At 41.1% G+C, this 72,089-nt stretch overlaps 1 protein-coding gene and 1 non-coding gene across 2 annotated transcripts; one reads left to right on the forward strand and one right to left on the reverse strand.

The window, feature by feature from the left end:
• Nucleotides 1-32,601: 32,601 nt before the first annotated feature.
• On the reverse strand, nt 32,602-32,708 carry LOC145168280 (small nucleolar RNA R71). Its single transcript, XR_013741847.1, has one exon. It is a non-coding gene; the product is annotated as a small nucleolar RNA R71 (small nucleolar RNA).
• A 1,066-nt stretch (nt 32,709-33,774) lies between these two features.
• On the forward strand, nt 33,775-34,410 carry LOC145164396 (uncharacterized). The gene has a single exon (XM_079083118.1). It carries the CDS (start codon nt 33,775-33,777, stop codon nt 34,408-34,410), a length of 636 nt encoding a protein of 211 aa, XP_078939244.1.
• The last annotated feature ends 37,679 nt before the right edge of the window (nt 34,411-72,089 follow it).

Genomic DNA, 72,089 nt, shown 5'->3' on the forward strand with positions numbered 1-72,089 from the left:
TGAAGATGATATTCCACAATATCATGCTTCACTTCCTCTACCTCCTCTAATTATTCTCCCTGACCCACAAGTTCGAAGACTTAAAAATTTCAAGATCACTCAAGCCCTATTGGATAGCAAACACCAAGATCGAAGGTTCGTGTGTGCACATGTCTTGGATATGAAGTCACATATTGATAGGCTGAGAATGTTGGGTGTCGTGTTCCCAAGGAAGTTGGCTATTGACTGGGTTCTTCAGTCACTTCCCGAGTCATATAGTGAGTTTGTTAAAGACTACTATGTGACAGATCACGACATGACCCTTATTGATCTTACCTATTTGCTAATTGCTGCTGAATCATCAATGATTTGGCGCAATGGTCAAACAAATTTGACTGGAAGATCTACCTCTCAAGCTGACATGGGCAATGACATGGATATCCCAGAAATGATTCCTTCTCCTAAAGGAAAGGAATTGGCCATGGTCAAAAGTTTTGATCATAAGGGAAAGGCCAAATCTGAGATTGTTCCATATTCCATTCCTAATGAACCTGTTTGTTTCTATTGCCAAGGAAAGGGACATTGGAATCGAAGTTGCCCTGACTACCTGAGAACTTTAGTCAGATTGTATGGTTCTGCTTCAAATAAGTCCACTATCTAACTCTATTAAGTTCCTAATTGTTGATTCTTAATACATGATGTGACAAGGTTGAATTTTTATGTTTTGTAAGATCATGCAAAAGGAAGGAAGCTTAAAGGAAGAGTATGTTGAATCTGGTCGCGAAGATGGATTTTAATCGCATGGATCGATGATCAGATTTTTGAGCTGCTGCTTAAGAGTTATGATAGATTGCTTAGAAATATGTAGAAACATAGTTTTCATTTGTAATTGCATTGTAAGGAAAAGTTTTTCCGCATTTTATAAATAAATAATTTTTTTTATTTTATTATATCTCCTTGCAATGGCATTTGTGAAAATTGATGTTTGTATGTTTCTATGTTAGCAATATGAATTTGATTCTTTCGTTTGTGGTAGTGACAAGATTTACCAAATAAGGAAAGATTCTCATCACCCAAGTTTCAGTTGGATAGAAACTTGGAATCATGCAATTTGTATTGTGTGATGAATGAGAACTTCATCTTTGGGAAATTAAGACTAATTCTTTGTTCACATGTATATGTGAGTCAAGTGAAGGACTAGGAGATCGGGTACACCTAGGTGTGCGCTGGTCCGGTCCACCATAAAGAATGATAAGACTATTCGTCATGATTTACTAAAGTTTAGTAAATATGGTTATTCTTACAAGTTTAAGTATAATTATGAGCATTGGAAAAGTTTCAATGTATGGCAAAACGAATGAGAAGAATCAAATTAGGCATAAAGATAGAAGTTTCTCCAATCTGAAAAGATGGGAGAGTACTTGAGTATCGTTTTTTATGATCATCTTAATGATTATGAAAACCATGTCACAATTGATCCTCTAAGGACATCTTAGTGCATTTTATGGCTAAGAAGAGGAATCGTGAATTGTTGAAGTGGTTAAATCAAGAAGATGAGTCGTCCTTCGTTCCAAATCGAGTTTTAGAGTAACACTCCATGATCGATCCTTGAGTGAAATAATCTTAAGAAAGGTTTATAACCCTTATCAAATGTAGAATAAAATGTTTTGTACTCTTGTACATTTGAAATTGGTAAGTTGTGATGTTTTGGATAAAACAAAGACCAACTAAGGCCAATTGTGTGAAGTGTTAGTCTTGATTAGAATCCGCACTGACTCTTGAATATTTTTTTTTGTCAAGAAATGGTTCTTGAAAAGAGAGTCTTATATGTCAAGAGGTCAGTGGGAGTCTTTAAGATCTTGAATGTTTCAAGAAGTAATCAAGGGTAAACCTATTGTTAAACACTAGCACATGAATTGAGGTTTGTAACCTATCGTGTTGACATATTCTTGTTTCTGTGCCCATTCCAGTTAAGTTGACTATGCATGTGAGTTCTATGAGTTCTCAGTTGTTTGCATAACAACTTGGAAGCAATGGCAGGCCTTTGTGCTGCCAGGTGGCAAGAAACTAAGATTGAACAAGTTCATTCCATATGAGTTTGGATTTGTCACTAACCTTGTCTTGTGATTATGGTTTTGACAAATTCACATGGATAGGAACACATATACCATAAAATCTAAGTGTCATAAGGTTTCTCTCCAATTCATGAAAATGATTGTGAGGAAAGGCTTTCACTAAGTAGATTTTAAGGAGATAGCAATTATGATATTTTCATTCTCAAATTCGATTATGATTACGACATCCCTCTTCATAGTTCGAATTGTGAGAAATGGCAAAGGTCTAAACATTTGAGACATATTGCTATAAGTTCTAAAATTGTTAAGACACACATGTGAGCTATCTAAGGAAAGGTGTATGATTTTGAGAAGCCTAGATAAAGTCTTATCGAAACATCTCGTATCATAAATCTGAACTTTGGTAATGAAAGTCAATAAGTATTGATTTCTAGAAGTCCAGTTGATTTCTGAGTACATGTCAAGGCTAGTGGGAGCATAAGTGTTATGCTAGTAAGATAATAATTATTATGCTAGTGGGAGAATAATTATTATGGTAAGTGTTGCAAGTTAGCAATGTTAATTATAGAAAACAAAAGTTTCAAATCGCAAAGTTGCAGGGTTTGAAAAGTTGTTTTGCTATAATTAAGGGAGAGAAATTTATACTTCTTTTCAAATCTAAAAGCTTAGATTGAGTTTTTAATCAAATTTAGTCAAATATATATATGAATGTTATGTTGGAATGGTTCAACATAAGGAAATTCTATGTATGGAAATGTTAATTGCGTTCTCAAATTTTGATTATGATTACGGCATCCCTCTTCATAATCAAAATTATGAGAACATGGCAAAGAGAAATATTGTAGCAAAAGATTGGTCAAGTATCATGTCTTTATGTTAGACATTATGAATCGCATCCCATATGCTTCGGGTATAGGATCGATTGCATATGCTATAATATTCTCGTGTTCTAATTTTCCAAATGCCTAGGGCATTAAGAGGGAAAAATGAATAGAACTGGATATGACTAAAGTAGTTAAACAACTATTAAGGACAATCTAAGGTTTGCCAAGGATTGATCGCTTAAGGACAGTTGGAAGTATAGTAATGGATGGACCATATTGACATTATTATGAATAGACAGGAGTCTATTAATAATGAGTTGTCGTATGGAAAATATGGAATGTTTCCATATTGGGAGTTGAAGAATAGATGAGGAAGCTAGAAACTTTTATGCAAGAAGGATGCTCAAAGGAATGTACTTTGAATCTAAAACTTCATTTCCTTGGAATTGTCTTGTAACAATCTCCAAAGGAATATTTTGTAATATCGTTGGTCAAGTCTCTGTGACTTTTGGTAGCTAGACATTATAATAGAATAATTGCATGATAGTTTAGAATCTAATAGAAGTGACAAGAATTTGAAATTCTTACACTTGCAATAAAGATTTGGAATTGTTAAATGAGCATCATTGAAATGTTTTTCAATTGATCTATTTCACAAAGTCAGGACCAGACAAACATAGTGTGCATGCTTGGAGCATGGCATAACTATTGTTTAATTCAAGTATTAAGTTGATAAATCGAAACATTATATAATGAATAATGTGTAATCAATATGGTGATTAAATAAAAGGTGTTTTATTTATATTCATAAGTTCTGAGACCATATTGGATTTGATTATTCTTGTGTTTCACTTTGCATGTTTTGACTTCCCGAATAACTAGGTTATTCAAACTATCCACAGTCGATCATACTTTGGAAGAAGGTATTGAGGCAAGACTGTCATGAATGGGTTTGTAGAGGTGTTTTAGTCATAGCACAAGTGGCTGCAGTGTTCATGAGTACTCCTGGAATAAGATTCAAGTATTGGATTCAACCCACGCTCATCTGAATCAGTTCATGGATTTTATCACGAGTGATTGTGAGACGATAATATCTTATATTCTTGAAACGGAGAGATGTGAGTTGTAGTTGCGAGTCAGTTGCACATTGACGTATGTAAACACACCAGTAACTTCGTGTTATAAAACATATTGTTGTTTGTAATTTGATGAGTAAGTACAAGCAAGCATTTGGGTCGAAGTTTATGCGTTCCTTTTACTCCATGTGGTTAAAAGCGATATTTGTGGGCCCCTCGATGATTTAGTGATGACACCCCGAAGTGCTTGGCCAAGCCTGGACTGATTTGATTTGTTCAATTAGTCGATCGTCATAAATCGGAAATTGGGAAACAACAGATGAACAGAGAGAATGATTATAATCCATGTCTCAGTCCATATGATATCTAGAATGGAGGAATATATGATCCCTTGTCTAATGGACGCATCATTGACTAGGTCAGAGTTCGACAGCGACTTTTAAGAGCTACGATTGCTAGTCGGGTTGTGGAGTCGTACTTGCAATAATAGTTATTAGACTTATCTAAGTGGGAGACTATTAGATTAGGTGTCTAATCCCATAACTATAATTGGTATGTAATTGACCCGAGAGTAACATGGTCCATTTGGGTTGCATGGCACCGGAACAATTTGTAAGGATGGACTTTTGAGAAGAGGATATTTATGATTTATTAATATATTATAAGTTCTAATATATTAATATGAAATCATATTATTTAATTAGTATTGATCAAGAATTAATTTGGAATTAATTTTGTGATCAAAAGAGACTAATTAAATATATGGGGATTGATTGTGTAAATCATTCATTCTTATAAAGTGGGCTTCTGATCCATAGTTCTTTATGTTGGGCTAAGCCTATGAGGTGACCCATGGATACTCCATGGAGGTTAAAACCCATGGAGCCTAAGTAATGTGGAAAGTCATGCACATTAGGGTTTACATGGTGTAACCCTAGTTGCGTCACACTAAATAAGAAACCTCATGGCTACCAAAATCGCCACTTAAGTGAGATACAAGAGGGCTAGCTGATTTTGTGTGTGCAAGACAATCTCTTCTCAAGTCCTCCATTGTTGGTGGTGTTGTGTGATTCCATTTGAGGTGCAACACTTGGGGCAGTAAGTTCTTAAAGGCCAAACTCAAGAAGTTATATAAGCTACAACAAAGAGGTAATTCTATAACTCAAATTTATGTTGATTATGTCATTTCCATGCTAGTTGTAGGCTTAATTATTTGGAAACAATATTGCATGTATATTTAGAGAAAATATAGATCCAAAGCATTTAGGGTTGTATGTGCACGATAGGATGTTGCAGTATACTAAAACCCAACAGGAAGATCCCCTATATAAGTATTCTGATCATTATGATTTATGACATTTCAGTTCAGCATGGTGGTGACACGATTTGGGACAGGGGGATTAGGATCAGGATCAGGATCGGGCAGCGGTGCAGAGCCCATTGATGAGAGGCTGCACGAGATCATTGCAGCTGAGGTTATGAAGGGCATCCTTGACGCAACCCCAATGATCTTTGGGACGGTGAAGGAGGTTATGATGGAGATCATGGAGGAGAGGCTCAGGTCATTCAGAGTCGAGATTTCTACGGGCCAGATCGGGGCCCGAACTCCCTCGTTTCGAGAGTTCAAGGCGTGTGGAGCGACGAAGTTTTTCGGGGTCAGGGAGCCCATTGTGAGCCAACGCTTGGTGTCGGATATTGAGAACACCCAGCGCACGAGTTCTTGCCCGGATGCGGCAAAGGTGGGCTTTGCTTCATGTATGCTGAGAGATAGAGCCCGAGACTGGTAGGGCGAGGTGACTAGTTAGGTGGGAGTAGCCGGTATGGCTGAGATGACATGGGCCGAGTTTGTTCGGCGATTTGACTTGGAGTTTGCACCAGCTATTGAGGTGCAACGGATGGTGAGGGAGTTCCAGGAGCTCCAGCAGACCACTGAGACTGTGGTCGAAATCACCGCCAAGTTTCGGGAGCAAGCATTGTTGATCCCACAATATGCTATCGATGAGGAAATGCGGAGGACGAGATATCATTCCATGTTGAGGGATGATATCCGGGAGTTTGTGAGCTTCACAGGGTGCAAGACCCTGAATAAGATGGTGTAGAAGGCACGTGAGCAGGAGATAGAGTTGGATTTCTGCACCAAGCAGAAGCCTGAGCAGGCACAGACAGCAGTAGGTCAGGCTAAAAATCCTAAGACCTCGGATTCATCCAGTAGGAGCCAGCAGGGCCGTGGCCGGTGTGCCAAGTGTGGGGGATCTCATGGGGGAGCTTAACGAGCACGGTATGTTATACGTGTGGTTAGCCGGGCCACGTGAGCAGGGACTGCCCCAAGAAGGGCTAGATATGTTTCCACTGCAACCAGAATGGCCATAAAAAGGTCGATTGTCCGAGGTTGCTGGGATGGGGAGGAGCAGTGGCAGTGCCTACGCTTGTCACGATGAGGATTACTGATGGCCGCCCTGCTAAGGCGAATGCTCCAGCGGTGAAGAACCGCACATTTCAGTTGACTACCGAGGAGGCTCGGGCAGCGCCAGACGTTGTGGCTGGTACGTGTTTATTCTTCTCTGCTCTATGTTTACTTGTATTGCTTATGTGTTCATTGTGCTTATTTATAGGGACCTTTTTGGTCAATGGTATGTCGGCTCATGTTTTATTTGATTCGGGTGCTACCCGATCGTTCGTATCTCTTGCGCTTAGCAAGAAGTTTCAGGATGCACCGGGAACTTTTGGATTCCCTGCTTGAGGTGGAGATTGCAGATGACCGCACTGTGAGTGCTGCGAGGGTGTATCAGGGTTGTGTCCTGAATGTGCTTGGGGAGAGGTTTCGTGTTGATCTAGTCCCGATACCGTTGCGACGGCTGAAGGTGATTGTCGGGATGGACTGGTTGGGGGCCAATGGGGCCATGATCGATTGCGAGCGCCAGTTGGTGAGCGTTCGAACCCCAAGTGGGGGAGAACTGGTTATACATGGTGAGAGGGCCACGCAGGGGCCAATCCTCATTCGGCTGCGAGGCCTAGGAGATTTCTGCAGCAGGGATGTACGAGATTTCTGGCTTATATCTTGGATACGAGGGTTGAGACCACGACAGATGTGGGTAGTGTGCCGGTTGTACAGGAATTTCAGGACGTCTTTCCCGAAGAGTTACCAGGGGTGCCTCCGGAGAGGCAGGTGGAGTTTCGCATTGATTTGGTGCCGGGTGCCGCTCCGATTGCGAAGGCACCGTACCGGCTAGCACCGTCTGAGATGCAGGAGCTATCTATGCAGATTCAGGAGCTGTTGGACCGAGGGTTTATCCATCCGAGCAGTTCCCTATGGGGAGCTCCAATCCTGTTCGTGAAAAAGAAGGATGGATCACACAGGATGTGCATTGATTATCGAGAGCTGAACAAACTAACGATGAAGAACTGTTATCTGTTACCGAGGATTAATGATTTGTTCGATCAGCTGCAGGGTGCGTCTTGGTTTTCCAAGATTGATCTTCGGTCGGGATACTATCAAATGAGGATTCGGGAAGAGGACATACCAAAATCAACTTTCAGGACTCGGTATGGGCATTATGAGTTTGTGGTGATGCCATTTGGGCTCACCAATTCCCCAGAAGCGTTCATGGATCTCATGAACAGGGTGTGTAGACCGATGTTGGATCGGTCAGTGATCGTTTTTATTGATGATATCTTGGTCTATTCTAATACCAAGGAGCAGCATGAGCAGCATCTGAGAGAGGTATTGGATACATTGAGGGCAGAGAGGTTGTATGCCAAGTTCTCCAAGTGTGATTTCTGGCTGCGGGAGGTACAATTTTTGGGGCACATCATCAACCAGGAGGGTATTTCGGTTGATCCAGCCAAGGTTTAGGCGGTGATGCGGTGTGAAGTACCGAAGAATGCTTCCGAAATCCCTAGCTTCTTGGGTCTAGCGGGCTATTATCGGAGATTCACCAAGGATTTCTACAAGATTGTTGTGCTCTTGACCCGCTTGACCAAGAAGAATGCGACATTTTTATGGGGTACGGATCAGCAGTTGGCTTTTGAGACCCTGAGACAGAGGTTATGCGAGGATCCGATTCTAGTACTACCTGAGGGGCTGGATGATTTAGTGGTGTATTGCAATGCATCGATCTCGGGGTTAGGTGCGGTACTGATGCTGAGGGGTCATGTGATAGCTTACGCCTCGAGGCAGTTGAAGCCTCATGAGGCGAATTACCCCACTCACGACCTGGAAGCAGTGGTGTTTCCCCTCAATATTTGGAGGGACTACTTATATGGAGTGCGGTGCACCATTTATACTGATCACAAGAGTTTGAAGTATTTGATGGATCATCAAAACCTCAACACGCGGCAAAGTAGGTGGTTAGATGTGTTGAAGGATTACGACTGTGAGATCTTGTACCATCCAGGGAAGGCCAACGTGGTGGCCTATGCTTTGAGCCGCAAGGCAGCATGTTCCCCGATCAGAAATGTTTGGTTGAGGATAACAGTGATGTCTCCATTGTTGGATATGATCAAGGAGGCTCAGGTCGAGGGGTTGAAGAAGGAGAATTGGAAGATAGACCGGATTCGGGGACATTATCCTTTGTTTGTTAAGGATAGTCGAGGTCTTCTGACACAGTGTGGCCGACTATGGGTACCGGTAACTGGAGGAGTGAGACAGAATATATTGGAGGAGGCACATAAGTCCAAGTTCTCTATACATCCGGGGGCTAAGAAAATGTATAGAGATTTGAGACTGAGTTACCGGTGGCCCTACATGAAGCGGGAGATCTCCTGGTTTGTGGAGCCGTGCTTGACCTGCAGGAAGGTCAAGACCGAGCATCAGCAGCCTAATGGCAAGGTTCAATCGCTACCTATTTCCATGTGGAAATGGGAAGAGATCACTATAGACTTCATCACGAATTTACCGAGGAAGGTGAGGGGTGTGGACGCCATATGGGTGATCGTAGACAGACTGACGAAGAGTGCCCACTTTATTCCGATCTCTGAGAGTATATCCACTGAGAAGTTGGCGGATATTCATGTGTGAGAGGTGGTGGCTAGACACGGAATGCCAATGTTGGTAGTCTCTAACAGGGATGTTCGGTTTACATCTACGTTCTGGAAGAAGTTCCACGCGGAACTGGGCACTCAGCTGCATTTTAGTACGGCGTACCACCCCCAGACAGATGGCCAGAGTGAGAGAACGATCCAGACACTTGAGGATATGCTGCGAGCATGTGTGTTGGATTTTGGAGGGAGTTGAGATATGTGCCTTCCACTGGCAGATTCTTCGTACAATAACAGTTACCATGCCAGTTTTGACCGACCTCCATTTGAGATGTTGTATGGTAGGAGATGCAGGACCCTGTTTTGTTGGGGCGAGGTTGGACACCGAGTCATGGGGAGCATTGAAGTAGTGCTCAAGACTACCGGATGAGCTTAGCCAGATTCACAACACCTTCCATGTGTCACAGCTTCGGAAGTGTGTGACTGACGAGGCCGCAGTTGTTTCGCTGGATGATATTCAAGTGGATGAGAGCCTTAACTACATTGAGAGACTGGTTGAAATCTTAGATAGGAAGACCAAGGTTCTTCGGAACAAGGAAGTGAAGCTGGTAAAGGTGTAATGGCAGCACCGCAGGGGCTCCGAGTGGACTTGGGAGCCAGAGGACGCGATGGGAGACCACTACCCGGATTTGTTTGAGCCAGCAGACTTCAAGGACGAAGTCTAGTTCAATTGGGGGAGACTGGTAACACCTGTTCCACGTATTGACTATTTTATATAATGTTTATGGTTTTGTGCATGGACTCGGCGAGTTGGGGTGCTCCAACTCGTCGACTAGAGACTGTTAGGGGACGCGGGGTTTGGGTCCTACTCGACGAGTCGGAAGGCCCCGGCTCGACGGGTAGGAGCTATAAAGAGAAACACTGATTTTTAGGGTTTGCAACCTATTTAAGGAACATAACCCGCCTCTTGTGGCCTCCCTTATCACCCTATTAGCTAGAGAGAACCCTATTTCGACCTTACATCTTCTTGAGTGAGAGTAAGAGCTTTGGTAAGTGATTTTGGGGTATTTGTGAAGGATTCTAGAGCTTGAAGAGGAAGGAGCAAGGAGAGGAGCAGTAGATCCGACATCTACTTTGTAGTGGCCATCATCTTGAGGTATAAAGTCGTCACCTTGATCTCTAGTTGATTAGATCCCTTTTCTTGGAAGTAAATGGACATTTTTGGTGCAAAATAGAGTCAAACTCGGATCTGGACTTGTCACAAGGATATGGTTCCAGATATGGACCTCTCTAGGTCCCCAATGACATAAAGTTGCTCACTTTATAGAGCCTAGCCCCTTTCCATGCACAAAAACCTTGTAAGAAGCCTAGTTTTGATGTTATGGCCTTAAAGGGCCTTGAATGCACGTAGAGTTTGCAACTTTACGTGGTATCTGCACTAAGGGAGTTTGGATATGGAGTTTGGGAACTTAGATCCCACTGAAAAGGGCTGAACTTAGAAAGGACTGAAGGAACTCATCGAGTCCCTTAGCTAACTCGACGAGTTAGGGTAGGGTTTGTCCGTTTTTGGGTATCTGGATGAGTGCAGTGAAGGATTAGGGTTTTGGTCTGATTAGACATTAGTTTTCTGGACATATGATGAACTCGAGGAGTCACTAGGGTGACTCGGCGAGTTGATGCATGATTCAGTGGATTGGACTCGGGAGGAACTCGACGAGTCACAAAGGTGACTCGGCGAGTTAACGAGTCATACAGGAACTCGACGAGTTCAGGTCAACATTGACTGTTGACCTTGACTGTTGACCTTGACATTGACCAATGTTGACTTTAAGGGTAATTAAGGGATTATGCCAAGTTAATCACATAATGATTATAGGCAGTTGAATTGGAGCAGCACGTGGGATATATCTAATTCTAGCTTGTCAGTTCAGCATCCGAGAGGTGAGTCTTCTCACCATACCAATGGGTCTAAGGCACCAAGGCCGGCCCATTTTATGTTATGTGTATTGTTGATTGATGATGTGTTATGTTAGTATGACATTTGCATGGAAGACCTCGAGGGGTTCCCATGGCAGTAGTCTGAGACCACGTGGGGGTTCGCGTAGCGTTTGGTATAAGACCTTGGAGGATTTCCATGGCATACTAGTATATTTATACGTGTGGTTTGCATTATGTTTATTGCTTGGTATTGAAGACCATGTGGGGGTTCCCATGGCAGGAAGACCATGTGGGGGTTCCCATGACAGGCAGTTAAGACCACGTGGTGGTTCCAGTGGCACTAGGTCTAAGACCCTGGAGGGTTTCCATGGCTTCATATATGTTGTATGCATGGCTTATGTGATATATGTAGCTTTTATAGCTAACTTGATATGTGTTATGTGGATTGTGTGTGGGGTATGCTTTGGGGGACTCACTAAGCATTAGCTTACAATTTGTGGATTTGTTTCAGGTACATCTGAGCCCAAGGGCAATGGCAATGCTTGATGGCGCGGTGTGCACTCTCTCTCGAGCATTTTATGAATTTGAAAACAATTGTATTGGGATTTCATATTTGTAGAAAGGTGTTTTGACTAATTAAAAATGAAAATTTTCTTTTGAAAAATTGGGTTGTTACAACCGAACTGGATCCAAGAAAAGGGGGCATTCATTAATCGATAAGTGATTTGATGTGGTCATTAGTAAGGAGTCGGGTTTAGATTTCGAAAGACCATCCCATTGTAGAAGTTCCAGAATGGATTTTCTTTGCGATAAAATGATATATATGATCTGTTAGGAACAATTTCAATTCCCAAGAAGTAGGAAAATGCACTGAGGTCTTTGATGGCGAAGGTTGCACCGAGTTGTTGAATGACTTTATCAATAACATCATTGTCGTTTCCGGTAATGATGATGTCATCGACATAGATCAACATGTAAACGGTGGTACCAGCACGTGAGTAAATGAACAAAAAGGGATCTGTTTTAGAGCCCAAAAGCCAAGAGTGTGTAAGACATGATTGAGACACTGGAACTAGGACTTGTGGGATTACTTTAGACTGCAGATGGATTTGTGAAGCAGATAAACATAATTAGAATGTTGTGGATCAATAAAACCTGATGGTTGTTTCATGTAGACAGTTTCTTTGAGTGTGCCATTTAAAAGGCATTTTGGACGTCAAGTCGTCACAAAGCCATTTTTGTGTAATTAAAAGGGAAAGTACAACTTGAATTGTTGTTGACTTGACTACAGGGTTGAAAGATTCATGAAAGTCAATGCCCGGTTGCTGATGAAATCATTTGGCTACAAGTATTTCTTTGTAATGAGTGATAGCTCCGTCTTTGTCATGCCTTAACATGTAAACTCACTTACAATCAATAATGTCAGTATTACGTATCGGAGGTACTAAGGACCATGTGCCATTTTTGAGTAACGTAGAGTACTCGTTATTCATTGCTTTGTGTCATTAAGTAGATTTGTTGGCAATGGTGAAGGATGTAGGTTCAACTATAGAGATGGTGGTGTGGTGAGCAATCCATAATGTTAGAATTACGTATCAGCACAGACATAGTAGGTAAAGTCGGAAGTTGTAAGTCGATCGATCATCATTATGATGAGGAATGGGTTCAATGTTATGTCTTTTACTCCACCAATTTATTTCATACATATCACATCTGTTGGGTTGAATAAGTGTTGCGTCATGGGCTCGGTCCTTAGCCCAGTTTTGCCATCCGGTTGGGCCTGTCTGTAACGCCCGTGTTTCTAGGCTAGGCATTAATATTGACATAATGGTCTAGGTTAACCTTTGTGACTCATTTTGGAGAAATGAAAAGGAATTATGTGAATATTATGTGTTTTATGTGTTTTATGCTTAATTATTAGGGTTTAAATAATTAAGAATAAAAATGAGCGTCAAAAATTAAATTTTAGATAAAGCCGATATCTATTAAGAAACTTGTGGTGGGCGTGACAAGGATTACAGATATATAAAGAATGCCGAAATCCGAGTTATAACGAAGAAGTTATGACCTGTCGAAGTTTCGCAACAAAACCGGCTCGGTGCTGAATGTCGTAAAAATTGAGTTTTCGATAAACTACTTTTTAGCCTTAGTGATCTAAACGAAACTCGTAGTGTTCGTTAAACCGAGAGTAGGTATAAAAAGAACACCCAAATCTGACTTCGTATGAGGAAGTTATGATTTTTCGAAGTTTCAGCTTAGCAGTAGACAACTAAAAACTCGAATTTTAGATCGAGTGATTTTTAGCCGACACGACCTAAACAAGAATCGAAGGTCTCGTCATTAGTAGCACAACGGTAAAAAGTCTGACGAAAACGGACGTCGGATGAAGAAGTTATGAATTTTTAACGGATTTCCTGTCCCGGTCTGTTAAAAATAATAATATAAAAATTAAATTCAAAATTAGCCGACGAAGTCTAAACGGAAATTGTAGAACGTAATTTTACCTATGTGTGCATATAAAGAACGTCAAAAACGGAGTTCGTATGCGAAAGTTATGGATTTTAGAAGTTTTTGCACAAAAAACGAGAAAATTCGCATAGTCACGTTTTTGCCACGTCACCTTCGCTGAAAGAGTGCCACATGTCCGAAATTGGTGAGTCATGCGAAGCCACGTGTCGCCTTCCCTCGCATGAACAGTAGCTGCGTGTCGGATTCTGATTCGACGGAAGGGAGGCCCAATCCGAAGCTCGCAGCTGGACCGAGCCTCGCACCGCCTTAGCCTCCGAGCCTCGCAGATGGACCACTAGACCTCGGTCCAATCAGGAGAGGACAGCGAGGCCTTCGCACGTGCAACCACCTGCGCACCCTTGCCTTCGGACCCCACCTCCTTAGCCGACCTTCGGACCCGAACTTCGGTCCAATCAGGGACTGTCACCTGATCCCTCGCATGCGCAGCCCACGTGACTACTCTTCGGATCTACTGCCGCGTGGACTCTTCTCATCCGTCCGATCAGCAGCTTCGGACCCTATAAATAGAAGGGTATGCGAACCCTCCCGGTTACTTTTGACATTTTGCCATATTTAGCCCCTTTTTCCATATTTTCTTCATCTTAACATTCCCCGAAGCCCCGGTATCAATTATAAGCCCCGGAATACGCCACGAAGTGCCCGTAAAGCCCGGAAAATTTATCTTTTCGGTTTCGAAGCCCGACTTTTGCAGAGCCCGGTTTCTGAATAAAACTCCCGGTTTTATTAGAAACGAATGTTTTGGTAATCGAATTGCTGCCCGATTTTCATCAAAACAAGTGAGTGTATAGTTACTTTCACCTTACACATAGATATGAAGTATTTACCTTGAAATACGTGCTATGTGTAAATATATTAATTGTTTATTTGAGGTGACTGTTGAATTGATGTTTTATACAAGTTTTAAACTGTATATGTATTATTATCTACAAATATGTTGGGTAAAACATGGGTAGATGAATTAGATGATGTGTGATGAAATAAAAGTGATGAGAGGTACCGATTTTAAGATGATCTAGTCATCTAGCAGAGTATAGACAACGGCCACAGACTATTTTAGATAGTCCAGTGGAATGTTAGCAGACTTGTAATCGTTAAGTATGTTTGAACTATATGTTCATAAGGTGTTCTCGAACTATATGTTCATTAGGTGTTTTTGAACTATGTGTTAATCCGATAGTTCTTCTTTTTGACACTATTATGTGTCGAGGTACGGGAACGTACGGGAGTACTTTATTAGTATTTTCCCTATACTCTTATTTTGAAGAGCTTTGGAGTCTTTGTTTCTTCTATGAAGTGATCGGACGAGCTTCATGAGTCAGCGTTTCTGATGCCGGATAGGACGCGTCTGGAGGTTATATACCTCACGATATTCAGACCACAGCCTAGGCATTAGTCAGTGTTTTCATTTCCAATGCTGGATAGGGGTGAGTCTGGGGGTTCAGACCACAGCCTAGGCATTAGTCAGTTTTTCATTTCCAATGCTTGATAGGGGTTGAGTCTGGGGGTTCAGACCACAGCCTAGGCATTAGTCAGTGTTTTCATTTCCAATGCTGGATAGGGGTGAGTCTGGGGGTTCAGACCACAGCCTAGGCATTAGTCAGTGTTTCCATTTCCAATGCTGGATAGGGGTGAGTCTGGGGGTTCAACCCATAGCCTAGGCATTAGTCAGCTTTTCCATTGCCGGATAGGGTGCGTCTGGGGGTTATATACCTCACGATATTCAGACCACAACCTAGGCAAAGTTCGATGCTGGATAGGGTGCGTCTGGGGGCTACATACCCCACGATATTCAGACCACAGCCTATGCATTGATATCTACCCCTAACTTAATTGTCTTGTGGTTCTTTCTTTTACGAACAAAGGTTTGTGGTTAAACGTATTTCATTCATTCGATATCTTTATCGATCCTTGTTTGCTGCTAGGGGATTTCCAAAGCAGTTTCGTTAGTTGGTTGTTCATATCGATCCTTTAGGCTAGATCTAGTAAGATCATTGTATTGGATCAGTATGTGGGGATCGACGTTGTTAGTGCTTGTAGTATAAGCCTTGGGCAACGATGGACTTCGTTCCTATTCCTTAGGATGAATCCTTAGGAAGGAGTGATAGTTGAATCTTAGGGTAAACCCTTAAGAAATTAATAAGATAATGGGGTTGGGGTAATTTGGTTGATTGATTGATGTTTAAGTACAATAAATTTATTTATTGTGGGTTGAAAACCCTATATGCTCACCAGGCTTCCAAGCCTGACCCACTCAGCTTTTTATGATTACAGGTAGTGGACCCCGAGCATAGTCGGATGATGATGATGAGTGATTTATGGATTATAGGCCAGTAGTTATAAATAACTGTTGTAAGGCTTATAATGTCTTGTTTATGCTTTTGAGCTGTATCGGAACATGACATCCCGAGGTTTTAATATAAAAGGAAATTATATATTTCTTAAAGAAAGGTTTTGATAAACATTATCATGTTTTATATTGGGGACCTATTCCGCAATATCTTTTGAAAAGATTTCTCTGATTTTATTTTAAAAAGCAAAAATTAAATCGGTCTTTTCTGGCCGAGAAATTAGGGGATGTCACACTGTCCAACTGTGATTGTTTTTGTTTAGGGTTTAGTATTTAAGGTGCATGCATGCAACCTTAGTAATTAGCGCTTTGATAATTATTGTTTTGATTTGTACTACAAAACCCTAGCTCGCCTCTACAGTGGAAGTTCTTTGTCGAGCACTGCTGAGGCGTGACTACGTTTGAATCATTCAGCATTATTTGATTCCATATTGTGTTTTCTGTGTTCGTTTGATTTTATTGTTTAATCTGTTGAAGATCTAATCGATCTAAGAGTTTTTCAACTCTCAGTTGGTATCAGAGCAGGAGACTGTGTAATTCATACACATATCTTCTGTTGAAGAAGATCTTAGGGTTTTCCGCTTATATTGATATTACTAGAGCCGTCATCTGCTATTGACGTGGGTCTTTAAATATTCGATCTTACCCTAACATTATTTACAAGTCTGATCTTAAGCAGGTATTTAAGCAAACATCGACACATCCATGGACGATTCTCAGTCAAACCCAATCAACATCTCAAACAGCATAGGATCGACGACAAGGATTCCGATTTTATACACTCAAGATTATGAGGTCTGGGCGCATCACTTTGAAGATTACGTGATTGGCTCAGAAGATAATGGATACTTGATCTGGGAGGTGATCACAGTCGGTCCATTTGTTCATGCAAGTACCTCAAGAGTTGTCAAAACTCAAAAGGAATATAATCAACTCATAAGTGACGTGAAAGATATACCTCAAGATGAGAAGGAAAAGTTTCAATGCAATATCAAAGCTTTAAGGATGATAAGGTTTGCATTACAGTCAGACACGTTTCGGTTGGTAAGCTCTTGCACGACAGCAAAGGAAATATGGGTCAGGTTGAAGGAATTATACTCTACAGATGAAGATCTTGAGCATTCAATCCAAACACTGTTGCTCTCAGAATTTGGTGATTTCAAGCAGAAGCCTGAAGAGAAGCTTGTTCAAACCTTCGATCGCTTCAATCATCTCCTAAGTAAGATGATCAAGCATGGGATCGAAAGGAAGGTCATTGAACAAAAGGTAACATTCATGAATGGTCTTAGATCGGAATGGATGGCTGTAGTGTCAACAGTAAAGGCTCATGAACAGTTCAAAAGTTATTCTCTTGCAAAACTAGTGGGGATACTGAAGTCGCATGAGAATGCCTTGAATAAAGAAACGAATGTGGTTTCTAGCATGGGATCCTTAGCCCTAATCTCAAAAGGTAAGAACACTGTTGAGGAAGAAGAAGATTTAGATCTATCCGAATATGATCTAACAAGCGAAGACTATGCTCTGATGGTGTCAAATCCCAAGAAATTCATCAAGAGAAGGTTCTCAACAAACAAGAACCGAAACTGGCAAGGCAGTTACAGCACGGAGAAAGCAAAGGAGGAACCGAAAAGTGTTTCTCAGACGGAGGAACCAAAGAAGGAAGCGAAACTTGGAGGTGACTCTGGCTTCACCTGTCACTACTGTGGAGGTAAAAATCACTTCGCTAAAGATTGCATGCTGAGAAAGATGACTGAGAAGAACGAGGATGAGGACGAGGAAGTGAACCTCACAAGGCGTTTGGAGGAAATCAGGAAGAAGAAAGCAGGATCTAACAACACTATGAATGCTCTCATTGTGTAGGGAAATGTTGCTGATGATGAATTTGGAGGTGTTGACTGATTCAGAGGACGAAGAAGTGAGGAAGCCGACTCATGGCAGGGCTCTGTTGGTGAAGGAAGAGAATACTACAGGAAGGTGTTTGATGGTGACTTCTGGAGTGTCACACATGCGAGGCTATACCACTGAAGGGGGACATGATGAAGATAAGGAGAGAAAAGATCGCTGTTTTGCAGCGAAACCTGTCAGTCAGCAGATCAACGAATGCGACGAGGTTATCCAGAAGGTACAATCTATTCTTATCTCTCTAAAAATCCCTATCACCAACTATGAAAAGGAACTCAATGGATTAAAATCCAAATTTTCTAGTCTAAGTGGAAGTTTAACTCAAACTCGCATCACAAACTCTAACCTAACTGATCAAATCAACAGGGTGTCATCGAAGAGTGAGGAGAGGCGAATGTGGATTGAGCAGAAGGAGAAGGAGTTGATTAGATCTAGGGACAAAACAATTTATTTGCAAAGAGATAATTTGAAGCTTTTAAAACAACGAAATGTTTTTTGCTTAATTGCTAAGCGTTTATATACCAATATTACTCAATTACATCTCGATTGTGAAATAGGGAAGAAGATACATCGTATGATTTTACCCTTCCTTGAGTTAAAGGAGGATGAAATCGATGCCGATGCATATGATTGCGAAAATGTTGTTTCTTCTGAGGATATTTCTCCTGCTTACAGAATTGGTCTTGACAAAATAGAGTCCTTCATAAAGTCCAAAGACCATAGGGACATGCTCAAAAATTTGTTGGATGAAAATGACAAATTGAAAATTCAAACCGAAACTGTACAGAAATTTGTCTCGTTGAATGCTAAGTTGAGTTCAGAAAATAAGTTTGATGTTGAAAATACTTCTGAATTCGATGAGGATGATGATATGAGCGTCATTTCTGTGGAAGATGAGGTTGACTGTTCAGAATTTGTCAAAAGCAAACCCGAAACTAACAAAAATGTTATTTCTGAAAATTCGGTTGAGTTCGCTCGTTTGTCCAACGACAAGACCAAAGTCCTTAAAGAAAAGGCCGTAGTGTATCAAAAGGTCCAAACGACTCCAAATCAGGTGTACAAAGTTAATGGAGTTACTCAGCAACAAACAGCCGAACTAACGGCAATAGTAGCAGAAGATAATGCTGAAGGATGTGATGAGTATTTCTGGTCAGCACCTATTGATAATGCCGATGAAACAGTAGGTCTGTCACAGAAAACATCGTGGAGAGTAAAAGGAAGGTATGTGGCAGAACCACTTAATGATCCTTCTCGTTTATCAAGCGAAACCTCCTCACTCAAGAGTGAAGCCTGTGTTCAAAAATCTGAGAAAAAGGCCAACATCCACAGAAATCCTAAACAGGTGAAAGAACGAAAGCATCAAAGGAATGTGAGGTACAAGAAAAACCTCACTGAAAGGAAGCAATTCTGGCGATCTCAAAATCCCAACTACGTTCGCTATGAAAAACCTTCTAAGCAAAAGGTGGAAGGAAAAGAAAACTCCAGCATTCACACTTAGCATGGAGCAAACAACCGAAGACAGAGTTTCGGTTCTCAAAATTAATCTAATCGAAAGAAGAGTTTCGGTCCATCAAAGAATATCTACCGAACTCAAGGTTTCGGTTCTCGAGAGGAGAAAAACCAAAAGAGTGGTTTTGGTTCTAGACTAATCAGCGAGAAGAACCGAAGGGAAAGTAATTATGGCTCTCATCCACAAAAGAGCTACATCCGAAAAGCTAACTCCGTTTCCAAATCTCATTTCCCTAGTTCTAACCATCACTCACAGAATGATCAAAAGGGAAAAGAAAAACTTTGTTCAGAAAATGCAAAGAATTCGTCAATCAAGCATGATGTTGATCGAAAGTACGCTAACGTAAAATACACATATTCGGCAACACCACCTAAAGTGCTTAAATCAGATAAAATCAAAGTTTTCACCTTAAAAAGAAAAGATGAAACAACGTTAACAAAAAGAACCTCTTTAGTTGATGTTTCGCTTACAATTCCCTACTCTGTAAAAGTCTCACGAGGACCCAAGAAACTTTGGGTTCCTAAATCTGCTTACATTTTGCAGGTTATACGTGACGAGCAGTTTGACGGTGAATGGTACATAGACAGTGGCTGCTCGCGTCACATGACAGGAAGAAGGGAAGAACTGAGGGAGTTTCGGTCCCTTACAAATGGTGGAAGTGTCAAGTATGGTAACAACTCTTATGGCACGATCAAAAGTTATGGTATGATTACCAATGACGAGTTCTCGATAAGAAAAGTGGCGTATGTTGAGGGTTTGCAACACAACCTTATCAGTGTTTCTCAACTGGTAGTTGGTACTGGGCTAAAGGTGTCCTTCGACGATGAGGGATCAGAGATTATTGAAAAGAAGTCAAACAATATTATGCTCAAATCAAAGCGAAAAGGAGAGATGTACCCTCTGAATCTCAATCCCATACGGGGAAAACCAGCAATCTGCTTGCTGTCAAAGGCTCATTCAAACGAAAGCTGGCTATGGCACCGAAGACTTTCCCATCTGAATTTTAAAGAAATCAACAAACTGGTACTTGGAGATCACGTTCGAGGTCTTCCTGTTCTGAAATTCGATAAAGAACACCTGTGTGCTGCATGTGAAATGGGAAAGCAAAGTCGACAGAGTCATCCTTCTCGCATCAACACAAAAATTATCGAACCACTTGAATTACTTCATGTTGATCTATGTGGTCCTTCATCAATCGAAAGTGTTGGTGGCAACAAGTATATACTTGTTGTAGTGGATGACTTCTCTCGATTTACCTGGGTATTCTTTTTGAAGCAGAAATCGGAGGCCACTCCTCAACTTAAACTCTTTATCAAGCAAATTGAAGTCCAGCTAAGAAAGGTCGTTCGTAACATAAGAAGTGACAACGGATTGGAGTTTAAGAATAAAGAATTTGAAGAGTTTCTTGCAGAGAAAGGAACCACTCACAACTTCTCGGCTCCGTATACTCCACAACAGAATGGTATTGTCGAAAGGCGAAACCGATCTCTGTGTGAAGCAGCCAGAACTATGTTGAGCTTCGCTTCATTACCTCTGTATTTCTGGCTAATGCCATTGCTGCTGCATGCTTTACGCAGAACATATCCTATCTCAACAAACGCTTTTCAATCACTCCATATGAGATCTTAAACAACCGAAAGCCAAATGTCAAGTTTTTCCATGTGTTTGGTTCAAGATGCTTCATCTTTAATTCAAAGGAGCACCGAAATAAATTTGATGTGAAAGCAGATGAAGGAATCTTTCTGGGTTATTCCTTAACCTCAAAAGCATATAGGGTTCTCAACAAACGTTCAAAGAAAATCGAGGAGACCTATTATGTTACCTTCGACGACAACTACGTCAGGAGACTCAAAACCACCGAAGGTTCTGTGGGGGATATATTTCCAAGTTCTGGTCAAGTTACAATACCTATTTCGAACCTTTTTGAATAATACATGCTGCTGTTTGATGAGCCCGAAAAGGCCATTATCTCTAAATCCAAAGCTGCAGACAACAAGGTAGACAACTTGAAGAAAATAATCGATGAAGCTGCAGCGAGTATGGAAGAAGAACAGCCTGTGAAATCCAACAAGCCGGACACAGGTGAACCTCAAAAAGATTGCTCTCAAGCTCAGGGGGAGGGTTCGTCTGATCTTCCCAACCAAGATCCAACATTCGAGGGGGAGTGCTCTGCAACCGAAAGCCAACTTCAAGGGGAAAATTTTGAGCCTGAAACTGAGGAAGAAACATCGTTCGAAGTGAAATATTCTAATCCTGCAACTGAGGAAGTATCATCGCTCGAAGTGAAAGATTCTAATCCTGAAACTGAGGAAGTATCATCGTTCGAAGTGAAAGATTCTAATCCTGCAACAGATGAAGTATCATTGCTCGAGGAGGAGAACGCGAACATAAACGATGATGATAGTCAGTCGGAGTTTGAAGAAGAAGTAAACTCTGAATTGGATCCTTCATTCGATCCAAATTATCCTCCACTCATTAAATGGACAAAAGATCATCCCCAATCGCAAGTTATTGGTGATTCCACGGAAAAAGTTCTCACACGATCTCAGCTAAAAGAGAAACGAACAACACTTTTCTCTAAAGTATAATTTTGTATGTTTAACTCTTTTGTCTCAAAGGTCGAACCGAAGACAGTCAAGACTGCACTTGATCATTCTGATTGGGTACAGGCAATGCAGGACGAACTACATGAATTCGAACGAAATAAAGTATGGAGACTGATTCCAACACCAAGGGATGCCTCTGTGGTTGGTTTAAAATGGGTATTCAGGAATAATATGGATAAGGAAGGGAATGTGATACGCAATAAGGCGAGGTTGGTCGTGAAAGGATACTGTCAAGAAGAGGGCATAGACTATGAAGAGACCTTCTCTCCAGTAGCACGGTTATAATCGGTTCGCATTTTTCTTGCCTACGCTGCACACAAAAACTTTGAAGTCTTCCAAATGGACGTAAAGTGTGCCTTCTTAAATGGTGAACGGGAAGAAACTGTGTATGTAGAACAACCATCGGGCTTTGTGAACGAAAAATATCCAGATCACTACTACATCTTGGACAAAGCTGTCTATGGTCTCAAACAAGCTCCACGGGCCTGGTATGAAACTCTTACCATATTTTTGAAAATGTCTAAATTTAAACAAGTTTCGGTTGACCCAACCTTCTTTCGCAAGAAAGAGGGTAACCACCTTATGATCGTTCAAATTTACGTTGATGACATCATCTTCGGCTCCACAAATCCTAGCTTAACTGCTGAGTTTAGGAAGCTGATGGAAACTAAATTTGAAACGAGCTCAATGGGTCCTATTAACTTTTTCCTCGGTCTAAATATAAGATAGGGACCCGAAGGCATTTTCATTAATCAAGAGGCCTACACGAAGACATTGCTTGCCAAGTTTGGAATGTTGGGAGATTCAAAAGTGAAGGTTCCTATGGCGTTTGGCACAAAGCTAACACCTTCTCTGGACAAACCGGCTGTTGACGTGACTCTTTATCGTCAGATGATAGGATCTCTAATGTATCTCACTGCTAGTCGGCCAGATATAATGCTCTCTGTTTGTTATTGTGCCAGGTTTCAAGCAAATCCTCGTGAACCACATTTGTTAGCAGTAAAGAACATATTTCGGTATCTAAAACGAACTACTTCTCTCGGGTTGTGGTACCCGGCCAACTCAGGATTCTTTGTCCAAGCATTCTCAGATGCTGATCTTGGGGGATGTGGTCTAGACCAGAAAAGTACCACTCGAGGATGTCAATTTTTGGACGGCAAACTCGTAAGCTAGCAATCTAAGAAACAAACATGTGTTTCTCTCTCCACTGCCGAAGTAGAATACATTGCCGCAGCATCATGCACATCTCAGGTCATCTGGATACAAATTCAACTTCGTGACTTTGGCCTGAATATGAAGAAAATCCCATTATATTGTGATTCCGAAAGTGCAATTAGGATTTGTCACAACCCAGTGCAACACTCAAAGACGAAACACATAGCACTGAGGTATCATTTTATCAAAGATCATGTGGAAGACGGTAATGTTGAAATTCATTTTGTAAGAACCACTGATCAACTAGTAGACATCTTCACTAAGGTCTTGCCTGAAGCAAGCTTTAATAAAATATTGCATGGCCTAGGAATGATGGAAGCTGAATCCGTACCGAAATCTCCTGTGTTTCAATAAAAGTTAGAAGCGAAATAGAGCGAACGCTCGGTCCATTTCGGGTTCGGTTCTTCTGGAACCGAAATGCACCAAACGCTCGGTCCATTTCGGGTTCGGTTTCACCTGTCTCGCTTCGCCTCTAATTTCTGTCGTATGGTTTCGGTTGTATGGTATGTATACTATTTTCTTAGAACTTTCTTCACATATTTCTTTACGTATTTCTTTTATATTCTTCTAAAATCCAAACATATTTTTATTTCTGTTTTTAATTCTTTTTCAGAAAATCTCATAAAATCCAAAAATATTTTTATTTATGTTTTTTTTTCTTTTTCAGAAAATTTCCTAAAATACAAAAATATTTTTTTTATCACTTCAAAAATTTGCTCTGTTTACTTTCTGTACACTACTTTCTCTCAGTGATGGAGCTGGGGTAGGTATGAATCTTAATCTATGTACTAGCTAAGTGTCCCTAGAAGCATGCTGATGTATGTTGACCAAAGCCTCGATCGATTTTGAGTAAAGCCTTAATGACTTGATATATATACAAATCTTGTCTCCCCAATCAGGCTTTCAAATTTACTCTAATCATGAGCTGCCTTACTCTTCTCACATTGATTTAAGAGTTTTTCTGCTTTGTCAATTCTTTATGGCAGAGGCACTTTCGGTTCTTTTAACCATCTTATTTTTCTCCATCACAGTTCGTTTCATATCTGGTAACCCTTGAGACTCTCAACAATAACCACTGAGGTTTATGGTTACACAATTTCTGTGTTGATGATCTTACTTTTGTCCACCACGAATTAAGTGAAACCCAAAATCCAACTCCCATAATGAATTAACGGTGAACACTTCAACTTTCTAGCTATTACATGTCACCTTATGAAATCTCAATTTTCTTTTTGCGCGATCCTTATGAAATTGTTTTTCACCAAGACTTTTTCTTCCCAAACGGATCCAGTTTTTTATTTTTTTTTGAGATTTCCTGTTCTCATTTATCACCAAGTCACTGAATATGTTTCCTACCTACTTGTTTAACAGGCCACATTGGTCTCACAAGTACTTCGTTCTGTTTCGGTCTTACATCAAGTATCGAAATCAAGAATTGAAGCGAAAGCCACCCTTAAAAGCCTTAATTAAAAAGATGCCTTTCAATGCTTCTTAACAAGTACTTGATCGTAATTCAACGGGAATCCAAACAAGCACTTTGAAGTCTCTCTTGACTTTGAAGGAAGAGATTCGTGCCCGGGATCCACTGCTTTATGTCTTAATAGACATCACAACTTCCCACAAAGACTCTGCTTTATTTCTTTCTCATTTACACTCTTATGCACACACATTCTATATTCTCAAAGAGGTCTTGTTCAGTTCTTAACAAGTTAATGCAAACGGTTTCGAAATTCAAAGCGATGGTTTGGTGTAACGTCTTTGATATTTTATGGTACTAGCAATTTTATTGGAGATTCACCCGCTGACTCAGCAGGAAGTTTAAACGTCTGATTTGATTTATGGATAAGGTTGGAAGGCGCCAGAATTTGAATAGGTCATCATCCTGCGTCATCACTACTTTATCGGGGTTGCAAGCTGTCAAATCACGCCTTTTCAGGAGTCGTTTCCAAGATTCAAGCAATAATAACTTTTGATTTTTCTCTCTCCAAGATCGTATATAAGGGCTGATTTCAGTGTGACTGTTCCTTACCACACTTCAATCTTCTAGAGCAGAGGCAGGCGATCAATTTCTTACTGTTCATCTTCTTCCTTGACAAGCTTCATCAATGGCAGAGTCATCCTCAGTTCAAGAAACAACTGCACGCTCCACTCTTCTTGCCATCAAGCCCAATCAGAACTTGCTGATTGATCTCTCCCCTTTTCTTTACGATACCTACATGTATCAAGTGGTGGAATGCCTGAAATATTCCCCACTCGTTAAAGCCCTTACCACCGTCGAAGTCGTGCCGATGTCTTGTCTCTCACAAATCTACTCCTCTTCAACGTATGACAAGGGAGCAGACAAAATCTTCTTCGACATTCTTAATCAGAAGGCCTCAATCTCCAGGAATCGTTTTTGTTCTCTTCTAGGGCTTGCGTATGAAGATTCCATGGTTAATCCCGACTCCGTTGCCACAGGTCAACTATTCTCTATGTTCTACAACATGGGTATACTGAAACCCTAACCACTGCCACTAAGTTCAAAAAGTCCTGCCTTCCTCCTCAATGGAATGGCCTCTTCACTCTACTGTTCAAAGGGCTTTCTGAATGGAGTGCCGGCTCTGATGGTGCAAGCAACTCCTTCATGACTTTGCTTTACGGTGTGTACCACGGTCTTAATCTGGATTATGGAATGGTTTTATGGCTTCAACTCATTCAGAGTTTATCATCTTCATCTCGCCACACCGAAATCTCTTGTGCTCGCTTCTGGACCATTGTTACTCAGTGGGCAATGGATCGTTTCCATGTTCCTATCATGGCGAACTCGATGCTTTCTTCCATTGCTACGTTTCATACTACCAACATCATCGTTACTCATCCTTCAAAATTTGCTTTTGTTGGGTCCATTCCTGAGTCGATGTTCGCCTTTGTGCCTCCTTCAAGCAAGATTATTCAGGAATACAAGAAGCTTCCCTCCTCTGGTCCAAGGGAACTCACTGCTGACATGGTGAAATCAATCAAAGACGCAGACAAACCTGCCAAAAGAGGAAAAAAGCCAGAAGTCAAAAAGGGAGATAAGGGGGGCCAAGTCTCAAAAGTTCAAACCCCTAGGAAGTGAAAGTCGGAGAAAGCAGCGCCGACACAGCCTAAGGCGAAGAAAGGCAAGAAACCTGCCCGCCGGCTAATTCTCCAATCCTCAAGTGATTCTGATTCAGAGTATGTGCCTCCTAATCAACCACCAATTCCTCCCAGTGAATCTGACAGCGAAAGCTCAGAGGATGCAGGTTCGGTTCGTGGTGATACACCACGTCGCTCGCCTACACCCGAGGAACCTGTTCGTTACAAAGCACCTTCGCCTCCACCTGTTTCTATTCCTGTCTCCATCCCTCCGATTTTTCCTATCATTTCATCTCAACCATCCTTTACTATTCCCATTCCTGCACCCATCTTCACTGAGTCTACTACTACCACCACTACTGGAGTTCGAACCAACGTATCTGATACGGGGACTCGTTCTTCAGCACCCGAACCCCTGGTCACTACCGAACCCCCTATCACTACCGAACCTCCAGTAACTACCGAACCACCATCACCTACCCCATCTACCGAAACCAACACTGTTCTTGGAGGAGAGGACTTGGAGTTTGATTCCACTTACTTCAGTCCCTACCGTGTTCAAAGTGATGACGATGACGATGCTCCTTTTACTAAGCGCCATCTAAAGACGGTTACTGACAAACTCGATCAACTACTTTCTTCCACATCAACTGGTGCTTACTCCGAAGCTGCTCTAAAGGCATTATTTTCTTCTGTTGTCAAAGAGCATGATGCATCTCTCTCTGCCGCAGCAAAGGCCATTGATGCCTCCACTTCCCAATGTCAGAAGGCCTCGCTTGCTGTTGAGGCCTCAACGGAAGAATGCAAAGATGCGAACGCAAAAGTCGAAAAACTAATTTCTGAGGCTCAGTTATTCCTCGATTCGTTGCAAGCTGCCGCTCAAAAGAACTCTCAGACAGTGAATGCTTCGGTTGATAATCTCAAGCGTTCTCTTGAAACCGAAAGGACTAATCTTGAAGTCGCTCGAAAGGCCATTGAAGTTGCCAATAAAAATCTTCATGATAATGTCAAGGAGCGTCTAACTCAGCTGGAAGCCGAACTGGCTTTTGAAAATCGAATTATGGATGAGCTTGACAAACGTACTTCTTAGCTCAAAATTCAAAATCTTAAGCTTCGTTCTGCCACAACTGAGCTTAATGATTTAAAGTCTGAAAGAGAAGTAATTAGAAGCTCCGTGGGTGACGTTCATTCCATTTTGTTACATCTTCTTGACGCCTATGACTCTATTCTGACTATATCCATCAGACGCCATTTAGCTGAAAAACTCAGACCTGCGTTGGATATCCTTAGTCGGATAGAGGGTGTTTCGGTGACTTCTGTCCAGCCGAAACAATGGGGAGAAAAGGAAAAGGAAAAGGTTACTCAAACAAGCAGGGATAATACTCAACCTCTTCCTGAACCCAAATCAACAGCTGCACCGAAGGTTAATGTAGCTTCGGTCAGCAAAAGGGATAAGAAGAAGAAGAAAATTGGTGAAGATGATGTGGAAGATGATGATGATTTTGAAGATATCTTGGGTGAAAATCCCTCTAAGATCTTTAGGAAAACTAAGCCTACTGATAAGGAGCTTCAGGAAAAGATTGAAAAGGAATCAGTTGAGCTCGAGAAGAAGCAAAAAGAAAAGGAGCTCTTGGAGAAAAAGAAGTCCATATTTCCGGAATGGACCATTGAATCGCTCCAGAGAGAAGCTATAGATGAACCGAGTACTCATTGGCTCGAACCTGTTATCTCGTTCGGTCTTAAGAACTCGAAGGACGCTCAATTCGATATGCCAATCACTCGAAAGGCATTTATCTTTCATTGCTTCAACTCAACTGCTGCAGTTCCCTCTCCAGACCCGAAGGTAGATCGGGATCTGTTGGAATTTTATCTGGAGTTCGCACAGCCACATTACTTAACCTGGAACTCACAGAAGATTACTACGGTTAAGGTGCTGAAGCCTTATTCAGCAGGAGAATTTGTCAACGTTAAGTTTAAAGTGACCCGAGGCTCTGATAGCTCGGTTCATAATTTCTCCCTGGCTGATCTACCGAATCTTAACCCTCACGACTGGTTACTCCTCAACAATATTCTATTGTCAAATCCTCAGGAGTATCAGCCGATAATTGACCACATCAAGCGAATGCTTGTTTGCTACATTCATGAAGTAGCGAAGATGGATCAAGAAATCGCATCTGCCATTCACAAGCGACCAACGATCAAACCTATTGGAAGAACTGGCAATGTGAACGCAATGTTCAAGGGTAAAATCGACCCAAAATTTCACACGGTGATGTTCGTTAGAGGTGAAAGTCAAAAATGTCTCTTTGCTCTCATTGATAAGCACCTGTTCTCAACAGCTTTCTTGGAGCATATTTTGGAGATTATTCACCGTTGTGATCAGAATTCTGCAGCCGACAAGAAGTTGTTTACTGATATGCTACGATGGGTCATTCAATTTCGGCAGACGCTTCTTGCTATCATTCCTCGGCTGTTCAAGGTTGCGAAGAAAGTGAAGGCTACACAACAGAAATAATCTCTCGCCTCATTTGACGCAAAGGGGGAGATTGTTGGGTTGAATAAGTGTTGCGTCATGGGCTCGGTCCTTAGCCCAGTTTTGCCATCCGGTTGGGCCTGTCCAACTGTGATTGTTTTTGTTTAGGGTTTTGTATTTAAGGTGCATGCATGCAGCCTTAGTAATTAGCGCTTTGATAATTATTGTTTTGATTTGTACTACAAAACCCTAGCTCGCCTCTACAGTGGAAGTTCTTTGTCGAGCTCTGCTGAGGCGTGACTACTTTTGAATCATTCAGCATTATTTGATTCCATATTGTGTTTGCTGTGTTCGTTTGATTTTATTGTTTAATCTGTTGAAGATCTAATCGATCTAAGAGTTTTTCAACTCTACAACATCCATTTTGTACATATATATATATATATATATATATATATATATATATATATATATATATATATATATGTGTGTGTGTGTGTGTGTGTGTGTGTGTGGGGGGGGGGAGACCAATATAAAACCATAGAACCATTTTATAATAGAACATGTATAAGGGTAATATGGGAAAAAATAATCATTGTCATTAAACATAAGAAAAACGTATGTTAATAAGCATGTCATTAAACGTAAGAAAAAAACGTTGGCAAACAATATGGAAATGGACAAAACTAATCCAACAAAATAGCGAAATTGTTAGCATCTTCATTTTAGTTGCAGTTGGAAGATTTTATGAGTAAATCGTTGATAATTTGCTTCTGAACCTCAAGAAACATCTATCCATTCAACGGTCATCAATGGAAACATAAGAAACTGGAATTCTTAGCAATATTGGATCATCAAAGTAGACAATATCGACTTATTCATCATCATTTGGTAGCAATGTACTAGGTTATATAATTTTATTCTTTACTTCATGTTCTTATCGATTTCATAACTTAGCAAGTCTAAACATATACAATCACTAATGAACATTTATAAAAGAACAATGTCAATTCTTGTATAATTGCAATGTAATCTTTGTATATTCGTTTGAATGTTCATTCATGAACATTCAAATGGATGCACATATTTGAACATAACCCTTTAATTCACGAAAGAACATATTATCTACGTTAGCTAATGAACAATTATGAAACAGAACAGTTCTTGTATAATTGTAGTGAAATCTAATTATATTCAATTTAATTTTGAGACATGAACATATACCGATGAACATTGAAACAGATGAAAAACCTTTTATTTCATGAATAAAAATAAACCTTTAACTAACCAATGAACACTCATGGTTGTATATAATTGTCCATATATGTTAAATAATGTACAATTTTACAAAAATATACTTCATTACTCAATCACACATATTGTTCATATATGTTCAACTTTTTAAAATTACCATGTATGAACATCTAGATTCACTAATCAGCTGTTTATGCAAAACAGTAACTTCAGGCTTGAACAATAATCCTTATTTGTTTATGTTATAATATGTTCAAGAATGAAAAATTATAATATTTTTATGGTTTTTTAATTTCAACCACCTGTTATTAATCGAATATGCATGTGTTAACAAGGAATATTCACCAAGAGGAAAGTTATATTACTATCCAGTTGTGGCTGATGATATTAAGATCGAATAAGGGCAGCTATTTGATACTATATTAGATTATGAAAATAAATATAAAGAATATGTTGAAGAATGAGGTTTTGATGTGCGAAAAGAATCACGTAAAATGAGACCAAAGAGTGGAATTGTTTCTCACATGTATTTTGATATTTGCATATTTAGCCATATTTTTAGTATAGATTTTTATCAATTATTAGCTAATTATTCGCATATTATGGACAAAAGATACTTAATAATGTTTGAATTATATTTTCAGTCCAGAAGTCGTGCTCGGAAGCAAAAGGAAGCAGGAGTCACGATCGAAAGCTCGGAAATGGAAGAAAGAAGGAAAAGGCTTAATTCTGAAGCTACTCGACGAGTAGACACGAAGGTTCGCGAAGAAATACGAGAAGTCCTTGCCGCATACGGATTCAACAAAGGGACTCGTCGAGTCAGTTATCTACTCGACGAGTAGCCCCTGTTTTGAGAAAACTATAAATAGACTTCACAAACCCGAATTGAGGACTCTCTGGCTTTTTGGAGAACTTACTTGGCGACTAAGGAACTTGCTGGAGATCAGAAGAACGTGTGAAGAACCCTAATCCTTCATTCTTAAGAGATTAAGGCACTTTAGGTTTAATTTTCCACTCTACCTTTGAACAGAATTATGTTAGGATTATTTGAATTCGTTTTTAAGCTTTCCTACACTGAAATCTTGAACTAATTTCGTTAGTTTCTGTTTGGGGAAGACAATTTTGCTCCTATGGTTTAATTTACTCTTTTGATTAATTGTTAGTTGGTGAAATTGTTAAATTAAGCTTGTTAAAGACCCTTATGCATTAACCATAACTATTTTCTGTTAATTGCTAAGTGATTAAGCTGCATGAACATCTCTTAATTGCTTATCTCATATAACTTATGTGAACACAATACTATATGCCTAGGAATAATGAGCATGAAACTAGGATTAATTAGAGAATGGGTAAATTAATGTGTGAGCTTGTATGATACACCATCAACAAGAGGTTAAGTGAATCACCAAACTTAATTAGCTAGCTACAAGTCTTATTTAACCCGAACAATCAACCTAGGAAATCTATCAGTTTAATCAACTGGCCATTGTTTGAATTGGTATGTTTTCTAAGGATTAGTAATAGCGAACGCGAATATAATCACTAGAGTCGGTAACCAATAACAAACAATCTATTATATTATCAAAAAATTAACCATAGGAGTAAATAAGTTGAACCTAAACAGAAACCCTTTTTGATCATTGAATTTAGTTTGTTTTTACGTGTTTTCAGCTTTTAATTAAGTAGTTAAGTTTTAGTTTAGTTTCTAGTCTTGCAAAACTAGAGAAACCCCTATTTATTTAACTACACCACAATTGATAGGTCCACTGCCTTTGTGTTTCAATTTTATAATTAAAAGTAGGATTAAAACTAGTTGAGTTTACACACATCAAGTTTTTGGCGCCGTTGTCGGGGAACGGTTCAAAAAATTAGCACTAATTTCTAGTTTTATCGATCCTTTGTGTGAGATTTATCTTGCACAAAGTTATTTTTAGGTAATTTAGTTATTAGGATTAGTTTTCATAGTTTTCTGTTTTAGAAATTTAATTAGAATTTTTTCTGTTTCAGCCTTGAACTCGCCGAGTGCAGTCGACGCTACTCGGCGAGCCCAGCGCTGTTTCACAGTTTTTATTTTTATTTTATTTTTGTTCTTTTTACGCGTTTTTCTTACTTTGGTTGCAGTTGTTACATGACCCGAGGATCCAATACGTCTTTGGTTCCTCCACTTGAAGACCCGGAGTCCGCTTTAAAGAAGAACAAAGGAAAAGCCGTTGGAGAATCCGCTTCTTCAAAGAACTCACCTTTGAAGAATCTCAAATCCGTTTTTAGCAAGAAAAAGAGCAGCAAATCAGGAGCATCCAGCACCTCTTCCTTGGCAAACGAAGACCCAATCAAGGAAGACATCGTGAACGAGACCGAAAGGGAAGAAAGAGAATTTGAAGAAGGTAGCGATCTAGAAGGTGACTTTGACAACACCATGGCGAACATCGATGAAGTTCCCATGGGCGAATGGAAGAAGAGGATACGAGATGATACCAGCCCGGGACTTGTGCAACCCGCAATTCCCGCGACCGCTACTTTTGAGCTAAAGGGTCACATACTTGCTCAACTCAAGGAGATCCCCTTCTACGGAAAAGACCACGAAGATGCCTATAAACACTTGGATGAAGTCAATGATGTAGCTAATTATTTTAATGTTCCAAATGTGCCTCGCGAAACCCAGCTGCTTCGTATGCTTCCAGTTACATTCAAAGGTGCTGCAAAGGATTGGCTCAAGTCGCTCCCTCCCGGATCCATCACTACATGGGCTAAGATGAAGGAAGAATTTATTGACCAGTTTTGTCCACCTTCGAAAACAGCCAAGTTGAAGAAAGCTATTGCCAACTTTGAACAACAAGCTGGAGAGTCCCTTTATGAGGCATGGGAGAGATACAAAAGTCTACTAAGGAATTGCCCACATCATGATCTTAATAGCCAACAAGAAGTCTCCATTTTCTATGATGGAGTCAATGTAACAACTAGGCAGCTCCTTGACTCGCAAGGACCCCTCACAAAGAAGGCACCCCCGGTGATCAAAGAACTAATTGAAGAATTCTCTAAGCATTCTAGAGAATACTACAATCCAAGGAATGATATGACCAAGGGATCAGCTTATGTAGCTTCTGAAGATTTGTCGGCAGTTATGGCAATGTTGAAAACCATGGATAGGAGGATGGATAAAATGGATCAAACAATCCATGCTATTCGGGTAGGATGTGAGAATTGCAATGGGCCTCATCTAACTAGAGATTGTGATTTGGACGAGAACGGGAATAAGAAAGTGCAAGTACGCTATTCTAGTGGCGATAGATTTGATGACGATTGGCGAAAACCTAAGAAAGAATGGCTTCCTTATGATGAGTACAAGAAAGCGATGGAGGAGAAATATAGACAAAAGGCATGGGGTTTTTACTAAAAGGAGGAGCCGGTACAAGAAAAGAAACCAAATCTAGAAGAAATGCTCACTAAATTTGTGGCTGCATCCGAGAAAAGACACAATGACCACGATGCTGCAATATAAGATACAAGAACAATATTAAGGAATCAGCAAGCATCTATTCACAACATTGAGAAGCAGCTGGGGCAACTTACCCAACAAATGAATCAAAGAGCACTGGGAGAACTTCGTAGTAACACCGAAAACAATCCAAAAGGCGCACATATAAACATTGTCACAACTAGGAGTGAGAAGATTATAACCCCTCTGGCCCCTATTCAGAACGAAGATCCGAAACCGGGGCAAGAGAAGGAGGCAGAAGGGCAGAATCAAGATCAGACCCAGCTGAACCCAGACCCTACTCGCCGAGTCCACGATATGGACTCGACGAATCCGACACCTGATCAGAAAAATGAACCTCCTGTTAAACCATATCAGCCTCCACTGCCATACCTAGCCCAAGCCAGGTAAGAAAAGAACGAAGAAGATTACCAGAAGTTTCTAGAACACATAAAGGCTCTTCAAATTAATATACCATTCATAGAAGCGGTTGCTAAAATGCCAAAATACGCCAAATTTCTCAAGGAGCTTCTAACTAATAGAAGGAAGATGGAAGAAGTGAAGAAGGTGGTCTTAAACGAGAACTGTTCAGCTGTTATGTTGAAGAAACTTCCTAAGAAGAAAAGAGATCCGGGAAGTTTAACATTGCCCTGCCAATTTGGAAACTTGGCCACCATTTACGCACTAGCTGATTCAGGGGCAAGTGTAAACCTCATGCCTTACTCGTTTTTCAAAAAGTTAGATCTCCCCGAGCCAAGACCCATTCGTATAGCAATCCACCTAGCAAACAAAACGGTTACATTTCCTAGAGGAATTTGTGAAGATCTTTTGGTGAAGGTGGACAAGTTCGTGTTCCCCACGGACTTTATAGTTCTAGACATGGAAGCGGATCCCCAAGTCCCGATCATATTAGGAAGACCTTTCCTTAATACATCAAGCGCTATCGTTGACATGCAAGATTCTAAACTTACCCTTCGTGTAGGAGACGAATCAGTCACTTTCGGAGTTGATCAAGCCATGAAGCATGCAAGGAATAGTGATGACACGGCATTTTCAATTGACATGTTGGAAGAATTGTTGGAAGATTGGAAAGAAGAAAAACCAAGCAAGTCCACCGTCTCATTTGAAGAATAGTTTGATGCTGAAAGGGACCTGATGGAGTTAGAAAGACTTCTCGAGGAAGCTGAGTATGACGATCTGATCAGAAGTGTAGAAAAACTGACTCGCCGAGTAGCCTCAACCGACTCGGCGAGTCCATTCGAAGAAACCCAAACAGTCGCGAATATTACACCAGACTCGACGAGTCCCTTTACTGGACCCGACGTGTTCAACATTCAGAACACAAAAACTGAGCTCAAGGCACTACCAGATCACTTGGAGTACACATTTCTTGAAGATGGCCAGCAAAAACCTGTAATTATAGCTGCTGATTTGGCCGAACATGAGAAGGAGAGCCTTGTAGGTGTACTAAAGAAGAGGCAAGGTGCTATAGCATGGAAGATAACCGACATAAAGGGAATTAGTCCGGCCTATTGTTCCCACAAAATCAACTTAGAAGATGGATCAAAAGCTGTAGTACAATGCCAAAGAAGACTCAACCCGAATATGCAAGAAGTTGTGAAAAAGGAGGTGGTGAAATTACTAGATGCCAGAATCATTTATTCAATCTCCGATAGCCCATGGGTGAGTCCGGTCCAAGTGGTTCCGAAGAATGGAGGCATGATGGTAGTGGCTAATGAAAACAACGAATTAATTCCAACAAGGACGGCAACCGGGTGGCGAGTTTGCATCGACTATAGGAAGCTAAATGAGGCCACATGCAAGGATCACTTTCCATTGCCTTTTATCGATCAAATGCTTGAGAGGCTTTCCGGTCATCTTTATTATTGTTTTCTCGATGGGTTTTCGGGGTACTTTCAAATTCCAATCGACCCACAAGACCAAGAGAAGACCATTTTTACATGCCCGAGTGGAACATTTGCATATAGACGCATGCCTTTTGGGTTATGCAATGCACCAGCTACTTTCCAAAGGTGCATGATGGCTATCTTTCATGATATGATCGAAAAGTTTATGGAGGTTTTTATGGATGACTTCTCGGTTTTTGGTTGCTCTTTTGAAGATTGCTTGTCCAACTTGGATCTAATGCTAGCAAGATGTGAGAAGACCAAGCTTGTTCTCAATTGGGAGAAGTGTCATTTTATGGTGAAGGAAGGCATTGTGTTGGGTCACAAGATCTCTAAGAAGGGGATAGAGGTGGATAAAGCAAAGGTTGATACGATAGCCAATTTACCACCTCCAACAAATGTCAAGGGAATAAGAAGCTTTCTAGGCCATGCAGGATTTTATCGCCGATTTATTAAAGATTTTTCAAAGATTGCTAGGCCCTTGACTCAATTACTCTTGAAGGACGCCCCATTTAATTTTTCCAAGGAATGTCATGAGGCATTTCATTTGCTAAAGGAAAAATTAACCACTACTCCTATCATGATAGCACCAAATTGGAATTTTCCTTTCGAGCTAATATGTGATGCTAGTGATTATGCTGTGGGTGCTGTTTTAGGGAAAAGGATTGATAAACATTTTCAACCAATCTACTACGCAAGCAAGACATTGAATCCTACCCAAGAGAACTACACTACTACCGAGAAGGAGCTGTTAGCGGTGGTATACGCTTTTGACAAGTTCCGACCATACGTAGTATTATCCAAGACAATCGTTTTTACCAATCACTCCGCGTTGAAGTATCTATTTACGAAACAAAGATGCGAAGCCCAGATTGATACGTTGGGTCCTACTTCTACAAGAGTTTGATATCGAAATACGCGATAAAAAGGGGATGGAAAACGTAGCTACTGATCACTTATCAAGACTAGAGAACCCACTTTTAGAGAAGTTAGAAGAAGATAAAATTGGGGAAGATTTTCCGATGAGTATATCTTGGTAGTAGCGGGAGAAGTGCCATGGTTTGCGGATATAGCAAATTATTTAGCAACCAAATACATCCCAAAAGATTTGACTCGCCAACAAAAGAAGAAATTCTTTTCGGAAATTATATACTACTTTTGGGACGAGCCATACCTTTTCCGAATCTGCGCGGATGGAATGATAAGAAGATGTGTATTCGGGAAGGAAAGTCAAGAAATTTTGGCACACTGCCATAGTGGACCCGCCGGAGGACATCATGGAGCACATTACACCGCGAAGAAGATTTTTGATATTGGGTTCTATTGGCCTACAATTTTCAAGGATGCTGCCCAATATGTCAAGGAATATGACTCATGCCAAAGAGCGGGAAATACATCATCCCGAAATGAAATGCCACAACATAGCATCCAAGTGTGTGAAATATTTCATGTGTGGGGGATTGACTTCATGGGACCCTTTCCCATGTCTAAAGGAAATAAATACATCTTGGTGGCGGTTGATTACGTATCTAAATGGGCGGAGGCACAAGCATTACCCACTAATGATGCTCGGGTGGTGGTACGATTTTTAAAGAAATTATTCTCAAGATTTGGAGTTCCTAAAGCTCTCATTAGTGACCTGGACACTCACTTTGCCAATGATCAATTAGCTAAGGTGTTGCAAAAATATGGTGTTCACCATAGATTTTCAACACCCTATCATCCTCAAACGAGTGGGCAAACTGAAGTTACAAATAGGGCGTTGAAGAGAATACTAGAAAGATCGGTTGGAAGTAATAGAAAAGAGTGGTCGGATAAGCTTGATGATGCTCTTTGGGCTTTCCGAACAGCTTTTAAGACACCTATTGGTACTACACCATATAGGCTAGTCTATGGAAAAAATTGTCATTTACCGGTTGAAATAGAGCACAAGGCTTATTGGGCATTAAAGGTGTGAAATTTTGATCTAGCTGAACTTAGAACTAACCGATTGATGCAAATGAATGCCTTGGAAGAGCTTAGGAATGAGGCTTACACTAGTTCCTTAATTTACAAAGAAAAGACCAAGAATTGGCATGACAAAAGACTGAAGGGTAATAAGGACTTTTACGAAGGACAAAAGGTGTTACTTTTTAATTCAAGGCTCAAACTATTTCCGGGCAAGCTTAATACACGATGGGATGGTCCATTTATAGTAAAGAAAATCTTTCCACATGGAGCTATTGAGCTACTATCAAGAGATGGAACTCCTTTCAAGGTCAATGGTCATAGGGTGAAAAAATATGAAGAAGGAATTCCGAGGAATGAAGAACTTCAAGAAGGGCTGCTACTGGAAGGGATTACAGAAACGTAGAGCGGGAAGGAGTCCAGCTAATGACTCCTTAAAAAGAAGCGCTTCTGGGAGGCCACCCGCGCTTAGAGTTTGCTTTCTTTTCTTCTCTATTTCGTTTTTTCCATTTTGCTTAGGATTTGTTTTTATCAATCTTCTTCTATGTTCAAAATGATTGCTTGAGGGCAAGCAATGCTCAAGTATGGGGTGGCATACATTTCATTTTACAAACTCAAATTTTTCACAGAATGAAAAACTCGACGAGTCTCTAAGGCTACTTGACGAGCCCATTTCAGAAATCCCGAAAAATCGCTGAATCAGGCATCTACTCGCCGAGTAGGTCCGCCTACTCGACGAGTACATATATTTACCCAAAAAAAAATTATTTTTATTACATTCTGTAAAAGAGGGGTTTTTACCCTAATTTGCAAACACTCAGCCATTCATACGAGCCGCCTCCCCATACTCGACGTGCAAACACTCTCAAGCATCCATCTTGATTCTACTCTTCTTCTGCGAATTCAACCAACAAGGTAACAACTTTAGCTCTTAATCCTTTACAAGTTTCGATCTTTGGTGTAATAACACCTTTAATTTCTGGAAAATCCCGATTTTGGGAAAACTTGGATTTTAGGGTTTTGATTTTTGACAAATTAGGACGTTTTAGACGTAAATTCTTACAATCATATGCTCCTGGAACATTCCGAAGCAAACCCCTGCAATAATTTATGGATTTGGCTGGTTAATTTCATCAGAACAATTTTTCGACTTGAGCAGTTCGTCCTACTCGCCGAGCAGTTCGTGGACTCGGCGAGTCCATGCTGCTGATGCCCAGTGTTCTGCCATTTTTAATATTTTCGGTATTTTTCTTGTGGTTTTCTTGTTTCTCTGCTGTGCAGGAACCATGTCTAGGAGAGGTCAAAGCTCACGAGGAGGCGGCCATGGGGACATCCCATGGTTGACTTTTCCAAGCATCACCAACAAGTCTTCACTCACACGAACAAAAAGCAAGCTGGAGGCTTTGAGGCGGAAGGAAATATATGTTCCTAATGAGTTGGACTGGTCATGGATGGGGCAAGCTGGACTGGAAGAAGCACTAAGCCATTATTTGGTCAAGTCTTGTGAAATTAATGGGGTACAAATAATATGTGACGGGTGGAGTCGGTTGTTTAAGATGCAAGAACCGGTATATTAAGAGCTTTGCTGGGAATTCTTTGCTACCATCCCTTTCCGTGGTGGTGATGACTACTATAGTCCAAACATCATTTCATTCTGCCTTGGAGGAGAGTTTCGCCAGTGTAGCATGGCAGAGCTGGCGTGGAGGCTGGGAATTTTTGGAGCAGTGCCACAAAGACTTGTCCGAAGGTGTTGTTGCCTCTACTTGGTGGAACACCATTGCCAACCAAGTGTACATCCCTTCATCCGCTCAAGAGGGGATGATCTGATCCCCGATTCATCGCCTAATACATCGTCTGATCGCGAGCTCTATAAACATGCGAAAGGATGACGATAAGTCCCCACTCTCGACATCTTTTACATGTGGAGTATTATCACTCCTAATGTATTTTGCAATTTGCCATATTGCATGGCAAAATACTTGGCAGAGGGGGCAGTGAAAGAGCGGGTGACTTCAAAAATCAATGGTGGCATGTTTGTTACAAGGCTTGCGAGAACTTATGGTATTTTGGACCGACAATTGGCACAGGCATTGACTAGGATTCCTAGTCCTCCCTTCAGCACAACATTATTCAGGAGGGCTAGGATCATTGAGCTGCGAGGGTACCAAGACGACCTCGGGCGGGGAGTGAACTATGTCAATGAGTCATTTACTTATTTATTTGAGCAAATGCATTTTGCGCCAAGGCCCGGGCCCGGATTCCCGTATGTGTCCAGTTGGGATGAAAGGGTGCAAGCGAGAAGAAACCAAGCGGGCGGAAGTGGAGCCGGAGGAGATGGAGACGAGGAGGAAGATTGATGCTTTATTTTATTGTGTTTTTGATGTTTAAGACTATTTACTTTTCTTTGTTTTGGGTGTTGAACTTGTAGGATGTTTAAGTAGGAATTTGTTTTCTTTTATCACTTGTGGTTGTTTTCTTTTCAGATTGAAGGATGGGATGCATGCAAGAGTCTCAATTGTCAAGTTTAGAGTGAGGATCGGGTCAAGATGAGAATGTGCATGACTTTAGGGTCAAGTCCGTTCTCAAGGAAGGTCTTAGAGTGTTATTTGTTGAAGAAAAATGAAGAAAACACACTGAGTTATCATACCCAGCCATATCAGAAACAGAACCCAAAAGCAGAATATTTATATTTCTCACTCAGCGATGGACTCGCCGAGTGCACATTACCGACTCGACGAGTCCGAGTTCAATTCCATGATTTTTCTGCTTGATACGTTGCTACTCGACGAGTTTCCGTATAGACTCGACGAGTATATCACTTTTTCATTCTCAAGGCTTATATTCTGCTCATATTCACTACGGGTCGTGATCATATTCCTTAGAGTTTGATTTCTGAAGATTTCCGAGTATCTTTCCTGCATTTTTGGAGCATTCCCACACGAGATAATGACACCCAAGACATAGATGAGCTGTTCCCATGTCTAAAGTCAGCTAAGGATGGAGCTTTAAATGAAGAAGATCAACCTCGCAACTTCTATCCCAGGGGAGTTTGTTCCAATTGTCTCTTTATGTTCTTATTATATTTATCATGCATAATATGCAATGGGGACATTGCATAAATTAAGTGTGGGGTAGGGGGTTGGTTACATTAGTTAGAATTTTAGTTAAATTTTGAAATTTTTGAAAATTTTGCATAAAAATTGCTAGGGCTAAATTAAAAATTTTTGGTAAAGCAATTAGGAATCATGCTAGTGTTATGTTTGATGATTGCATGAAGACCCAAATGTTTAGTTGAACCTATATACGTTCTAGTGCATTTGTGGCCTCCTTTATTCTAGTGAAATCATGGGACAAAAACACAACCTCGCATTAGTTTGAGGGATGCAATATGTTTAGCATTGTGTACTTGAAATGTATCCAGGAAAATTTTTATCTTTTATCAATAAAGGTTGAAGTTGAGCGCCCCTGCTTAAGCATGTAGGTTTTGAGTGAAAAAAAAGTGAGTTACATGTAAAAAAAAGAGAGAGAATTACAAGAAAAGTTTGAAGAAATTTTGGAGCAGTTAAAGTGAAGATCAAAAGGTCAAAATCCTAAAAGTTCAAAAGTTGAAGATACCCAAAAATCAAAGAAAATCAAAAAGGAAGAATTCAAAGAAATTAAAGTTCAAATTATCAAGAAAGTGAAGAATTCCAAAAAGCTCCATAGTGGTATCGAAAATTGTAATTTTTAGAATATGTATGCTTGGGTTGCTCAACCAAAAACACCTTGAGACTAGGAGGTTTTCTGCGGATGGATTCGGAGGGATGCATAAAATGAGCATTTTTCAAAAGAAGTGGGCGAGTGTTTATGAGGATTGTGAGTATTTAGGATGAGGGGGGTCGTTTAGGAAAAATTTAGACACAAATGCATGCGTTGCGGTCTTGGCATAATGGCTGGGTTTGATTGGGATTGTCTTATGTGATTTTAGTGTGTTAAATTTCAGTTTTCCTTGGGGGCAAGCAAAAGTCAAGTGTGGGGTATTTTGATATTTGCATATTTATCCATATTTTCAGTATATATTTTTATCAACTATTAGCTAATTATTCGCATATTATGGACAAAAGGTACTTAATAATGTTTGAATTATATTTTCAGTCCAGAAGTCGTGCTCGGAAGCAAAAGGAAGCAGGAGTCATGATCGAAAGCTCGGGAATGGAAGAAAGAAGGAAAAGGCTTAATTCTGAAGCTACTCGGCGAGTAGGGTCGTCTACTCGACGAGTAGACACGAAGGTTCGCGAAGAAATACGAGAAGTCCTTGCCGCATACGGATTCAACAAAGGGACTCGTCGAGTCAGTTATCTACTCGACGAGTAGCCCCTGTTTTGAGAAAACTATAAATAGACTTCACAAACCCGAATTGAGGACTCTCTGGCTTGTTGGAGAACTTACTTGGCGACTAAGGAACTTGCTGGAGATCAGAAGAACGTGTGAAGAGCCCTAATCATTCATTCTTAAGAGATTAAGGCACTTTAGGTTTAATTTTCCACTCTACCTTTGAATAGAATTATGTTAGGATTATTTGAATTCGTTTTTAAGCTTTCCTACACTGAAATCATGAACTAATTTCGTTAGTTTCTGTTTGGGGAAGACAATTGTGCTCCTATGGTTTAATTTACTCTTTTGATTAATTGTTAGTTGGTGATATTGTTAAATTAAGCTTGTTAAAGACCCTTATGCATTAACCATAACTATTTTATGTTAATTGCTAAGTGATTAAGCTGCATGAACATCTCTTAATTACTTATCTCATATAATTTATGTGAACACAATACTATATGCCTAGGAATAATGAACATGAAACTAGGATTAATTAGAGAATGGGTAAATTAATGTGTGAGCTTGTATGATACACCATCAAGAAGAGGTTAATTGAATCACCAAACTTAATTAGCTAGCTACAAGTCTTATTTAACCCGAACAATCAACCTAGGAAATCTATTAGTTTAATCAACTGGCCATTGTTTGAATTGGTATGTTTTCTAAGAATTAGTAATAGCGAAAGCGAATCTAATCACTAGAGTCGGTAACCAATAACAATCAATCTATTATATTATCATAAAAATTAACCATAGGAGTAAATAAGTTGAACCTAAACAGAAACCCTTTTTGATCATTGAATTTAGTTTGTTTTTACGTGTTTTCAGCTTTTAATTGAGTAGTTAAGTTTTAGTTTAGTTTCTAGTCTTGCAAAACTAGAGAAACCCCTATTTTCTATTACTTGTTTTTAGTTAATTCTAGTTTTTAGTTTTAATTTTCCGTTCCCTGAGTTCGATACCCTATTTATTTAACTGCACCACAATTGATAGGTCCACTGCCTTTGTGTGTCAATTTTATAATTAAAAGTAGGATTAAAACTAGTTGAGTTTACACACATCATAGTTGTAAGGTTTAGGTTTGATAAAGCAACCAATAGATATGTTTCGTACAAGTTTGAGAAAAAACATAATCATAAATTGTTTAGTTCAAGTAACAAGTACCTATCTAAAAATAAGCACAAATTAGACTATACAGATGAAAAGTTCATTTATGATCTAAGTGGACCTAACATTGGTCCTACAAAAAGCTTATTCCTTGATGAAGACCTTAAAGGGAGGATATCATAATGTTTGTGGAGCCAAAGTTGATGACGACAATTTTGCTAAGGATACTTTAACATCCATAAAATTCAAGCCAATTTAAAACTTTTTCAACCATTCAAAAACCATTAACTATTACAAAGTGTTTTCAAAATAGTTTTATGTCAGAGTATCCCAGAAATCAAAATCATAAAATATGAGGAGGTGCACGATAAAGCCTTCACCTTCCGGCGATCATCTGAAGTAGCTGAAACAAAATCAACAACTGTAAGCTCGAAGCTTAGTGAGTTCCCCCAAAATACTCGCACAAAAAATAACACACATACAATAACAGCATACTTTGGGCCCAATCAACCATCGGGTTTGAATGCCCCAGGCCCTCAACCATTGGGTTGGATTGCCAACATACTATGGGCCTAATTATCCTCGGGATGGTATACCCTCAGCCCATAATCATCGATTTGGAATACCCACATACTATGAGTCCAATCATCCTCGGGATGGAATACTCTCGGCCCACAACCATTGGGTTGGAATGCCCCGGTCTGTTGGCTCATGCACTAAGAAGAAGCCCAACCACCAATAAAACATGTGCACACATATCAAATAATCACATAACAATCTACAAACAGTCAAACCGATCTACGGATCACTAAGCATAACAACATCCTATCTATCAGGATACCGATCTAACAGATCATAAGCATGTAGAAACATCCTATCTACCAGGATACCGATCTAACAGATCACAACGGTAATAAAGCAAGATAAGTATCCAAAGGGTCGGCCTTGGTGCCTTAGACCCTTGAGCATAGTGAGGAAAACTCACATTGCGAGTAGCAGTGGATGATACTGTCAAACTCCCCAAACACAGCTCCAAACTCAAACACCTACAAATCTCACAGGACCAATTCTATCAAGACCCAAATTACCAAAGTACCCTTAAAGTCAAACTTCATCAACCCTGGTCAAAGTCAACAATCAGCAGTCAAGGTCAACAGTCCTTGTAGACCCAACTCGTCGAGCTCCTTCAGAACTCAGAGACCGAAAACTCGAGTCAACTCGCCAAGTTTCCAAACAACTCATCGATTCCATGCAGTGTCCAGAAGGTTCAGGAATACCCTAACCAACTCGTCGAGTCGGCTATGCAACTCATCGAGTTCCTTCAACCCTTTTCTCATTCAGACGCTTTTAAGCGAAACCAAGGCTCCAAACGATAGATCTAGCCTCCTAGGGTGTATTTTCCACGTAAAGTTGCTAACTTTATGTGCATGCAAGGCTTCAAGAGGCTAAAACACCCAAAAATAATCATGCTCAGAGGAGTCCATATCCGAAGTTACAACTTCAAATCATGAACTTTATGACCATGGGGGCCTAGAGGAGTCCTAGACTATAGGGCATGGAGAAAGGCCAAGACTAGATAAAGCTAATAACTTTATGACTATGGGGGCCTAGAGGAGTCCATATCCGAAGTTACAACTTCAAATCATGCTCATCATCCAAAAATGGATCCAAAGTGGGCTAAAAAGGCCCTAAACTCTTGAATGAAGAGATCTAACAAGAGAATGATCAAGGTAACGACTTTTTACCTTCAAATGAATGCAAAAATGAAGTAGATATTGGATCTATAAGCTCCTTCTCATTCCAAGCTTCTCAATCTCCAAGCCTCTTCAAGAAAACACCAAACACACACTCTTTAGCCTCACACACACTCAAAATAGAAGGTTAGCTCGATTAGGGTTTGCTTCTGGACGTGAAGGGGGTAAAGGAGGCTGGAGGAGGGACTTAAGGTCCTTTAAATAGGGTGCAAACCCTAAAAATTAGGGTTTCCAAGCACAACCTCTACTCGTCGGGTTGGGTCCTCCAACTCGTCGAGTACGTTGTAAAATCCACACGTGCAGACCAGGTTGTACACGAAGAGTTTGGGCCTCCAACTCGTCGAGTTGCCCTAATAACATGAATACAAAAGCTTTAAATTTATACTTGGGAGTCGGGATTTTACAATTCTCCCCCACTTGAACTAGAGTTCGTCCTCGAAGTTTGCTGCGGTGATCAACTCCGGATAATGCTCCCGCATCTCGGCCTCCGGCTCCCAAGTCTACTCGGATCCTTTCCTATGCTGCCACTTTACCTTTACCAAAGGTATTTCCTTGTTCCTCAAAACCTTCATCTTTCTCTCCAATATAGCTTTGGGTCTCTCGACATAGTTCAGGTACTCGTCCACCTGAATGTCATCGAACGACACGACCGCATCCTCGTCCCATATGTACTTCCACAACTGTGAAACGTAGAAAATGCTGTGAATCTGACTGAGCTCTTCAGGAAGATCTAGTCTATACGCCACCTTGCCAACCCTGGCAATAATCCTGAATGGCCCAATGTATCGGGGACCCAATTCCCCGCTCTTCCTGAAGGGTATCACACCCTTCCAGGGTGAGACCTTTAGTAGTACCATGTCACTAACCTGAAACTCCAACTCTGATCGGCGCCGGTCGGCGTAACTCTTCTGCTGACTCTGAGCAGTATGCAGCCGCTGTCTGATCTGCTATATCATCTCGGTAGTCTATAGGACTACCTCGGTCCGACCCATCACCCTGTGACCGACCTCACCCCAATAGATGGGGGTACAACATCTTCGTCCATACAACAACTCAAAAGGTAGAGCACCTATGTTGGAGTGATAGTTGTTGTTGTAGGAGAACTCTGCAAGGGGTAGGTAGGAGTCCCAGCTCCCATCGAAGTTAATAACGAAGGTCCGTAACATATCTTCGAGGGTCTGAATAGTCTACTCGCTCCGGCCGTCTGTCTGCGGATGATAAGCTATACTGAAATGCAGCCGCGTGCCCAGTTCCTCGTGGAACTTCTGCTAGAAACGGGAGGTGAATCGAACATCACGGTCTGAGATGATAGAGACTGGAACCCCATGGAGAGTAACGATCTCGTGTATATACACATCGGCCAGCTTATCGGCCGATGACCTCTCCCGAATGGCTAGGAAATGGGTGCTCTTGGTCAGTCGATCCACGACGGCCCATATAGTATCATATCCCTTCGTCGGCCTCTGCAATTTGATGATAAATTCCATCGTGATCTGCTCCCATTTCCACATGGGAACCTCGAGAGTCTGCAACTTTCCATGCGGCCTCTGGTGCTTGGCCTTGACCATCCTGCAGGGCAAGCACCTCTCGACGTACCAAGCGATCTCTCGCTTCATGCACGACCACCGGTAACTCAAACTCAGATCCCGGTACATCTTGGTGGCCCCGGGGTGAATAGATAAACGAGTCTTATGAGCCTCCTCCAATACAATCTGTCTGACCCCACCAGACAACGGAACCCATACCCGACCGCAACGAGTCAACAATCCCCGACTGTCCTGTACAAATCGGGTGATCTCTCCTCTAATCCTCTCAAGCTTCCAGTTCTCCTGTCGACCACCCTCAGCCTGAGCTTCCCTGATCAAGCTCACAAGTGGAGAATCCACTAATATTCTCATACATGTCGCTGGAATAGAAGGTCCAGCCGACTTGCGGCTCAGGGCGTCTGCCACAACATTCGCTTTACCCGGATGGTAAAGGATCCCGCAGTCATAATCCTTGACTACGTCCAGCCACCTACGCTGCCTGATGTTCAGGTTCGACTGATCCATGATGTGTCTCAAACTCTTTTGGTCCGTGTATATGGTACAGCAGACCCCGTAGAGATAATGTCTCCAAATCTTGAGAGTGAATACCACCGCTCCTAACTCCAAATCGTGTGTGGGGTATCTTGTCTCATGCGGCTTTAACTGCCACGATGCGTAGCCTATCACTCGTCCTCTCTGCATGAGGACCGCTCCCAGTCATGTGATGGATGCATCACAGAACACTATAAAATCCTCAACTCCCTCCGGCAGAGTCAAGACTAGAGCCTCGCAAACTCGCTGTCTGAGGGTCTCAAATGCCCTCTGCTGCTCAGGGCCCCACAGGAAATCCACCCCCTTGCTCGTCAGACGAGTGAGGGGTATTGCAATCTTGGAGAAATCTTGTATGAATCTCCGGTAGTACCCTGCCAATCCCAAGAAGCTCCTGATATCCGAGGGAGATTTAGGGATCTCCCACTGCATAACCGCCTCGATCTTGGCCGGATCTACCAAAATCCCCTCCTGATTAATGAGGTGTCCAAGGAACTGAACCTCTCGTAACCAGAACTCGCACTTTGAGAACTTGGCATAAATCTATTCTCGTCTCAAAACTCCCAATAGCTCCCGAAGATGCTCCTCGTGCTGCTCATGGGCCTTGGAATACACCAAGATGTCATCTATAAACACTATGGCTGAGCGATCGAGCATCGGTCTGCATACCCGATTCATCAGGTCCATAAATATAGTTGGCGTGTTGGTGAGCCCAAACGGCATCACCACGAACTCGTAATGTCCATAACGAGTACGACACAAGGTCTTCTCCACGTCCTCCTCTGACCTGATGGTATCTGGACCTCAAATCTATCTTGGAGAACCAAGATGCTCCCTGTAGCTGATCGAAGAGATCATCGATCCGTGGTAGTGGATAACGGTTCTTCACCGTCAACTTGTTCAACTCCCGGTAGTCAATACACATCCGGTGTGAACCATCCTTCTTTTTCACGAAGAGAATCGGCGCTCCCCACGGAGAACTGCTCGGACGAATGAATTGCTTGCCTAGCAGCTCCTGCAGTTGAGATGACAGCTCCTGCATCTCAGGTGGTGTCAATCGGTACGACGCCTTGGCGATAGGGGCCGCACCTGGTACAAGGTCGATCCTGAACTCGACCTGCCTCTCTGGAGGCACTCCGGGTAACTCCTGTTGGAATACATCAGCGAATTCTCAGACGATTGGAACGTCTGACACCGAGAACTAATCCCTGACCAGCGTATCCACCACATACGCCAAATAACCCGCACACCCGTGCTGAATATACTGTCGAGCCCTGGCAGCTGAACAAAACCCTGAACCCAACTTGGTGCCCTCGCCGTAGATAACCAATTCTCCCCCACTTGGGGTTCGAACCACCACACGTTGTCCCTCGCAGTCGATCATGGCACCGAACCGACTTAGCCAGTCTATACCCACTATTACACAAACTTCCCCCATGGGAATCAGAATCAAATCAATCGGGAAGGATACACCGAAGATCTCCAGAACGCTACCCCGATAGACTGAAGAAGCAGAAATCTCGTGTTCGTTGGCGATGGAGACTCGAAACGGACACTCTAGCTCTCCTAAGGGAAATCTGAACTCCCTACTAAAAGATTGTAAGACAAAAGACCGACTCGCCCCCGAGTCAAACAATACCAAAGCAGGCAAGGAGTTCACTAAGAACGTACCTAACATAGGTATAACACATATAAGCATAAAATAAATATAATCAACAAGATGAGGGATAGAAACATACCAGCAACCACATCTGGTGTGGTCCTGGCCTCCTCGGCCATAAGCTAGAAAGTGCGTCTGGCGCCTTCAGGGGCACTGCTCTACCCTGACCCCCATCAGTAATCCTCAGTGTAGTCGATACTGGAGCCTGCGCCGGCCTGGCAGCTAGTAGGGGACATTGGGCCTTCATATGGCCCACCTAATCACAATGGTAACAAATTCTAACCCTAAAAGCTGGAGTCTGCTGCCTACAATCCCTAGCAATGTGGCCCTACTTGCCACACCTGTGGACCCCTGAACAAGATCGACAAACCCCATCATGCACCTTGCCACACTTCCCACAAGTGTGACCCTTCTGACTCCCCTGCCTGTAGTCAGTAGCCCTAGATCGTTTCGGTGCAGGCTATGAATACGTCGGGGGCTGCCTCTGCTCTCTCAGCTATAACTCAATCTCAAGCTCACGCCGCCTAGCGGCCTCTTGTAACTCCAGTAAAGTATCACAACGTTGGGTAGCAACAAACTGTCTAATGTCAGTCTTAAGCATGCTCAGATAACGAGTCATCTAAGCCTGATCGGACGCAAACTTCGGGAAAAACATCTCCCTCTCAGTGAACATGCAGGTGATCTCCGTCACCGACTCCGTATCCTGCTTCATCTCTAAAAGTTGTTGTGCCAACCGCTCTCGCTCAACCCGTGGAATGTAGCGAGCGCGTAACATCTCCCTGAACTGATCCCAAGTAACTGCAGCTCTCTGCTCATCAGAATACGACCTCGTCATCATTCTCCACCAGTCCTTTGCTCCGGACCTCAGCAGGTTCAGAGCACACCTGACCCTCTGGTCAGTAGGACATGAGCATGTGAAGAAGCATCCCTCCACGTCATATAGCCTCCTCATGGCTGTGATGATGGGTTTTGAGTAATACAACAATCCTATGGTGCACATGCAACCCTAAAGCTTTGGATCTAGGTTTTCTCTAATTGTACATGCAATAATAATCATCCAAAGCTATAACCCTAAACTAGCATACACTTTTCGATTTTAACATAAAAAGCAAGATAGAATAATACCTTTGAATTGTAGCTTGAAGATCTTCAAGCTTTGAGAACTTAGCACCTCAAATGTTATGCCTCTAATAGATCACAAACACCAAGACCAAGTTGGAGGAATATGACAGAGAGGCTAGGGATCAAAAAATCGGTTGGTACTCTTCTTAGGGTTTAAGTGGCTGATTTCTAGAGTCCCAAGGGTTCCTTATATAGTTGAGCTACTAGGGTTTCAGTCAAAACCCAAATCCAGTTGCTTAGTCCTTAAGCAGCCCATATGATCTTTCCAGAAAGCCCTTATGGACGAAATCTATATGGGCTATCCATAAGATTTCGTCCATCCCTTTCCTTAGGGATCCTAAGCCCAACTTTGTAACTATCTTATAATTACAATACCAGTCCCCTTAATTTAATTGATCTCTTTTGACCACAAAATTATTTCTAAATTAATTCTTGACCAATAGTAATTAAATAATATTATTTTTCTTTTAATATATCATTCTTATAATATATTAATAAATCATAATTAACCTCTTTCTCCATAATTCATCCAGTCAAGTTGCTTTGGTGAAGGCAACCCAAAAGGACCATGCTACTATCGGGTCAAGTACATACCAAATATAGTTATGGGCTAGACACCGAATCCAACATGTGATAGGGTCCTGCACCCCATCAAAAGTCGGGGGCTTCGTTTTATCGAAGTCCCGATACTGGAGAGCCCTACCTGCCCCCGTACCTGCAGCCGCCACGGCTGCGGAGGCTGCAGCAGCAGCTGTCTCAGCAATGGCTGCATATCTGTCATCAAAGTACTCCATCATCGCGGTGTTGATAGACCCAAACATCTCCGGAATCTGACCCCAGACTATCTCAACCACCTCCTCCCTGATGATCTCCTTGACGCGATCCTCTGTCATCGCGGTCCCATCCTGGCCACCATCTCCTGATCCTGACCCGGCTCCAGTCAAAAATCGTCTCGTAACCACCATACTAAAAATATACCAGGAAGGTATCAGATATTCCATATAATAACGGGGAACCAACTCCCAACAAATCCCTACGGGTTGTGACTTCCTTGCCACGCGTATGGGTCTTTTGCTTTTAGTAGTACTGGCCCATACTACCTTCCACACCTACCCATATTTGTCTCAAGTATCATCACAACACCCTAACCATATACATAAACAAAGGTGAGCACTCAATCCTCACCCCTAGAGGAAGGCTAAATATCTTATAACTGGCCGACGGACCCCGCACAACTCATCCATGAAACTTCCACCAACCCTGCAGCACTCGTGTATGCTAGCCATACATAACGCTGGACCCTATAGACTTTCGAATACCTGATCCTACCCTAAGACATTCATCAAAGAAGAACAAAAAATACGACCAAAGCAAACATTCTCAGGATATAAGATCTTAGTTATATACAACCGTGATGCATACACTGAGCAAGTACAATAATGATGTCAATTTCATATAAGAACCCTAGGCTATCAGACATCATATAATCAGTCAGTTCTATCATGCAATTCTTGAAGATCCCTAGCCTAGCACTAGCATGTTGTTTTAACATATCACAATATCAAATAACAATAAGGTATTTTGGGGTCTACTTACTGGCTCCGGCTGATCGTACACTCTGCATCCTCATTTAGTATTTTGAAACCACTTGAAAATCATTTTGAAAATCTTTCCCTTGGATTGAGACTGGATTCACACGAGTGTTCCTCCAAGTCACTCAAACCAAGGCTCTGATACCAACTTTTAACATCCATAAAATTCAATCCAATTTAAAACTTTTTCAAGTATTCAAAAACCATTAATTATTACAAAGTGTTTTCAAAATAGTTTCATGTCAGAGTGTCCCAGAAATCAAAATCATAAAATATGAGGAGGTGCACAATCAAGCCTTCGCCTTCAAGCGGTCATCTAAAGTACCTGAAACAAAATCAACAACTGTAAGCCCAAAGCTTAGTGAGTTCCCCCAAAATACCCGCACAACAAATAACACACATATAATAACAGCATACTATGGGCCCAATCAACAATCAGGTTGGAATGCCCCAGGCCCTCAACCATCAGGTTGGATTGCCAACATACTATGGGTCCAATCATCCACGGGATGGTATACCCTCGGCCCACAACCATCAGGTTGGAATGCCCACATACTATGAGTCCAATCATCCTCGAGATGGAATACTCTCGGCCCACAAGCATCGGGGTGGAATGCCCCTCTCACACCCCCAAACCAGAATGGCGAAAACATTCGAGGTGGGTGACTTCACGTAGTATCATAACAGTTGAATATTTGTAAAGAAAGTAACCCAACCATCATAAATATAATAAAAGTTACATCGTTGAATGTAATACGTGTTTCAAAAGAATATTACAAATATGATGATTTAAAATGTTTTGATAACAGACGCCTTAGCGTTCCTTCTCCAAAAGCTGATGGTTGCCTGTATTACTGATTCCCTGAGAAATACAAGTAGTTTCGAAAAAGTGTCAACAATTAAGTTGGTGAGTTCATAAGCGTTTTTGTACTGAAATTTGTATGTCGTTTAGTAAAACCAGTTGAACGTGTTTTCCAGAAAATCCAATATTTTCTATGTACGTGTGATAGTTTGAAAAAAAGTTCCAAAGGCTGGAATGCAATAGTATGTTTCGCTAAAATGGTGAAAGTGGATTTATACCCATATAATGTAATTACTGAATGCATTTAAGAGTCTCGTAAATCAAACTTGTTTTAATACTCCGTGTGAGTTTTATAACCATGCTATTGACCCAGACTTCCTGTAAGAAAGTTCTTCAGGCGTTGCAGTGTTATGACGTTGGTCACCCCAGACGTGCCGGTCTAACTGTAGCTAACAGTTTAGGTGCGGGATTGTCAATCCCGTATAGATCCATACACAAGTATCACGCTCTCCCTACAAGAGATTATGGTTTATAATGCAGGACTTGAAATGCGTACTCGAGAGTACGGTGAAGCCGGATGTCCCACACAACTTAGTATCAATAGATTTACGGAATGAAAAGTCCACATTACTTGTAAATAAAAGTATTTCCTTTTTATCGTGCTTATGTAAAGTTGTCGTGAATATTTCGTAAACTATACCTATTATAGTTTTTCAAAAGTGTGTTCCATTTGGTGATAAAAACTTTATGTAATACCAACTTTGCATGTAAAGTGTAATGTGGGTATTAATGTTGTTTAACATTTATAAACAGGATGTAAGTAAAATATTCGAAACCATATAAAACGGTGTGTATTTCAACATAAGTTTTTCTCGTGTTTACTTGTATTCCCCCCCCCCCTAAAACATAAAAAAAAGACGTGGGAATGTAGGGGTATGAACTCACCTGGAAAGTGTGGTGATTTGAAGAAAACAAGATTTTTCTCAGGCGGCACTTCGACCGGGAAGCGGTGAATTTTTCGGGAATTTCGGAGCTTCGGACCTTCGTCGGGACTTAGATATGAAACCGGGAAGTCGGGATCGTTTCGGGAGGGTAGAAGTATGAAGTTTGGAAGAGAAATGGTAAATGAGCAAGTAAGAGTTGGAACCCTCGCATGCTATTTATAGGGGTGGAAGCTGGCCTCGTACGCTGGGCGTACTCCGAAGTACGCGGGGCGTACCTCGTATGCTGGGCGTACCCTCGTACACGGGGCGTACGTCAGCGATGACGTCATTGGTCGCCGGTCTTCGGATGGGACGGTAGTAGAGCGTAGAGGGGCGACGTGGCCGATCCGATTCCATGCATCTCGTACGTTGGGCGTACTCCGAAGTACGCGGGGCGTACTCCTTCGGATAAGCCTCGATGTGTGTGCCAAAAACTTCAAAAATGCGTAACTTTCGCATACGAGCTCCGTTTTTGACGTTCCTTATATCCACGCGTAGGTGAAAATATACTATACAACTTTTATTTAGACTTCGTCGGCTAAATTTGAACTTATTTTTAATTATATATTAATTAATAGGACGGGACAGGATAATTCCGTTAAAATTCCATAACTTCTTCATCCGATGTCCGTTTTCGTCTGTCTTTTTACCGTTGCACTACTATTGTCGATATCTTAAATTCTTGTTTAGGTTGCATCGGCTAAAAATCGCTCGATCTTGAATTCAAATTTTTAGCTGTCTACTCCTGTTCAGAAACTTAGAAAAATCATAACTTCCTCATACGAAGTCAGATTTGGGCGTTCTTTTTATGTATGCTCACAGTTTAACATAATCTACAGCTTTCGTTTAGATACCTAAGGCTAAAAAGTATTTTATTGAAGTTTCACTTTTTATGCTTAACAGAGTTTTACTAGTTGTGCTGCGGATTTTTGATTGGTCATAACTTCTTCGTTATAACTCGGATTTGAGTGTTCTTTATATTTTTGAAAACCTTGACACTATATCTAACATTTTATGCAACCCAATTGAGACTTTTGAATAGTTCATTTTTAACGCTATTTTTGTTGATTCCAAATAGATTTTAACATATGACTTTTGAACATTACATTGATTTGAAAATATCGGGTTGTCACATCATCCCCCCGTTCGAGGGAATTTCGTCCCGAAATTTAATCCAAAACAGAGTTTATGGACTAGGAAAAAGATGTGGGTACTTTTGTTTCATCTGATCCTCGCGTTCCCAGGTGTATTCAGGTCCGCGCTTGGCATTCCAACGGACCTTTACAATGGGTATGCGACTTTGTTTAGTTCTTTTAATATCCCGATCCATGATCTCTACTGGCTCTTCCACGACGTGGAGACTCTCGTTGATTTCAATTTCGTCCAGAGGGATGACGAGGGTCTCATCGGACAAGCACTTCTTTAGGTTCGACACGTGAAAGGTAGGGTGTATGTTATTGAGTTCCTGCGGTAATCGAAGTTTGTACGCCACAGGGCCGATCCTGGCAAGGATCTCGAATGGTCCGATATACCTTAGGTTTAGTTTCCCACGCTTCCCGAAACGTATTAATCCCTTCCAGGGCGAGACTTTTAGTAGTACTCGGTCCCGAACCTGGAATTCCAAGGGTTTCCATCTTCTATCCGCATAACTCTTATGTCTGTCTCTTGAAGCCTTCAATCGTTCTCGGATTTGAACAATCTTCTATGTAGTTTCCCTTATGATTTCCGATCTAGTGAGAGTGTTGTCGGGTACCTGACCTCTTGCTAGTTGCGTGTCACACACTTCAGCCCAGCACAGAGGTGATCTGCACTTACGGCCGTAGAGGGCTTCAAATGGAGCAACATTGATGCTGGTGTGATAGCTATTGTTGTACGAGAACTCAACCAATGGTAAATGGGTACCCCACGCTTTACCAAAATCGATCACACAATCTCTTAGCATATCTTCCAAGGTTTGAATGGTTCTCTCACTCTGACCGTCGGTCTGTGGGTGGTAGGCGGTACTCATGTCTAGCCTCGTTCCTAGAGATTTCTGTAGTGACTGCCAGAACCTCGAGCTGAATCTACTATCTCGGTACGAGATAATGGATATTGGTACACCATGCAGTCGTACAATCTCCCTGATGTATGTTCTAGTTAGTTTCTCTAGCTTATCCGTTTCCTTTATTGGTAGGAAATGTGCGGATTTGGTTAGCCTGTCGACTATCACCCAGATGGTGTCAAACCCGCTTGCCGTCTTGCGTAACTTGGTTATGAAATCCATGGTTATCCGCTCCCACTTCCACTCAGGTACTTCCGGTTCTTGCAATAATCCCGATGGCTTTTGGTACTCTACCTTGACTTTGGCGCAAGTCAGACATTTACCTACACAGGTAGCGATTTCGGCTTTCATGTTTGGCCACCAATACAGTTTCTTGAGGTCCAGATACATCTTATCTGAACCGGGGTGTATGGAGTATCGAGTCTTATGGGCTTCATCCATGACAACATCTCTGAATCCGCCAAACTTCGGCGTCCAGATCCGATTCATGAAGTAACGAACTCCGTCATTCTTGACTTCAAGATTTTTATCCATTCCTCTTAAGGCCTCCCCTGCCACATTTTTGGATTTCAAGGCTTCTATTTGAGCTTCCTTGATTTGTGTGGACAGGTGTGAATGGATCGTCATAGTTAAATATTTCACTCGGCGGCCCGAGTATTCCTTTCGGCTGAGGGCATCAGCTACTACATTAGCTTTCCCGGGATGATAACGAATTTCGCATTCGTAATTGTTTAGTAGTTCTACCCACCGCCTTTGTCTCATGTTGAGTTTCTTTTGACTGAGGATGTGTTGAAGGATTTTATGATCGGTGAAGATTGTACATTTCGTGCCGTAGAGATAGTGCCTCCAGATCTTTAGAGCGAAAACGACTGCTCCTAGTTCGAGATCGTGCATGGTATAGTTGACCTCGTGCGTCTTGAGTTGTCTCGAGGTGTATGCGATGACCTTCCCTCGTTGCATCAGGACACATCCAAGTCCCTGGTTTGACGCATCACAGTAGACCATGAAGTCTTCTGTTCCTTCTGGCAAAGATAATATAGGTGCGCTGCATAGGGCTCGCTTTAGTGTTTGGAATGCAATGTCTTGTTTTTCTCCCCAGCTGAAGGTTATACCCTTCTGAGTCAGGGTGGTAAGTGGATTAGCAATCTTCGAGAAGTTCTGTATGAACCTCCGGTAATACCCGGCAAGGCCCAAGAATTGTCGGATTTCCGTTGGGGTCCTTGGAGTTGTCCAGTTCTCTATCGCCTTGATTTTGGAAGGGTCCACGTGTATCCCCTCTTTGCTGACCACGTGACCTAGGAAATCTACTTTCCGAATCCAAAATTCGCACTTCGAGAATTTTGCATAAAGATTCTCTGTCCTTAATGTTTCCAATACCTGTCGGAGGTGTTGGCTATGTTCCTCTTTGCTCCTTGAATAGATGAGTATATCATCTATGAGCACGATCACAAATTTATCCAGGAAAGGACAACATACTCGGTTCATCTAGTCCATGAACACCGCCGGTGCATTTTTCAATCCAAAGGGCATCACTACAAACTCGTAGTGACCATAGCGAGTTCGAAATGCCGTTTTGGGAATGTCTCCTTCCAGGACTCGCAGCTGGTGATACCTAGATCTTAAATCGATCTTTGAGAAGTAGCTTGCTCCTTGTATTTGGTCGAACAGATCGTCTATGCGCGGTAAGGGATATCGGTTCTTGATCGTGAGTTTGTTCAGTTCCCGGTAATCGATGCACATGCGAAAAGATTCGTCCTTCTTCTTTATGAACAGGCTTGGTGCTCCCCATGGTGAGAGCTCGGTCTAATGAATCCTTTGCTTAGAAGTTCGTTCAGTTGGCTAGATAATTCCTGCATTTCTGTCGGTGCTAGACAGTACGGAGATTTTGCTACTGGGGTAGCTCCGGGAATCAAGTCGATCCTGAACTCGACTTGACGTTCTGGTGGGACTCCTGGAAGATCTTCAGGGAAAATGTCAGGGAAATTGCAGACTTCCGGAATGTCTTTAATGTCTTTCACTTCTCGTTTCTTGTCTACCACGTGGGCTAGGAAGGCATGATATTCTTTGCGAAGGTATTTTCGGGCTTTGACGCAAGAGATGATTTGTAAATTGGTACTGGGTTTGTCCCCATAAATGATAAGAGTTTTGCCGCTTGGCAGATTGAGGCGAACGGCCCTTTCGTGACAAAGTATATCGGCATGGTGAAGGCTTAACCAGTCCATACCGATGATGACATCAAAACTTCTTATAGTAATCGGCATAAGATCGATTTGGAACGAGTGTTCATTTAAATTTAACGTACAGCCTATGTACATATCGTTTGCGCTTTCCGTTTTACCGTTTGCCATTTCCACTGTGAATATTTTATTTAGTGCTTGGGGTTTTTCATTAAGTAAGTGTTTGAATTTATGACTCATAAAACTTCTCTCCGCACCACAGTCAAAGAGTATGCATGCATAAATGTTGTTGAGGAGAAACGTACCCGTAACCACTGTGGGATCGGCTATTGCCTCGTTCTGCCCTATTGCCAGCACTCTTCCTACACTGCCAGCATTCTTTGCCTTAAGGCAATCCCTTTTGTAGTGCCCAGTTTCCCCACACCCATAACATGCCTGGCTCACTCCAGCACCAGGAACTTGGGTGATTGGTCGCGCCGGTGCCTTACAGAAACGGGCAATGTGCCCTTTCCTGTCGCAGTTTTTACAGTGCATCTCCCGGCAATTCCCGTTGTGATGGTAATTGCATTTGTTGCACTTTGGTAGGTTCCCAGCATATTGTTTTACCGGCGTAGGGGTAACATGGACAGCAGTGTGGGCAGTAGCAGCATGGACCGCCACTATTTGTTTCTTTGAAGGTTCTTGCGAAGTTTGACCTTTCCTTTTGTTCCAAAACTTCTTGTTGTTGTTGTTGTTGGAATTGCTGTTATTGTTGTTGCTTCCTTTGGTTGGTTCCGGGACGATGGTCGTGACATCTTGGCAGACCCCATGATCAACGAGGGACTGTTCCAGTTGTTTGGCACTGTCGAACGTCGTGGGTTTGGAAGCTAGCACACTTCCTCGAAGCTGGGGCGACAGCCCCCAGATATACCTTTCCACCTTCTTGCTTTCTAGGGCCATCATCCCTGGGCAAAGTATTGTCAAATCACTGAACCTATTCGTATAGGTTGTGATGTCCGAGCCCACCATAGTCAATCCCCAAAGTTCCTGTTCAAGTTTTTGGATCTCGCCCCTTGGGCAGTACTCTCGCAGTAGCATTTGCTTCAGGTTCTCCCAACCCATGGAGTTTCCCACCACCAGAGTTAGAGACTTGACGTAGCCATTCCACCACGTTAGGGCTCGTTCGGAGAAAGTACAAGCGACAAATTTTACTTTGCTTTCTTCGGGGAATGAGCATATCTCGAACACAGCTTTCGTTTTCTCTATCCATTGGGATAGAGCCATCACTCCCCCAGTTCCATTAAAGGGGATGGGTTTGTTGTTGGAGAAGTCCTTATAAGTACATTCCCCGGAGCGTCACTGGTTTTGGCCATTAGTAGAGCTATTTATTCCTCCTCCAGATCCATTGTTACTCATTTGTGCCATTGCTGCAGTTACAGCAGCTGTTACAGCAGCCTGAAAGGTAGTAGCATCCATCGACGGAGGTGGTGGTGGAGGTGGTGTTGGTGCTCCTGTATTATTGAAGCGTCGAGGATTTCTTCTTGGTGGCATGATTCTGCCATAAGTTAAGATACAGATTCTTGATAAGTCTTCAGAAATGATTATGGAAAGTCTTAGTATCATATGCTTTGTGTTCCGAACATTACCGAAATTTGTAAGTAAATGGAAACTTTCAATAATAAGTGTATGATTTTCTTAGTATCTTAAGAACTTAATGGTATACTCAAGGAAATAATAAATGCGTGCCATTCTCATTGATTTTTGTATTTGATACAACGATCAGGAAAATTTGACCTTACATGGGTCTAGGGTACATCAATGATTAAAGGGAAAATTTGACAACATTCTGGCCTCCGAATTGTGTACCCACAATCCGTCGGGTTTACATTTATAAAAGAAAAGTAACACCAACACTTAGCCGATAGGTATAGATATAGCGCCAGAAGCACGCGCTCTACTCCGAGCGCGTAGCACGTTGCGGACCATGGTATGTGGTTGTGGATGCCTTAGCTCGCGCTACTTGACGTTCAGCCTCGATGACGCGCCTTTCCAATGCGGCTTGGCTTCTACGGAACTCCCTTACCTCGGCTCTAGTAGCAGTGATGTCCTTCTGTAGGGAAAAGGTGTGCTCTATTGTTCGTTCATGCTCCTCGTCCAGACGACGAAGACGTACCGTAGTGACAGCAGCGGTGGCCCCAATGTCCAAGAGTTGGCTGGCATTTGCTCTTGCTTGCTTGCCTTGGTTGGCAATGCGACGATCCATGACAGGGAGTGCTCTATCAGCCGAACCCCCGTTGCTGAGGTTATAAAAGCCTCGTGCCATGTCGTAGGGTGGGCTTTGCCCTTGTTCCCTGCTCCATCGCTTCAGATCCACAGCCCAGCGGGGTGTCGGACCCTGAAAGTTCCTTTGGGTATTTGCTGCTCCTCGGGGAGGATTGTAGATCTCGGGTTCCGAGTCAGTGCTCCCACCATCTCCTTCCTCTTCTAACTCTTCATTTGGGTCTTCCTCGGGATCCTCTTCGGAATCCTCTTCTGGCTCCTCCTCGGGAATCTCTTCGGGATCTTCCTCTGGGTCCTCTTCAATCCAGCCTCCATTACCCTGATTAGGGTAGTAGGGATCCCCGGAAATGTCAAATCCTGCCATTTTGTCTAGTCGAGAAATAAAGGCAAGAGAATTTTATAAAAACTCGGGAGTAAAAACGTAATTTTTGATAAATAAAATTTTTATTTATTTGACGATTTCCTAAATTTAACTAAATATCGAGGTTCGCACGATTACTATAGCTCTTATGGTTTTATAAAATACTCCTATAGTATTTCAAATTTGTAAGTTTGATTCTAGTATTTTCTTTGGTAAGTTTTCGACTTGTTGCTCACTACGACCATTCTTCGACATACGTTGGTCACATCCAGGATAAATATAGTTGATCAGGCTATATTTATTCTCGATTTGATTACATACCCCGAGACCTAGTCGTAGTGTCGCAATTTGCCTTAATACTTTTATAAAATTTTTGCTATGATACGAGACCGATGCATGCGTGTATTTATACTTTTATAAAAAAAATATATATCATTTTAATTTATTAAAAGTATCGTTTATGAAAACGTTTTGTCAGAGGGTTTTTGGTCCCTTTGCATTTATAGTTTGTATATCTTATGTGGTTCGATATACTTAGTTCACTATAAACAATGCTCTGATACCAATCTGTCACACCCCCAAACCAGAATGGCGGAAACATTCGGGGGTGGGTGACTTCACGTAGTATCATAACAGTTGAATATTTGTAAAGAAAGTAACCCAACCATCATAAATATAATAAAAGTTACATTGTTGCATGTAATACGTGTTTCAAAAGAATATTACAAATATGATGATTTAAAATGTTTTGATAACAGACGCCTTAGCGTTCCTTCTCCAAAAGCTGATGGTTACCTGTATTACTGATTCCCTGAGAAATACAAGTAGTTTCCAAAAAAGTGTCAACAATTAAGTTGGTGAGTTCATAAGCGTTTTTGTACTGAAATTTTTATGTCCTTTAGTAAAAGCAGTTGAACGTGTTTTCCAGAAAATCCAATATTTTCTATGTACGTGTGATAGTTTGAAAAAAAGTTCCAAAGGCTGGAATGCAATAGTATGTTTCGCTAAAATGGTGAAAGTGGATTTATACCCATATAATGTAATTACTGAATGCATTTAAGAGTCTCGTAAATCAAACTTATTTTAATACTTCGTGTGAGTTATATAACCATGCTATTGACCCAGACTGCCTGTATTAATTAATAGGTCGGGACAGGATAATTCCGTTAAAAATCCATAACTTCTTCATCCGATGTCCGTTTTCGTCTGTCTTTTTACCGTTGCACTACTATTGTCGAGATCTTCAATTCTTGTTTAGGTTGCGTCGGCTAAAAATCGCTCGATCTTGAATTCGAATTTTTAGTTGTCTACTGCTGTTCAGAAACTTAGAAAAATCATAACTTCCTCATACGAAGTCAGATTTGGGCGTTCTTTTTATGTATGCTCACAGTTTAACATAATCTACAACTTTCGTTTAGATACCTAAGGCTAAAAAGTATTTTACTGAAGTTTCACTTTTTATGCTTAACAGCGTTTTACCGGTTGTGCTGCGGATTTTTGATTGGTCATAACTTCTTCGTTATAACTCGGATTTGAGTGTTCTTTATATTTTAGAAAACCTTGACACTATATCTAACGTTTTATGCAACCCAATTGAGACTTTTGAACAGTTCATTTTTAACGCTATTTTTGTTGATTCCAAATAGATTTTAACATCTGACTTTTGAACATTACATTGATTTGAAAATATCGGGTTCTCACAGCCCCGGCCTGTTGGCTCATGCATAAAGTAGAAGCCTCAACCACTAATCAAACATGTACACACATATCAAATAATCACATAACTTTCTACAGACAGTCAAATTGATCTACAGATCACTAAGCATAGAAATATCCTATCTATCAAGATACCGATGTAACAGATCATAAGCGCGTAGAAACATCCTATCTACCAGGGTACCGATCTAACAGATCACAATGGTAATAAAGCAGGATAACAATCCAAAGGGCCGGCCTTGGTGCCTTAGACCCTTGAGTATAGTGAGGAAAACTCACCTTACGACTAGCATTGGATGATAAAGTCAAACTCCCCAAACACAACTCCAAACTCAAACACCTACAATTATCACATTACCAATTCTATCAAGACCCAAATTACAAAAGTACCCTTAAAGTCAAAATTGGTCAACCCAGGTCAACGTCAACAGTCAAGAGCCAAGGTCAACAGTCCTTGTTGACCCAACTCTCGAGTGCATCTAGCAACTCATCGAGTTTCCAAACAACTCGTTGAGTCCATGCAGTGTCCAGAAGGTTCGGGAAAACCCTAATCAACTCATCGAGTCGGCTATGCAACTCGTCAAGTTCCTTCAACCCTTTTCTCATTCTATTAGGGTCAAAAAAATTGGTTTATACTTTGCTTTTCTAGGCAATTGTATTTTTTTGTAATGTAATATGCTTTTGAAGTTGTGTTTACGACCCAATGGGTGTTTACAGCCGTGAACTGGTTCACGGCCGTGAACTTGTTCACGACCCATGTCCACCATATATATAGATGTTAGGTGGGTGAGGAGTGTACCAAGTGAGGAGCTTAAGTGTGTGTATTATAAGGTGAGTTTTAAAGAGAGAAAGTGAATCTTGTGTAAGGAGCATCATTCCATTCTAATCAAATCACACAAGATTCATATTATTCTTCTTCTCCTTCTCTTCTATTTTGATCTGGCATCATCCGTTTGATTGGGATTCCGCACCATCAAACGGATCTGATTGATACACAAGAAGATGTGGGACTTACAATTGGTATCATAGCTTGGTTTGTATCAATCAATTGGGCCAGATCTGGAGCGTATTTGACCTTATTTTTGAAGGATTTTTTCGTTTTTGGATAGATCTTGGAAAAATAGGGGGTTTGTTCTTCATGTTTTTGATAAAAACGAGTTTTTGATTGAGTTTTGGAGCTACAACGTCGAAAAAATGTTGTTTTCGGTCGTAACCAGCAAGGGGGTGGCGGCGTGTACAGCCAGCAGCTAGGGTTTCCGAAGCGTTTGCGGCCGAAAACGATTTGCGGTCTGAGGGTTTACGGTCCGAGGTCTCGCGAGTTTACGGTCCGAAGACACGTGTTCGGTCAGGCGGGTTTACGGCTCAGCAGTTCACGGTCCTCGGGTTCACGGTCGGTGGTTTGCGGTCGGAGGTTGACGGCTAGTCTCGCACGTTCACGGTTCAGCTTCGTTTGCAATCCTCGATCAGCATCCTCGTGTGCGCAGATACACTCAACAGCGTCCTCTTATTAAAAAAATATTGGGGTGGAAGGGGATCGAACCCGGGTCTCCTCCCTACTCAACGAAGCCGCCTTACCATTTGAACCAACTTGTCACACGCTAAAATCAATCCAAATTTAATTCAAAAGGGCTCGTTTACGATCACAGTTTCGCATTTTTAACACTTTTAGCACAAAATTCAAATTTTTTTTATTTTTTTTATTTTAAAATTCCATTTTCAACCCAAAAATTTAGTTTTTATTTTTATTTTTTTATTTTTTTTTTATTTTTTTGACTTTCTAAATTAAGTTTTGACTTCAAATTTTGACTTTGACTTCAAAGTTTGACCTTTGCCTTTAAACTTTGACTTTTCGGTTTGACTTTTAAGTTTGACTTTTCAAGTTTGACTTTTAAGTTTGAATTTTCAAGTTTGACTTTTAAGTTTGACTTTTCAAGTTTGACTTTTAAGTTTGACTTTTTAATTTGACTTTTAAGGTTGACTTTTTAGGTTTCAAGTCAAATGGCATTTTTGGTAAACAATGAGTTCCTCGAACATTCCGGTCAATGAAGTTTTTTGTTCTCAAACTTGCATTAAAACAATTAAATTTTTACGTGAACAAATTGAGTTGATAAAAAGAGCGAACGACGACCTAAAATATGAGAACTATGAACTTAAGAAAGACCAGAGACCATTAAAAGAGAAACTAGAAGCCAAAATAAATGACTTTAGAACCCTTCAAGAGGAATACAACAATAAATGTGAAAATTATAACTACATTAAGAAACAACTTGCCTATGTGACTGCCGAGCTTGACACATTGAAAAACAAATTTAAAAATGCAGATTTTAATTTTAGAAAATTTGATGTGTCAAGTGAAGTAGTTGCGTCAATGATGGAAAATAGTTTGAAATTTAAAAATAACCAGCAAAAGGGTTAGGGTATGATAAAGTTCCTCCTCCTTTTAATCACACTTATCAGTTTAACCCTTTAACCAAAGAAGAAATTGAAAATGAAGCACACCTTCAGTATGGCCAACCCCCTACACCAGATTCAGTTAAGACTGAACAATCAGGGCCAACTGAAGGTGTTGATGTGAAGAATACTGATGTTTCTACTTCCTGTGCAGGTAAAGTAGCGAAAGATGAGAACAAGGAGAACACTATTGAACAAACCAATGACTCCTTGAACTCTGAATCTGTTGCTTCTAACTCTGTTACTCCTAACACACCTGCTGTTGACACATACAGGCCACCAAAACAAGCGAAGCAGACTACTTGTTGCAAGTGTGCATGTGGGAATCACCAGAAACGAGGCAAGGGCACGCCACCAGGGGCAGGAAGAAACAACTCCTACGTGAAGAAGCAAACTTGCTTTCACTGTGGAACACCTGGACACATAAGATTGCAAAATGCGCCAAGTGGGAGATATCCCAAAAGAAGCCCATCGAGGCCACGTTCAAGCAATGGTTATTGGAACGCACAAAAGGCCAAGAATCAAAATCCCAATGGCAAGAAGGGAATGTCGGGCAAGAAGTCCAATCTGAGAGATGATCCAGTGAAACAAAGACCGGTCAGGTCAAAGCCATCTCGACGGCCGACTTCAAGTTCAAAAGCAAGTACCGAGGCACCCATCCGATCAAACAAGAAATGGGTTAAACCCGACTATAGATGGGTACCAAAGGTTCAATCTCCCAAATCTTCTAATGACTCTAATATTTCTATATCTTCTGTTTGTGATAAGCAGGACATGTCGTGGGAGAGGGTACCTTGCAAGGATGACAAAGGTCGACCCAGTTTCAAAATGGACTGGGTTCCAAAGACCAACTGATCCTGCTCTGTGTCGGATCAGCTACGGAGGCATATCATCAGACTTCGGTTTGTTGATAGTGGCTGTTCCAGGCACATGATAGGAGGCATCTCTCAACTGTACAAAACTCAGAACATTTTTTGAGAGTATGTGTCCTTTGCGGGAAAGAAAGAAAGGAAGGGATCACTCATGGGGTTTGTTCTTAACGATGTGAAGAATTTTCGGATCTGTTCTGAGATTATGTGTGCTGTTCACAGACCTTCTGGATGCAAATTCAATCGGTGACTTACAGTTTGATTTTTCTTCTCGATACTCCTGAGTTTATCTTAAATTGATTCATTTTGAAGACAATTTTTTTCTTTCTTATAGTTTTTCTTTAGTAGGTATTGTTTGGAAAGTGATATCAAGATAAAGTGATAACGGGCAGTCTAAACAAGTGTAAGGGACTGAATCTGAATTGTCTAGACTCTGTGTTCAATGTGCTGGTAGGCACGAAGGATTTGACAGTGTGGATTTAGATAGGATTGTTTAGACTGACCATACGACGCTCGGGTAGATTGAGCAGTGAAATAAACATGGGAACCCACGGGATACACTAAATTAATACGCATCTAGAATTGTGGCTTAACTTTTCCTTGATGTACGGACTTATGTCCTTAATTCTGGTTCTGATAGGGCAACTGGGGGGGTTCTGATAAAGCACGTCTATAGGAAATTATTTTCTTGCTTTCTATCTGTCAGTCATATGTTGCCTCCTCTGCGTGATTGGAAGAGATCCGACCTGGAATGCAACATATGCAACTCTATTTCTATGCACCCCTTTATCTATGCAATTCTTTCTATCTGTTAGTCATATGCTGTCTCCTCTGCGTGATTGAAATGATCCGACCTGGAACACAACATATGCAATATTCTACCTCTTAATCCCTCTATCTCTGTTAGTCATATGTTGTCCCCTCTACGTGATTGAAAGAGATCCGACCTGGGACACAACATATGCACCTATTTCTAAATCTGACTTCCTCCTTACTAATTGTCTATTCACATAAAGTAAGGAGTTCTTTGGAAGTTCTTGATAACCAGGGTATATCGGGAAGTGGGGAACACGTTCTAGTGCAACTAAAATATAACCATTTAGAGATTGTATGTAGGTCTCGCTGCTTAATTTAAGTGGACAACAATACCCATGGTCGTCGTCAGCTAAATGGTATATTTGGAAAAGTTTGTCGATATCCTTCGTGTTTAAGTGGACCACAATACCGGCAATTGACCAGATCTATTCATGAAGGTGAAGGTACTGATAAACAAAGTTAAGACTGTCTCACAACTTCGATCCCAAATATTTTTTGTTTTTGTTAAATTTGTTCATAGTTTTCCTCTATGCACAAATTTAGGGGGAAAATAAAAAAAAATTCAAAAGTCAGAAAAATTAAAAATCCAAAAATAGTGTTATTTCTGTTTTTATTTCTTGTTCAGAAAAAATCAAAAATCCAAAAATATTCTTGTTTCTGTTTTTATTTTTCAAGAAAATATAAAAAATCCAAAAATATTGTGTGCTAAGTTTTCTTTTAGTTTTTGCTTTGTCTTGAAAAGTGAATTCATATGTAGATGAGACTCATGGAGACTGTATCGAGATTTCTGAGTCAAAGCTTCATCCGTGATCATCGAAGAATTCTCATTCGAAGGAGAAAGAAATGAAGATTATTCTTTCACCGTTCAATCCTTCAACCCCAGAAGCAACATCAAGTTGTACTTGAAGATTATGTGACAGATTGCATTGAAGCCTCCTCAATCAATTTGTTGCTATCTATGTACCTGCAGAAGTGATCCAGAAGATTAGATCTCTCTATTGTTCTCTCTGAAGATTCTCAAGCTGAAAGCGTCATTTTTGAAGAATCAATACATCAAGCCTCCTCACCCAATGTGCGTTCAATGTCAAATTCTGAAGAAAAGCCTAACTGCTCAAGATGAAGTCATTTATTGAAGATTCATCAAGTTCATCTTGAAGATGTGAACAAATTGAAGATTAAAGATGAGGCCAAGCTCCCAATGAAGATTGACTAGAAAAGCCAGCTACTTTTTAGGGGGAGCTTGTTGGGTCAATTAGAGAAGAAAGCTATAAACCAAGGGGGAGATTGTTGGGTCAAAAATTGGTTTATACTTTGCTTTTCTAGGCAATTGTATTTTTCTGTAATGTAATATGTTTTTGCAGTTGTGTTTACGGCCCAATGGGTGTTTACGGTTGTGAACTGTCCACCATATATATAGATGTTAGGTGGGTGAGGAGTGTACCAAGTGAGGAGCTTAAGTGTGTGTATTCTAAGGTGAGTTTTAGAGAGAGAAAGTGAATCTTGTGTAAGGAGCATCATTCCATTCTAATCAAATCACACAAGATTCATATTATTCTTCTTCTCCTTTTCTAATATTTTGATTTGGCATCATCCGTTTGATTGGGATTCCGCATCATCAAACGGATCTAATTGATACACAAGCATATTTGGGACTTACACATTCAGACGCTTTTAAGCCAAACCAAGGCTCCAAACTATAGATCTAGCCTCCTAGTGTGTAGTTTCCACGTAAAGTTGCTAACTTTACGTGCATGCAAGGCTTCAAGAGGATAAAACACCCAAAACTAGTCTTAGGAAGAGGTTTAGGGCATGGAGAAAGCCCAAGACTAGATAAAGCCGATAAGTTTATGACTATGGGGGGCGAGAGGAGTCCAGACCTGAAGTTACAACTTCAAATCATGCTCATCATCCAAAAATGGATCCAAAGTGGGCTAAAAAGGGCCTAAACTCTTGAATGGATAGATCTAACAAGAGAATGATCAAGGTAACGACTTTTTACCTTCAAATGAATGCCAAAACGAAGTAGATACTGGATCTACAAGATCCTTCTCGTTCCAAGCTTCTTAATCTCCAAGCCTCTTCAAGAAAACACCAAACACACACTCTTTAGCCTCACACACACTCAAAATAGAAGGTTAGTTCGATTAAGGTTTGCTTCTAGACGTGAAGGTGGTAAGTGAGGCAGGAGGAAGGACTTAAGGTCCTTTAAATTGGGTGCAAACCCTAAAAATTAGGGTTTCCAAGCACAGCCTCTACTCGTCGACTTGGGTCCTCCAACTCGTCGAGTAGGTTCTAAAATCCACGCGGGGTGACCAGGTTCTACACAACAAGTTGGGGCCTCCAACTCGTCGAGTTTCCCTAATAATATGAATATAAAAGCTTTAAATTTATACTTGGGAGTCGGGATGTTACAGATACGTGGTCATATATTGGTGTTAGTGATGCGGAAATATGCGACATCCCGTATTTTCCAAAACCCAAAAAAAAAACTTTTTTCTTTACGCTTTCAATACAATGTTATCTTTATTTGAGGAAAATATCAGTATATTAAAACAATTTTGCCCCAAACCTAGCTGAATGGGTCGGAAAGACAATTATGCCCCAAACAGCGTCTCTTTCTTTTTTGAATTATTAAATTCTTTTAAATAATTTTTTTAATTTCTTTTTTATTGTATTATTACTTTTTTACTATATTATTATATACTAATAAATATTATTTTTAATATATAATATTTATGTATTAATAAATATTATTTTTTAGATTATTAATTTCTTTTATATAATTCTTTTTTTTTAATTAATTTCCTTTTTATGGATTAATTATTTTTTTTTGTATTATTATATATTAATAAATATTATTTATAATATAAAATATTTAAATAGTAATAAATATTACATTATTGGATTATTAATTTCTTTTAGTTAATTTTTTTTTAATTCATTTTTATTGGATTAATTCATTATTTTTTGACAACACCACCATCATCCTAATTTATTTAAAAAAAAAATATCATCCACCCCACCATTATCAGACATAAACCGGATTAAAAAACGTTGGGTTATAAAAAAAATTTAATGGATAGAAAGAATAACAACATAACATAAACTTTAAAAACAATAAACTAAAAACAACTTAATCGGTATTATTCTTGGATTTTAATTGATTTACATTTAATTACTTTGTATGGCAATTTGTATTTAGATTTTTAAATGATTATTGTGTAATTTTGATTTTGTATGACAATATGTATGATTTTTTTTAAGTATTCAGCAATTCATCCATTACAGTATAGAACAGCAGGGTAATATGGTCATTTTTCATCATTCAACACAGTCAGTCAGATGTACAATCAAACATCATGGTTTCTTTCCCAGTCAGAAAACTTTCCCAGATAGCACTTTCCTGGACAACAACTGTGACATCCCCTATTTCCCAAAACCAAAAAAAAAACTTTTCTTTATGCTTTAAAAATTGTAACATCTTTGTTTGTAGAAAATCTCATTATATTAAATTATTTTGAGTACAAATGATTGTTTCAAGATAACAAAAACATAACAATGTCCGAATTAATACACACCATAATTTACCATGTAAAAACCTAACGGACCTAAATAATATTGTAGGTTGTATCTTTAATCACCAACATATTAGTCAAGTTCCAGCAGCCTTATCACTGCTATATGTGATACATATAAAATGAGTGGTTCAAGTTCAGAAACCTGGTGAGATACATAGGGTTTTTAATCCTATGATATTATTATTATGATAATGATCCATAATAAATAACCCTGCAAAACCAATTGTTACCAAACACTATATAATCCAATAAGTATATCTACATGACAATATACCCATACATTCCACGCCCAGACGAATCTCATGAATCCTAATCAACGATCATCTGGAAAAATCACCTTACCTGACAAATCATTTAAAACAATTGTTTGGCTATGGGGCTAGGGGATTCCTTGGCCAACGTAAGTCATAAAAGGCAACCTAGGGGATTCCCTGGATAAGTATAATTCGTCAACACTTACAGACTTTGAGTCTGCTAGTGTTCCACAAGACTGTTTTGTAACATCCGGATTCCCAGGTATCTTATTTTAAGTATTTACCTTGAGTTTTAGGGAGGGACTCGGCGAGTAGGCGCTCAGACTCGCCGAGTAGGATCGCGAATTCTTGTCTGGATTAATGAGGGACTCGACGAGTCGATGCGTGGACTCGGCGAGTCCACGCTGTAAAGTGAAACCCTAAATCTCAGGGCCTGAGCCCTATTTAAAGGCCTTTATGGCCTCCAATTGTGGCTACCAGTCCAGAGAGAGATACCCTAGCGATTGTGAGCGAGTTGTGAGAGAGTTTGAGCCTTTTTGATCATTTTTGGTGTGATTTTGCAAAGGAGAAAGTGTTTCCAGCAAGGGGAGGTCAAGAGGATTGCATTTCAGTGGGTTTTCGGCTTGGATCTTCAAGTTTGAGGTAGCTATTTGATCCTATCCTTCTGTTTTGCTTAAGGGTATTGAATTTAGGGTTTTCTATACCCTTTTATGGCTTGTTTAGTTGTGTATAGTGTCCCATTAAGTGCTAAACTCTATATCTGGACCTTTTGAGGTCCAGAGAGCCTGAACCATGCTGCTTTTTGTGGTTCTATGGAGGAATGGGACATAGGTTGCCATGTTAGAAGGGATTTCACCAAAATAAGCCTTGGGAGCATTGCATGTGTAGCAAGATTCGACCTTTACGTGTTTATTTGTCATGAGGAAGTCAGATCTATAGATTAGAAGCAGATCTGACCTCAAGAGTTCAGATGAGTGTTGTCATGGGAGGAACTTGCCGAGCCCATCAGGGACTCGACGAGTCGAGTCGGGTTGCCCCACGACTTGCGACCTGTGACGACCCGTGGAGTATAGGGTTGACTCAGCGAGTTAAGTGAGGACGAGCGGCGAAGAGGACAGGCATGTACTCACCGAGTCACTCTAGTGCACTCGGCGAGTCCGGTCAATGTTGACCGTTGACTTTTGTTGACTTTTAGGGTTTAGTCAGTGTTTGGACTTATGAGCCATTAGAGGGGTAGAATGGTCTTTTACCCTTCTTAGAGAACTTATAGAGAGGGGTTGGCCTAGCCCTTAGAAGTTGTATTAACTAGAGTAATTATTTATGTGATTAGGCGAAGGCTAGTGCAGTATTTCAGAGCTCGAGGTTTACCGAGTTACCCGAGGTGAGTCTTCTCACTATACTTTACCTAGAGTGGTAATTAGAGTTATGTGACAGAGTATCTTGTATGCTATGTATGTGATGTGTTGCACTGCATTATTTCTATGTGATCTATGATGTGTGTATTCCAGAGTTTACAGAGTTAGGACCGGAAGGTCCACAGAGTTAGGACCAGAGGGTCCACAGAGTTAGGACTAGAGGGTCCACAGAGTTAGGGCCAGTGGGCCCACAGAGTTATAGCCTCGAGTGGTTAATATGTGTTATATGTGGTATTTTGGGGAACTCACTAAGCATTTATGCTTATAGTGTTTTGTGTTATGTGTTTCAGGTACCAGTGAGGATCGCGGGAAGGCGCCGGCATGATCAGTACACACTATTCGAGTTTTATACATTTTGATCTTGGGATGCGTTTTTATGGAGTTGATATGTGATACATTGAGATTTGAGAATATTTATGAATGAAATTATATTTTTAAAAAGATAAAAATTGTATTGAAATTTAGGGTGTTACAAGTTGGTATCAGAGCCTTGGTTTGAGGGATTCGGATGCACCTTCGAGCGCATTTGAACTCAAACTGAGGATTTGAGGAATTTTTCGAAATAAAACAAATTTTTTTTCTAAAAGAGTAAAAGGATTTTGAAAAGAGCAGAGCAGAGCAGTGTGTACGATCAGCCAGCGCCCGAACGGTGATTTCCCAAAATACCCTTACATAATGTGTTATAAGATATTATGTGGTACGTTATGCATGCTAGAGTAGGCTAGGTATTCATGGTTAGGACTAGAGTGGGCCTGATTTGTGATACCTTGGCCTAGGAGTTATTGGTACTATGAGATACTTCGAGAGTAAGTAGGTAGCAACGAGGAGCTTATGAGTGGTCTACCGGAGAGTAGCCTGAGTTTAGTGAGATATAGAGTACTTGTGATCTGGGATCCTAGGAGGAGGACTTGGGGTGAATACCGATGCGCTGTGGAAGGTAGTATAAGGGCCCGTACTACTGGAAACACCGGATCGGTGAGCAGTCCAAGTAAGAATCCTTAGGGTACTAAAGAGCAAGTAAGGTTAGGTCTCGAGTGCGAGTATACTCGAGCGAGTCTCTGATTTCTTTTGTGTTGTATTTCAGAGACATCATGGTTGGGATGCGCCACCACCCAGGAGGCAGTGGTACCAGTGGTACCAGTGATGAGTAGATCCGTAGGTTGATTCATGAGGAGGTGGTTGCTGCCATCCGAGCCGAGATACCAGAGATGTTTGGGTCTATCAAGACCACCCTGATCGAGACTTTTGACGAGCGTTACGATGCTCTTGCTGATGCTGCTGTTGCTGCAGCCACCGCAGCCGTCGCTGCTGCGAGACCGCAGGGGGGTGATTCGTTGTTGTACCGAGAGTTCAGCAACACGAAGCCACCAGAGTTTGATGGGACGCAGGATTCGATCGCTGCGATGAGATGGATTTCTGATATTGAGGGATGCTTCTATACGTGTTCTTGTCCGGAGCATCTGAGAGTTCAGTTCACGCTGAACCAGCTTCGCTGGGGAGCGAAGGACTGGTGGAAGTTTGTGACAGCGCACTATTCTTCTGCAGAGCTTGCCGCGGTGACCTGGGAAAGGTTCA

The sequence above is a fragment of the Lactuca virosa genome, chromosome 3 (genome assembly GCF_052849685.1).
Source record: "Lactuca virosa cultivar CGN04683 chromosome 3, Lactuca_virosa_CGN04683_v6, whole genome shotgun sequence".
NCBI classification, from domain to species: domain Eukaryota; kingdom Viridiplantae; phylum Streptophyta; class Magnoliopsida; order Asterales; family Asteraceae; genus Lactuca; species Lactuca virosa.

Bases quoted from the DNA above. Each gene is read 5' to 3' on its own strand.
- LOC145164396 (XM_079083118.1), top strand. From the start codon at position 33,775: ATGCCAAAATACGCCAAATTTCTCAAGGAGCTTCTAACTAATAGAAGG.